Genomic DNA, 72,089 nt, shown 5'->3' with positions numbered 1-72,089 from the left:
CAGGTGAGTGCGTGTGTGTGTGTCTACACAGTACATGTGTTTCTATCTCAGTGTGCATAAAACACCCCCTTGGCTGTCTCTACATATCACTCCCTGCGGCCTTCAAAAGGTCTTTTCCTGGAGTTGCTGAATCAACATTTTACCTGCTGTATTGAACTCTGACAGCTGACTGTATTTTGTAGAACTGTGACAGCAAGTACAGTAGGTACAACGCTGCATGCCAGTTCACATGTATGTTATGTACATATAACATGTACAGTATTTGGCAGACACACACACACACACACACACAAGTTACGTCACTGTATAGTTAGTGCCCTTTGCCCCACATTGCCAATCTACATCTACACACATCATGATTTTACCTGCTGGGCTGAAAACTATAAAGATTATTAATAAAATCATGTGAAACACTGTTGTACTAGTCAAGTCAAGATTGTGGCTGAAATTATAATCAGAACACAACTATGGACTAAGTTGGTCTTTTATTCAATTGTTCTTATTTTTCCACTGTTTAAAATGAAGACTAAAAAAATCCATGTTCAAAAGGTGACTACTCTTCACTCGCTCTCGTCTGATGATAAATTAATATTACAGTACAATGTAAATTAATCAACAACAAAAATGAAAATATACCAACAAACAAGCAAGTGTGCACTGTAGCAAACAAACAAAATAAATGCATAAATAGGATGAAACAAACAACAAACATCATGAACAGCCTAACACAAAGTGGCAATTTCCCTGCTGATCGTCAGCATGGTATCATCTCTCCTACCCGGGCATCAGTCCCTTAAGTCTTTCTGACATTATTCAATCACGACAAAATGCTGTTTCTTTTGTATTCTTTTGTATGTAGGGGTAGTGGGTTGTGATATGGCAACATCAATACACTTTTGCCTCTGGCTATACTGTAATTCATAGCAAGGGAAATGTTTCCTGCTCGTACACCTGTATTAATGTTCCACATCAATCTGCTGTTTTATACAATGTCAGAGCAGAACAGAATGGGGGGGGGGCTTTGGATGCTGGATGACTGCGTTTGATTAGCTTGTAGTTGCCAAAAGCTACAGAAATGAGATTCATAGAATGGACATGCTGGCTGGAGTCAGTGAGGACTGGATGGTTGAGTGGAGCTGTAACTGGAATGTTCCACCCAACTGGTTTATTCCATATTATTATTTACTGTTAAATCGCATGTACTTGTAATAAAATAGCTTGAGAAATGAAAGCTCAAAATATCATTCGGCTGGTATTCCTATGAGTATTTATTGTGGATGTTTGGGCAGATGCACAGGAGACCGCAGTTTGAACGCTCGTCTATTACATGCTGAAACAATGGCTGAAAATTCTTGTCACCCATCTTTGCTATACCAGCCCAAATTGCCATGAGAGTATGTGTCTTTTCTGTGGGTTTCAACTCTATGCCGAAAACCCTTTGTTTGCGAGGGTTGCTACTCCCAGTCACAGTAATGGAGGCAGACAGAATGTGATCCACAAGTCAGGACTAATATTTAGACTTAATGGCTTTCTGAGAATCTGCATCCACCGCCACCTGCACCCTCAACACATGGCTGCCTGCTCTTGCCACCACAGAGGAGAGGGAAAGACAGCCAGAGAATGAATAGAGCAAAGAAAGATTCACATGAGGTTGTGATTTCTCTTACACCATTTACCACTTTTCTCTCCGATGGCGTTTTGTAGATTTTTGTTGCTTTCAATTTGAGATAATTGACCTCAGAGATATTCGCTGAATATGGTATACATCAACACACCATTAAAGTAAATTGGGTCATTTAGAAGGAAGCCTTGAAAGGTTCTTGGCTCATTGCCCCACAAAACAAATATGAAAATAAAACATTTTGAAAAACAAACAGAGAAGGGAACTAAATCAGTTTAATTCACATTGCCGTTTATATGTAAATCTTTGCTATAATAGTATAGAGTAATATTTGCTGATGTGTTGCTAGGCAACAGAGCAGCTGGCTGTTTGGTCGGTTGGTCTTAGCCCTTCGACTATATCCATTTGGACCGCTGTGCTGGATCGCCATGCTCGGGTAGAGGGTAAGGGTCTCGGACAGGGGCCACTTTGAAGCAAGGTGGGCCTGAAACTGTGTGGCCTGAGGGACCATAAACCCCTGGGCAGGCAGGCAGAGGGACAGTGCAGGGGCTGAGGCTGTGGCTGATCTGAGTGCAGGTGTGGATAGGGAGAGGGCTGTCAGTGCGGGGCAGAGGCTGAGACTACAGTAGGTCTCAGAGCTGGTTTGCTGCTCCAGCTCCCGTGGGCTGCTGCTACGGCAGCTGCTGAAATAGGCCTCATTAAGTTTTATAGAATCCCGATTATGGGGCCTCAGATGAGGGTTCTGGGGGTTAATTTGAATTTGGCTTGCTCCATCAAATGCTTTATGTTGTTTTGCATCTCAAAGCCTGGAGGCTCTCATGGTCCCATGATTGCATGAAGTAGCAGCACTGTATACAATTCGAATAGTCACTCAGACTTAAGCTTTTCTTGTTTGCTAATTAGTCTATCAGAATATTTTAAACTGAAGGGTTTCATTTTCAATATAGACCTATCTTGGAGAACTAATGCCCATGCATAAAAAAAAAAATGCACTTCCTAACCAGTGTTTCTGGTTTGTAAGCACTGGGGTTATGGCACATTCAAAACAAGAGGACAACAAAAAACACAAAAAAGTGCAGACAAGCACAGATAATACAAGACAAAACAGTGCAACAAAACAAAACTATTGCAAATTGCAATACAATAATGAACAATGGCAGTATGAAGTGGTTGATGCATAGAATTAAAGTATAGGCCTAACAATATTAACAGTCCAGGATATAGGTATAAAGTGACTGATGCATAGAATGCAAGTGTTGCAGTTTGAACATATCAAAGTTAATAAGTGACAGTGGCAACAAACAGAAATGAGGTTGCTGGGGGTAAGGTTCAATAAAGTTGGGGTGTTCAGTGGGGTGGGGTGCAGTGGAGGGAAATATTAAGCAAAGTTGGGGGTGGGGGGGTTAACCCTCATGCGATATGATAGCCAGGTATACGATGGCAGGTTTTACATACCTTTTGGGGCAGAAATTATAATTATACTGACTAAAGAGTGTTTTTTTTTTTAAACAAGAAGTCTTCAGCTGATCTGATCTATGAGGACATTGAATTTCAATAATTGTTTTACTTTACAGGTTTGAGGTAAGATACTGTAATTTTTAGGAACATTTGTGATTAGTTATGGTCTTAGGCCAGGTATTGATTGCTCACCAGTAGATTTCATTATTGGCTATTGATTGGCTCTGAATGATTGATGACCATCAAAACTCGTGTTGTGTGTGAACTACAAAAGAAGGGCTATTAAGATTTTTTCTCATGGTTAACAGCTTTGACATCAGTGACTCCTGTGAAGTCCATCATTATTCATCTAATGTGCACCTTCATTAATAGTGCAGTGACTGCAGCAGTCTAATTTACATTTGTCTTGTGAAATAGAACTAAATCATAATGTAACATAAAGCTTGTGTCACATAATCAGCTAGTTGCAGGATCATTCAGTTCAATTTAATCAACTGAATAAGCATAATACAACTTAAAATTTAGAGGACGCAATTAAAGATACAAAAAAACCCCACATTCATTCAAGATACAAAAAACATTCATTAATAACAGGACATAGAGCACACATATCACATAACAAAAAGAGACAGAATAGACTACCAGAATAACAGTTTTCCATTTGGATATTTCTGCAGAGAGCAGGCAGAGGTCAGCAGTCAAATGCATGTAGCTGAAATTATTATAGTTTTGTTTGCATTTTACTTTCACCTTCTGAGATTTGAGCAGAGCACACATTTTGAGTTCACCAAACAATTCCTGCCAGCATGCAGATATAGTGCAGCAGTAATGTATTTCTGTATGCAATGTATACAACAAAAATTGTGACTTTGATGATTTGTATCCTGTGACCATCTCCTCATCCCAGTCTTTTCCCTCTACCATTTATATTTGACATTTCAAGGAGAAGCCTTTTCCTTTCAGTTGGATAATTCAGTCCTCTCCTACACACCTGTCTTTGGAGCATTCAGGTGTGCAAAAGTTTTATTGTGTGTATAAGGACAAACTCTTAAAAGCATCCCTTAGAGGAGAAAGGGGTGACACTCAGAGAAGAAGAGATGCTGGACAGGCTTTCAAACACACTTGGAACATTTCTAATATGTGTTTATTTTAAACCTTTTTCCTCTTATAAACCAGTCCTGTATAGCTCTCGTCCTATATACTGGTCCTGCACAGCACAATGGTAAGAATAGGCATTTAATTCCCACTGGAGCCTGCTAAAAATGTATGCACTCATGATGCTATAAGGTACTTTGGTTTAAAGTGTCCACCAAAGAGCATCTGTTAAGTGTTATGTACTGTATATTACAGATAGAAATGTAGTCATATAAATATAACTGTGTCTCTTAACTCTTATCTATCATCTAGCCTTGTTAGCCTAACCTGACCAGGTGTTTTCTACTTGGCTGTCAACTAGGTTAGTTCAACCTAATTGGCTGTGTAATGATCCAATCACACACCTCCTAGGCACCACTAGCTCCCCTGGGAAGGATATACAGAGCTTCCTTTCCAGGAGGATCGCTCCATTGAACAATTTAAAAAGAGCAGTGTGTGCTAAGGTCACATTGAGTTTGGACAATTTTCTGTGATGTATGATTATGCAAATGTCGCTTCTTGCTGTGTGCAAATGTTAAGGGTGCACAGAGCTCCACAGAACCCCCAATCATACCACAACTTGATCCACCTGGTTTCCAAGTTTGAATCTGTTCTGTGCACAGTGAGGACACTGAAGGACTCTCCACTGCATCACAGTCTACATCAATTTCTGTGTGGACACATCAGTCCCAACAAAAACAGTTTGCTGTTTTCCTAACAAGAAACCGTGGATTACCAAGGACATCAAATCCCTCCTCAACATTAAGAAGAGGGCTTTCGGGGCAGGGGACAAGGAGGAGGTGAAATCTATCCAGAGGGAGCTGAAGAGGAGGATCGAGAATGGAAAGAACTCCTACAAGGAGAGGATTGAACAACAATCTGCAGCAAATACTGTGAAGGTATTGGTGTGGAGTGGGATGAGGAAGATCGCTGGCGTTAAGCAGCCTGGCCAATCGGTGGAGGGGAGCAAAGAAAGGGCTGATGAGCTAAACCTGTTTTTCAATAGGCTGACAAGTGGTCCTCAGGGCAGCTCTCCCCAAACCCCAGCCCAGGAGACCAACCTAATCACCACTCACTGCTCTCCACCAACCCACCCAACAATAACATGGCTGTCCCCATCATGCCTCCTCCCCCCTGCCTCAGCCTGCCAAGTCTGACTTCTCACATAATGAAGACCTTTGAGAGGCTGGTCCTGCAGCACCTCAGACCCCTGGTGAAGGACTCCTTGGACCAGGCCAACATAGGTGTGGATAATGCCATCATATACCTGCTACACAGGCTTATTCCCACCTGGAGAGGCCTGGGAAGCCTGGTGAGAATCTCTAGTGCTTTCAACACCACCCAGCCCCTCCTGCTTGGAGAGAATCTTACGGCTTAACTACACCGGTTGTGTTTCTGTTCCATCCGTTTGTGTTGGAAGGGTTGGATCAGAGGGTTGGATATGCAGCAATTTACTTCAATGCAGCCTGCTGCACTGGCCATGGCTGTGCAGACCGGATTGGAGCCGTAATCGGAGCCAGATCGAAGCTGGAACTTTGGGACTATGCAAGGCTTCCGTTTTTGACGGACTACGCATACGTCTGTTCCATATTTTAGTCATATGTGTATATACTGTATAATGCCATATAATGTATATACATGCCATGATTTTGCTTACTGCAGTCATTTATCACCATGTCAGTTAACCAAATAGGAGACACATGAACCAATGTCACTTGAATAAATGTTGGAGATGACGTTATCTATGGATAGGCACTGAGAAGCCTTCTATTTGGCAACAGTACGCCTATACTCTCAAAAAAAGTGACATAAGCGTCTTATATGGTACATTAATGTTCCTCACGGTTCAACTTGAGCTGTTTATGGAAGAATAAGCAAAACTAGATGACTGTGTTCACTTACCCATTGGTAAAATGTGGATATGCGCAACACAACGGACCTAGTGTAGCAGGTTAAACCGTGCTGCAACTGGGCCGCAATAAGTTTGGATACGCAAACGTTACACATGCTGTGTAGTTCAGGTGTTAGAGCGATGCAGGTTGACAACACTATGGTGCCCTGGATTATGGACTGTTTAACAAACAGGCCGCAGTTTGTCCGCCTCCGGAGCAGTGTGTCGGACATGCTGCAGAGTAGCATGGGTGTGTCCCAGGGGACTGTACTGTCACCATTCCTGTTCACCCTCTACACCTCAGACTTCAGATTAAAATCTGGGTCATGCCATCTCCAGAAGTTATCTGATGACTCGTCTATTATGGGATGCATCAGTGAGGATAATGAGGAGAGGAGTACAGGAGTCTGGTAAAGAAAGGACAACCATTTGTAGCTCAACAGCAACAAGATAAAGGAGCTGGTTGTGGATTCCGTGGAAGCAGGAAGTCGCTGACACCTGTCACCATCCAGGATGAGGAGGTGGAGATGGTGCAGTCCCACAAGTGCCTGGGGTTTGACATCAATAACAAACTGGACTGGACTGACAAAACGAAGGCACTGTGCAAGAGAGGGCACAGTAGACTATTCTTTGCAGTAGCATGCTGGGGAGACAATATCAAGGCTGGGGATGTAGGAACGATAAACGATCTGGTGAAAAAGTCTGACTCTGTTGTAGGGCTGAGCCTGGACATCCAGGAGGTAGCAAACTGAACTTCATCTTGGACAACACAACCCTCCCTCTCTATGGTGAGCTGATGCAGCTAAGGAGCGTCTTCAACCTTTGCCTCCTCTCCCCGAGGTGCAACACTGAGCACTTTAGGCGCTCTTTTGTAGCCATCAGACTGTACAATGCTTTGTGTCCAGACGGCCCAGTCTCAGCCAACTAGGGGGACGCAGGGACAGGAAGACTGTATTGCAGTGGACTGACCATATGGAGTATCCTGGACCGCTCTGCACTACTGAACTCTATGTTGACACTTTTCTGCACATGTGCACATTCTCTGCACATGATACTTTTCCTGTTCCATGCTGTGATTATATATTGATACTATGAACAAATGATAATGAACATGTGTTTTGCCTAGTGCCATTTTTTCTGTGCATATGGTACCTCCATCCTGGAGCTTTGTAACATGGGACAGCTGGTAATGCACACATCCGAAAGGCACATTCTGTAATATATTTGACATGGGCATGTTTTTTATAGCACTAGTCTGCAAGCCACGACACTTTATGTCCATATATACAGTATATATACAGTATATGGCCTTTGGCAGATAATGTGATTATAATGTGAATACAATGCACATTTGCACATTGTGTACTTTGCTGTAAATTCACAGTCACTTCTTAAGTTTTCACACATCTCCCTCTTTGTTATATTCTGCATACATTAATGGTATTTCCATAATGGTTCCACTGTTTCATATGGTACACATACTGATACGTTTACATTTTATTATTTATTATTATGTTTATACAGTTATATTTATATTGAGCACATGATTGACACTAGCATACATTTATAGAACCCCACAATGGTTTACATTATATGTTATTGCTTTATTGTTTCAGTCTCATGCTATTTTGATTGCTTATTTACTATATTGCTTTTTCATATTACTTCTATCTGTATTAAATTCTATTTTTACTTCTACTTGTATTTTCCCTGACTTGTTACTTTTGCTGCTGCAACAACCTAATTTCCCCATGGTGATCAATAAAGTTTCATCTTATCTTATAGAAAACTACATTCCAGATATTTGTATGTATGACGCACACATTCAACTCAGCACACCGTGGATTAGTCTATTCTTTGTTTCCCTATCCGAGAATTCAGATTTAATTCTTTTGTGTTCTTTGAATTGTCCGATTTTAAAGGCCCAATCCAAAATCAAATCTTAGTGATTCCCTGTTAGAATGTAGGAGCTTTCAAGAGTTGTGGGTTAGTACAGTGCGAAGAAGAAAAGTGAATTATGACCTTCCTAAAGAATTGTAGAATAGAACAAAATCTTTTGACATTTGTAAGTCTTATTAACAAGGCTTTGAATAAATGTGTGTGTGTGTGTGTGTGCACGCTCACATGTACGTGTGTGAGGCTTTGTATGTGTGTGTAGATAGGGAATGAAGGAGAGCAGGTGTCAGCAATCTCTCCATGCTCCCCTACTTATCCCCTATTCACCCAGGCCGTTTCTATGGTAACGAATGAATAGATTGCCACAGTGGATGATTGGTGCCAATCCACCAGTCATTGGCCTCATAATGGACACCCACTCAGGGAAATAATAGCAAATTAACAACGCGCAAAGGCTTGTATCTAAAAAAGACATAATTTGAGGGGTTTGAAACTTTTTGGTCTCCAGTTTTTTCTTTCTAAGATGAAATGTAATTGCCAAGAAATATTTGGAAAAACTGTTCAGTGGCTGGAACTATAAATTGTTGCCTGGAGACATTAGCTTATTGAAAATTCTATCCGTAAACAGTCATAACTGTTGGGACTTTGTTGATTTCAGTGGGACGACTTCCTCTAGATAAATGTTTTTGACAAAAAGCTAATATTCTCAGAAAACAGGAGCAGTTTGCACACAAACAAGAAATATTTTATATTTTATACACACACAAAAAATACATTTTCTTTCTTCCATGATTTTCAAATACTTATAACTTCTTTAGAGCACCTAAATTGCATGTTAATAATGTATCAGTAAAATTAATGCAAATACATTAAAATAAATGATGTATGTGTATATAAATATATACTGTAGATAATATAATATATGTAGAATATATTTATATTATAAAGTATATATTTTCTCATAATATATGTATACATATTTAATATATTGTACTATTTAAGTATTGTTATATATTTTATTATATATTATATATTAAAATTTCCAATATCCAACATTATAGAGATGTGGCATGGTATAAGGGGATGTAAGGACACAGACACACGGACACACACACATACAGACAGACAGACACACACAGCACAGATTACCATAGTTGTAGTTAGGACAGTAAATTGTAGTGGTCTACAAAGCTTTGCTGGAGAAAATCACAGTCCTTAGTGTGACAGCTTATCTCAGTCAGTAAGTGTGACAATTACAGTATGTAGACTCTGGAAGAGATAAAGCTAGGATAGACAGATGCACTGATGAGTATGTTAGGATGTCTATTGAGACTGAAAAATACTGTACAATCATCACCGTCCTTCAACAGATCAATTGACCCTAGACTCTGAACAACTGGACAAGGAGAAAAGCAAGGTGCTGAATACTGATTAAAGGGGAAAAGGAAGAGGAAGACCTTTATAGTGTTGCAACAAGATGTTTTTGTATTTTGTGTCTCACAGCATCTTGAGGCATAAGATGGCTGGATATGCACATTTTACTGATTCTGATACAGAATACAGCCTGGCCCCTTTCCAGTGACTTAGTTTTAAACTTTGCGCTATGTACACTACAACACAAGACCATGCTGATCTGGATGAAGCATCCATGAAAACAGGGCTGTATCCATAAAACAGATCCCACACTGGATGGCAATCAATCTTGCCCATTAAAGAGGTATATGAGGGTGTTAAATAGTGTATTGATCTTTTCCAAATCGCCAAGTGTCTGTTCGAGGTGTTTTATGTATGCAGCGGTTGATGGCTGTGTAGAACTACAGATATTTTAACGTACGGTTATCTAGTGGTTGTCTGTACTCACAGAGGTGTCAAAAGGTCTCTTACTCCAATTTGACAGGTGTGTGTTTATGTGTGAATGGAGATTTAAGTGTTGGTTCCCCCTGAGAAAACACAAAGGTACGATACAGAGGGTATAATGTAGCAAAAATGTTGATTCTTTCTGAGAGTATTGAAGGATACTGGACTATCATTCATTATTTTTTGGGGGGAATGGTATTGATTGGCTGAGCAAACATATCTGTATATTCTGTGTACAGTATTGTTATAGTCACAGCTTGTATTAGGTCAATAATAGGCTACCTGGTGTATAATGGAGTTAGCTGTAGATTTGGTAAGGCCAGCTTTATCATTGTCTTAAATGTTAGAAATCAAATTATCTCTGCAGTGTTCTGCAATGGCCATCACTTTCCCATTTTCATTTCGTAGAAGAATAGTAAATTAACTCTTTCTTACGTTATGTCTTCCATATAAGGAGAGAGAGGAAAAATAGGTAAATGGTGAAACAGAGACTAGTCAAACTGAGGCTAGAACTTGGAAGTTAGCTAGGTTTTAATCTTATCAGTGATTCATCAACTCACAGTCTTTGATCAAAGATGCCCGTGTATAATAGCCTGGTGGCAAAGAGAGATCACATAGAGATAACGGATAATTGGTGTGACACTTGTTTCTTTGAACATTTTCTTTCTCCTCACCCTATTTCAGGTCTCTGGGATATGGATATATTAAAATACATTTACACCTTCAGAGCCTAGGCCAGTCAAGACACAATCTTGCAGAATATACTCTTAGATTTATTCATTTCAGAGAGGAACTTGAAATTGAATAATGAATGACAGAAATGTCTGTACTTTTATCATCTGCCTAGTTAATGGCATATTGGCCAGTTTTTTGATTCATGGTATGGTGAGATTATTGACTTTTCATTATATTCAGCAGTCTTGTGCAGTGTTCATCAGGTCTAGTATGAATTTTCATTTCCGAGTGTTCATCCGGTTTTCCATGTGACTTTCATGTTTTTCAATGTGACTTTATCTATCTATAGATATATATATATATATATAACGTTTATTTGTATAGCACCTTTCATACACAACATGCAGCTCAAAGTGCTTTAGAAGGCAGATAAAAGACAGATAAAAAGATAAAATTCATATAAAAGAACAAGCAAAATGCATTGCATTAAAAGAATCAAATCAAGTAAATTAGAAAGATAAAAGAACACACCAAATACTCCCACTTTTAGATGCACATTGTGAGTGAACCCATATGTTTTTCTTTAATTTTCTTTTCCCCTGTCCTTCCTGATTCTACTCTTGATATTTACGTCAGATCTCACTGCCTAAGGCAGACGAGAATCGTTGATTCTCCTCTTGGTCAAAAACCTCACCATCCACAGATGGATGAGAATCATACACAGTAAAGCTCTGTCCCCCCCACAAATAGTGTTCACTCGTGCAAGTAAGCATTACCCGGACAAGACCAATGAAAATTCGTGCTTGCCCGTGTCAGCTCTGTTGGGATCCTGAAAAGAAACAGTTAAAATGAAGGCTAATTAAAAGCTAAGCTGAAAAGATACGTTTTTAGCAGTCGTTTGAAAATGCTTACAGAGCCCGCCTCTCTAATATTCTTTGGCAGGGTGTTCCACAGTTTAGGAGCATAGTTAAAAAAGGCTGCATCCACAATCTTCTTTTGAGTGGGGTTTTGTACTTCTAACAAACCAGCAGTAGAAGACCTGAGGGCTCTTGATGGAATGTAGAACAGCAGGGATTCTGTGTATACAGATATATATATATATATATATATAAACACATACATACACACATCAAAATTTCACAGTGACATCAATACATTCTGGCATACATGGTGCAGAGACACCAGGACCTATCATTTAGAGAAGTAGAGGTGGAGACCCTGTTGATCAAAGACACGGTTTTGAGAAAAACAAACAAAAACAAAAAACGAACAAACAACAGAATCCACTGGTGCAACGTTAAGTGGGTTTTGTCTTAATAGACTTGTAATAATTCCGACTGGCAACATCTGACCAACAGGTGAGAGAGCAACGATCTCCATAGCGCGTCTCCTGACCCCTGGAGGAGTGCAGATCCCTGATGGATGGCAGGTTGCAGCTGATGACCTTCTCAGAGGAACAGACAATTTGCTGCATCTCACCACTGTAGCAAGCAGATGTTGCATTGTGCCGATACTCATTTCTTTCCATCTTCTCCAAAAGATGCTGTGAAAAAGACAATCCCAAGATCTATGTCAATGCTAGTGAGATCTGTTCGCGCCCTCTGCAGTATCTTTTGGCTGTCTTGATCAAAAGCCAGACGTTGTTCCTTGGTAGCGATGCTCCCAAATAAACATTGATTATGAGGAGCAGATGTGAAGTGACATGGCTCTCAGGATGGTTGTCTGTTGGGCTGACTTATGATGTAGATTGACATTGACAAGTGAAAAGATTCCGGCGGGTGTTTTGTGGCTGAGCCACCCACTGCAGATGCCACAGAAGCAGAACACACATGGGGACCTAGCTAACCTTGCCAGGAGAACCTACAGGCTTATGTGTGAAGGGGTACTGCCAGTGAAAGCATAATATAGTTTGACATATTACAACACTAAGCCCCTTAAATTAATCCCCTGAAACTAAGCATAAAGTTAACTTTTTTTTTGTTAAAGGGCCACTTAAATAAATGGCGAATAAACAAATTGTCTTGTAAATCCATGGTTGCATAGTTATCTGCAATTATATAAAATTCAATTGCATGATTGGAATTAGGAACGTTTTTATTGATGTATTTAAGTTTCATAATGTGTTTCTGTGTTGGGAACAAGGTAGGCTTAACAGGGATCTAATGCTAATTCAAGGTCTATACAGTACAGTTAATTGGGCAAACATAATGACTAAAAAGTTAAATATCCTTGACAACAATCCATAAGAATGGTGGGTGTGGGATCAGCTGAATTGTTTTGATTCAAACATCAGTGCAGGACAGAAAGAAGTGAAATGCACAAATTTAACAAGGAGTACTGATGTCCTGTCACCTGAATGAGCTGTCTGCAAAACCTGAACGGACCTTGTATCCTCATCCTTTATCTATTCATGCCTGTGATACAAGCTGCCTCTGTGAGACATGGTGGTCTGCGTACCTCCTCACAAGGACATCTCATTCTCTGCTGAGATTGAAAAATGAATGTGGAGGGGTCATTATGTCGCCATTATGAAAGGTCAGATGGAGTGGAATGAATTGTAGGGAATGTAATGGAAATCTTGAAGTGTAGAGGAAAAAAATTGACATCCCCCAGCCCCATTATTTTCTAAAATTGAATATTTTTTGCTAATTCAGGTTGTGCCATGTGAAGGAAAAATGCATGATTGCATACGGACTGGTAGCACAGCCCTGGTGGTTCACAGTTGAGGTAATTTCTGTCCTGGGATCCATCCTTATCATCTCTTACCCTCTCTGCTTCCTGACTCACAAGCACACAACCATACCTTTTTTTCTATTTGGTGTAGGAACTACCATTTTATAAATGTCAAGAATTACATGGAGAGAGAAGACTGATTTTTGGAATACTATTGGAATAGTACATAGGTCAAAAAGTTTGGAAATCTGTGCTGGAGGATGACAAAAAGTAAAAAAAAAAAAATCTGAATATTTTCCACAACTCATTCTGCTGTTGAAGGAAGTGCTTGCATTGGGTCTTCCGTGTATCCTAATAATTCATTCTGAACCTGATTAACGTAATACTCTGACTATAGAAAATGTTATGTAGAGGTCATAATTGGTATAAGTATAAACCATTTACATACCTACATTTCTGCTAAATATTTCTATTTATTTGGCCATGTAAAGACCTTGGCTAAATTTCACTTAGTTTTAAAAGTGCACCTGTGTCAAAAAGTTCACAGAGGAAGTTGACCTGGATGCAGTGTGTGTGTTTGTTTCCATAAATGACAAGAGGGCGATGCTGCCTTGTCACATTCCATGTGCTGAGTGTGAGTACATTACAGCATCTTCTGCTTTCAGCTGTCACTGAAAATAATACCGCTTGTGGCTTGTTGACATTGTCTTAGACCCCCTCCAAATGCTTTTGCCCTTCTAGTGTTAAGTTGTTCTGTAAGCACAATCTGCCAAAATATTCCAACATTTTGCATCTGATATCAAAATGGCTACAGGCTGAATCTCATCGCATCACTTCCCTGTCTGAGTAAACTAACACCAGTATCAAATAAATCTGTGTAAACCAAGGTTTTTTGGGGAAATCGTGTCACTTTGAATGGTGTAAATCCTTTAATCAAACTACCTTAATCTGATTATCCATGGTAACTGCATTTACTGTAAACATATGCATTATAAGATTTTGGCATCGCCTGTCACAGAAAAAATAATTATATCTGCATGGCCATCTGAATTCTACCACATCAATCTAACTGCAGCATAAGGTAAACAGGTTTGCCTTTGGGTGTCTAGGATTACCTTTCCAACCCTTACCTTGCAAAGCACTACACAAAAAGACAAGTGTTTTTGCAAAGCCTCATTGGTTGTGATCAGGCCAATGGCTTAGGAAATTTTACACATTTCTAGTTGGAGTACAGCTTCATGCCATGTCGTTTTCCAGTCCACTTGTAAGGGGTTTGGGTGATTGAGGAGAATGATTAGCATGGCCCATGTTCCTATCTACTGCTTCATTACCAACCCCACATGCATGACGCTTCGCATGGTTTCTGCTCTGACCATTCTCTGTAATGGGGCTTTAATGACTCTACTGTTCAGCAGCACATTTTCAAAAGGAGGGCAGATTTTTTTCTCCTTTTGCCTCCACTCTTTCTCCATATTCTTCCTGGTCCGTTTATAGAAGTGTATAATCTTTAGAGGGATCACTAGCTGCCGAATGAGGTGTCTCTTCCTCTCTGGAGCCGTCTACCCCCACTCACTGTCCTTGGTCCTCAGTAAAGAGATAGTTAGGGGTAAAGATAAATGAGAAAAGGAGAATAACAGGGAGAGATGGAGAGAGGAGGTTTTTGGAAAAGATGATTTGAACAGAAGAGTAACAGAAGAGAGAGATGATAACAGCAACTTAATGGTTTGGAAAGAAGTAGAGGTGGAGGAGAACTGGAGAGGAACGAATGGGGAGGGAAAGGATGGGAGAGTAAAAGTGAAAGTGAAGACAGAAGGAGTGGAAGAACTGAGGCGGAGAAGGAAACAGGACAGGAGACGCGAAGCGAGAGAGAAACAAAAGAGTAAAAAAAACGAATCATCAAGAGAGACAGGGACAGACACAGATAACCAGAAAGAAACAGAGAGAATAGGAGGAGAGGATAGAGGGGGGACAGCCCGTTGAGAATTAACGACAGCTAGGCGCTGCTGCTGGCTTAACCATTGCATGTCTACATCACTGAAAGGTTACCATGAACAGTACTGACAGTTCTGCCTACTAGGCTCTGACTGGCATGCTTTACTCACATAGCATAAGGGAGGAGGAGAGAGGGAGAGAAGATAAAGAACAAGTAGGAGAAAAGAATACAACGGAGAGAAGGCGAAAACACGAGTGAGCAGGTGGAAAGAGAGAGGAGAGGGGGAAGAGAGGGGAGAGAGAAGAGGTAGGCAAAAAAGAAGAGGAGTGGAGGGGAATGAGGGGACAGAGGAGGGGAGGGTAATGTGGTGACCTTAAATGAACAGAGATGATTGCGTGATGCTGAATCATTAGTCCTGGAGTAACAACTCTCATCACTGTGCCATTTAGAGAGGGGTAAGGAAAGGACAGTGGGCCTAGCTGATAGCTGCACTATATTATATACTTGCACATGTTAAGTTTGGCTTTCACACGGAGAGTTCGTGACATACATTTTTTTTTTTCAAAAAAGAGGAAAAATGGTTCCTGACACTCATGTTAATCACAAAATGGTTTGTTAGTACTGTGAGCAATGGATAGTGAATGGAAGCAGCTAGCCACAGACTAACCAGTGGGCATTAAATTATGTTTAGTATGGTTTCTACAACCAATCTGTTTTTCTGCCAGGATACCAAATCAAATGTTACTCTAAGGAGGACATTTTGTTACCTCTGGGATGCTTTTTCATGCACTATTTTGTGCCCCTGAATCCAAGGGTGGAAGTAACAAATTGCCAACTATATACATTACATAAACATACATACATTACATACATTTTTTGTGTAGGTGTACTTTTTGTAGTATTATTTGTCCTTCATTTTACTTAAGTATATTTAACATTCATATTGTATATTAACATTATATACAGTATATGTTTTGACTGAAGCATTGACTACATCTTACAGAGTATAAAATTTGAAGGCTCTCCATAAGCATTGCAGCAGAAACCAATTGTAATTTGCACCTGCGCAAGCATGCGGAAGTAACATTAAGTTAACTAACTGTAATGTTAAATGGTCAAATGTATCCATGGTATTAGGTTAGCATTAGGTAAAAATCCAGCTACAGTACTACTGGTTTTCGTTTACCTGGTTGTAGTCTTGCTAGTTTGCCAGTCTTGCTAGCTCGTTGGATAGCTAGAAGCAAAAGAAACATTAGAGAGGTATTCATTGTGTTAACAAATAATAGAAATGGGCATTTTCTTGTTTTAATCACATACCAAAGAATGACATACATTTCAGAATCTTATTTTTAGAATGCATAGTCTATACACACATACATACAGGCTGTCCTTTTTACATCACAAAGGTAAAATCATATGTAAACAATATCTGTGTTACGATATTTTGGTGTTCTTTCCACCCTTGCCTGAATCATAATCTGGTTCTCACAAAAAGATTCATATGGGAAAGTAAAAGCAAAGGATATAGTTGATTAATATTACATCTCATTCCTTCATGTTTGTATAGCATCTAGCATCTCTATATGATGCTATACAAGGCTGTAATCAATTCATATATATTCCCCAGCCTGACAGTGGATCAATTTCTCACTGCTAATTCCTGCTTAGTGACTGACAGTTCATTGCTGCTGGAACCTGCTATTGAGAATCGTTATTTTTCTCTTTCATTGTGAATGAATTTTAAGGTAATTATAGAATGATCAGAAATCAATTTTTATGCCTGAATATGTCATGTGATGTATACTGTGATTGAAAATGAATAGGATAGTGAATATAATTTAGGTTACAATGTTAATAGGTTCACCTTGCCTGAAGGGAATACAACAGTTTTACTCATATTGTGAGAACTGCCATCAACAATCTAAAATGGATATTTCTTCAGAAACAAAGGTCACTTTACTGCATGTTGGTGTCAAACCCAGGTACTTTTACAAACTGCCAAATGAATAATGTATAACCACTGTACTTCACTGACATCGGGGTGCATTGCGTAATTGTAAAGTATTTACAAAATGTGACAGGTAGAGAGCACAGGTAGATCCCTGCCTTGTTTGTGTGACACGCCCCCTCACATAGGATAATAATAATTAGATTGGGACTGAATGGGAACCAAGGTAACCTGTGTTCTTATTTTTCTTCTTTGTTTTAATGGTTTAATGCTGGCTGACTAATACTTATCCTCAACCAATCCTGACCAATATCATGCATGTAAGCTGAAGCTAAAGTAGAATCTATACAATTATATCATATCACCGTTTATTTCGATGCATATGCGCAAGCTCAGTCCACCTGACAGCCCTCTGTTCTGTCGGCGGAGAGAGAGACACAGACAAGCATGGTTTTGAAGCGCTGAGGGCTTATTTACGACCTTCCCGAAGTTTCCCGGGGGCACGGTGCCGGCCAGTGCCGATAGATGGGTGCCGATTTGTTCCCGGTGATCTGGCCGGGATTTCGGCGCTGATGCATCACCGGGTGTCCGGTGAACAGCATTTTCGGCACCGATGGGTAGCAGAGCGACTGCCGCTTGGATCGGGAGGATCAATGCAGGCCGTGGGCGCGGTGGAGACGACAGCGGCAGAGAGAGGAGACGGGACGCGCTGAAACGGAGATCAGTATGGATGTATGGACTATTTTTCTGTATATTAACAGTCTACAGCGGAGTTAGTTACACCAATGGTTGGCCGTGGCACATGGCACACCCATACACGGTCCTGCCATATACTAGGTTTTGACCTAGTCTTGTTAGGTTAGTATGCCTATGCAAAATCATGAATGTAAGTACCTCAATGCTGAAATCTATTAATATAACATAACTTTACATTTTTGGTTAACATTATACAGGGTTGCTGTTTCTTGACTTAATCCAAGAGGTTAGGTGGTATAGAAATGCAGGAAATTTGTTTTAAATTACTATTTTTTTGTTGGGGGAGGCCCCCCAGACCCCCCGCCAATTATGAATCCTACCATTCTGTGTTCCATCAAAATTCGGAAGCTGGAAATTGGTATTGGTATGTGTATTGCTTCATTGATGAGGCAAAAATACATCAATGATGACTCACCTTTTCACACAACCTATCCTCAGGTTCATCCATGTTTAAAGCGTGCACCTACCAGTACGCACCACCATGATAACCAAGCTCCATGCAAGTGCAGACACAGTCAAGGGTGCACTTTTCCACGCAGACTGGAAATTTGGAGCTACATGGGCAGACTGACGAAACGACGCTCACTCACCATTGTATTCAGTAAATATTAACAACTACATTGAGCTAGAAAAGCAGTTTTACTTGACACGTGGAGTTTGGGCAGCCAATGAAACATGTTGGCTAACAGGCTACTATGATACTGAAAGACAGCTAACCTACCAGAGCGTAGCGTTAAAGTAGATTGGATCTGTTCTTGACAATACCTTGGTGTATGATGTGGTTATCTTGATTATTCCAGGACTGTAGTAACTTCAACTACAGCAACAGTTGATGCTGCACACCTTGCTAAGCGCTGTTGGACTGTACAGCATTTGTCTGTGTATTTTTTCGCCTATAGTATTAGTATCCAAATACTTCCATGCTACAAACAAGTAGAGTGAGGCAGTCCTCTTCCTATTTTGGTTGAGGGTTGATCCTCCTTTGTGCTGTAAGTCAGTCCTGCACATTTTGTGCCAAATCATAACCTGGGACACATAGAATAAAAGCAACACAGAGAAAATAACAATTTTCAGTCAGCCTAGGTGAGCCAAAAAGCTAATTTCAGAGACTGACATCACTGTATATTGTGTAGACAAAATTCAAAAACTCATATAGGAGCTAAAGTGAGGTAAACCCAATCCTGTGGCATTCAACATATTGATGTATATTTCCTGTGTGTAATATTTTTGGTGAAAATAATCCCATGGCCATGTTGAACATAGCCTACTGTACATTCCACAGCAGTTAACATCAGAAGTTGATTGTTCATGGAGGCACAAGAAGGTTAGTTTACTCAAGAATGAACATATAACCCAGTGAAATATCACTTACAGTCAAGATGGATTGAATAATTCTCAATTGCAATGATTTATTTTGATGTCACAGGAACATTATGGATGCGCACACACAGAGGCGCACACACACACGAATGAATGAATGCGCAAGATACAAAAGAATATAAGAAGTGACTTGCTCATTGTGTGCTAAGATGCGCAGCAAAATTAAACAGAAGGAATATCCTGTCCGCTATCTGATTTGTGCTGCGGAAATTTGAAAGGATGTGATGTTCCCATCGCATCCACAGGGTCTAAAATAGCTTTTTACCATATTGCACTCACAGGAGAAGAGAGGCACTTCATACATACAAGAACAAAACGGATAAGATCGCCTCAGGCATTGAATTAGGACCGAATTAGCCTCCACTCCTCTCCCCCGTGTTATTTCCGTGCAGCCGCTCATGCCATAGTAAACCAAATAATCCACTCGTTATCACAAAGCACATCATTATACGTTAATAGCCTATCCATGTTGACACACCATTAGGCATAGGGAATTTGGGTAATGTGCTATACCACAGTTTGTAGATTCATAGACTTTTCTTCTGTCTTATGGGGAAGCCAGTGAGAAAATGGGGAATGAGGAAGTACACTATACATACAATGCCATTCATTTTTAATGAAAGCATGATGTTGAGGCATCGTTACAAAGGCCTAATAACCTTCATTATTCTGATTTGATGGTGGTAGGTGAGTCCTGATATGACAGGACTCTACTGATGGAGCAAAAATACACCCAGCCAGAACAGCCAGCCAGTGCTACGCTGTGATTCACCATTTGACTAGAGGAAAAGAGGGGGAATTGGAGAGGAAGAGGCAGACAGCGAGATAAACAGAGGGGGAGAGGGAGAGAGAGAGAGAGAGAGAGAGAGAGAGATGGGGTTAGAGGAAGAGAAAGAGAAAAGGGGAAGAGGCAGGATAGGGGGAGAAGGAGACCAGGAGAGGAGAAAGAGAGGTAAAGGTAAGGACAGAGAGAGACAGAAAGAAACAGAGTGCAAGTAGGAGAGAGGGAGAGCAAGAAAGAGAAATGGATTAAGTATAAAATGAACCACTAGAGGAGGAGATGTTCCTCTGGCTTTGATGCTGCCATTCAGGTCTGCCTCCTCTGACCTGGTAGACAGACAGCATGACATTTCTACCAAACTCAGGTTCGCAGCACTGAAACCTGAGGCACCTTGGGCCCACTTCTACTTGAATTTCATAAGTTAAACTGATTTTAGGGTGGGAGGAAAATAATTCAGAATTAAAATTTGAATCCAATAATGTTTAGTGCCTTTGACGAGGACAGTAAGGTGGTTTCAAATTATATTTCACTAGGGCATGGCATGTCACACATTTTTGGCACACATGTCTTTGTGAAGTGTCTTCAACAGTCAGTCACCAAAATTAGCTCTTGCAGTTTGCCTGCAGTGTTGTCAGTAAATTTTTTGTGTCCGCCTCATCAAACTCCATCTACGAGCTGAAGCATTGCGACTGAGCTACAGCGCTGTGATTTTTTTGTTCATGTTTTTTTTGTAACATTATAATAAGTGTTACCTTGCTTGCATTTATTGATGAACGGAGTCATAAAAAAGGCCTCAGAAGTGAAAAGTATCTTTTAATATGCTGCTTAAGACAGAAAGGTGAACAGAAGAGCTTTAGTGACCATAATGTGAACTGGGCAGGTGTTGGGGAAAATAAATAAATAAATAAAAAATGAAATCATATTCAGGCTGTCTAGCCCTGCACCATATACCACACTTCCAAGTTCAAATGTTCAGACATATGTGGGCCTTGGCTGTAGAAATCTCATTTAACAGGAGGGAAAATGAAATCACGCTACACTGACAACACTCAAAAGAGGTTCAATCACACACTAACAAACTGCAGAGTGTGCCTAAACTTTTCACTTCACTTTCACTTAGAAAAGTGAAGAGTTTTGCCTCCAAAAAGCTATATATCCATTTTGGAAAAAGAAACAGTGTTGCCAAATATTTGTTATTTGTTTAGTTGTTCTAAATTGTAACTGTTGCTGCTGTAGCTGAAAATAGTAATAGTAGTTATATCTGGCTGTGAGTTTTGCTTTCATACCAGTAATCATTTTATAAGAGTAGGTGACCTAATTTTCACATGATGGATATCTGATTTTACAATACTCTATATACAATATACTTATTTTTATTGTTCTTCTGGCCATTGGAGGATGAACAGAAGGGTGCAATATCAGACTTCAGCAGATTAGAAAAAAATGTTCACCGTAAAACATTACTACAGCTCTCATGTGGTAACTAAACTGAAAATGTCATATGCTGATGCAGACACTCTACTGTAGTTGTACTGTATGGATAATGATTTTATGGACATTGGATACAACAGTGGGAGGCACTCCATCTTCATCTAATGCTCTCTCTCTCTCTCTCTCTCTCTCTCTCTCTCTCTCTCACATGCATTATTTTTCAGATAATAGTAGGATTATGTACAGACACTGTGGGTGGACAGAAAGCTGCTATCTCACTCTGGCTGGATTCCGTTTGGTGTCTCATCCCCCAAATGACAGGATTAATATCCCTTAAAAATCCACTTAAAAGTTTCTCTCACAAGGAGGAGTTTTTAATTTGTTTGACATAATTAACATGTAAGTTCATTTAGCAGACATGTGTTGGCCGCAGCCCACATGGAAATCCAAATATGGCAGGCATTGAAGCTCATCCTTTTAACAAGTGTTTAAAGTGTTTTAGATCATGGGTATGGGAATTTTGCAAATAGCTGTTTCGTTTCTCTCCATTAGGGCTGCAGAAGAACACTTCTCAACGTATCAGAAGATATCAGACATAAATACGAATCCTAAAATCCTAAAATTAGAGCAGTTTCTTATCGGATTGCCAAACGCTTCAGGGACCGAATCTCCTTGATATTAATTTGATTTCACACTTCAGCCAGAGAGAGAGAGAGAGAGAGAAATAAAACAAGGGAGAAAAAGAGAGAGAGAAAAAAGAGACAAAAATAGAATGACAGAGAGCAAGAGAGAGGGACAGCAAGATAAATAGAGAGAAAGAGAGGCAAAGGGAGGTTTCGGGGTGTAAAAGGTGCAAGTGCAGGCCCAAATGAAAAAGAGTTAATCAAACCAAGATTATGCATCTCATAAATCTATGAGTCCTCAGTATTGCAGGTCTTAATAAAATATCCCATTGGGGACTGCTGTGTTTCATGAGGATTTGGACATAATATCAAACACAACAAGAAGTTTTCCATGTAAACAAGTAGATTTCTTTACATTGATGATTTCACTCATACAGACATACAGTATGTTATCAGACCCCAATGGCTATGTTGAATATTACCTTCAAAGACATTCAGAAAGTCTTCATTTTTTAATGTTTACGATGCAGATCTAGACTAGCTAGCAAGCTAACTTACCAGTTGAGTAAGAAGAATGCTACATCCCCATGGGTACAAAATGCTTTCTCTAACTTCACTTCACTGATCAAAAGCTTCTCCAGTATTAATACGGTGTCTCCTTTTATCCATGACTTTTCTCCACTCAACACCATGATCAGATTTTTGTTTCTTTGCCCTCCCAAACTTGTGTCTCTTTCTCTCTCTTTCTGTCTTCTGCCGACATGGTTATTGAGTGAGCAGAGAGGAAAAACAACTAAGCCCTCCCTCTCCACACAGTATTGTGCACTATGCTACGTCACCTCCATGCTCGTGGCGTGTTCGTATGTCCTCGTGCCCCTGCTTGAAAACCACGTGACACATGTTTTTGTTGTTGTATACGGGGACCCAGTTTTCTCACTAATGCTTCTAGTTGTCTAGTAGTCATCTTTAACGTCAAAGGAAAAACTTAAACTATTGAAAATCACATCTAAATTTTACATTTTTCCTAATTTGTCCACTTTACAGTTACTTTGACTTTGTTTTTGCTTGGTACGTATTTCTCACCTGTAAATGAAAGTTCTGAAGAGCAAAAATTAGGGTTAGGGTTGGGAGTTAGGGTTAGGGTTAAGGACATTCATACAATTCATTGGTGCAGTGTTAGCTGAGGTGGCTATACTATGGAGGAGGCGAATACTGCAATATATTTGGCATATTGTGATGCCACCATACAATATAAGCAAATCACTGGTAATTAGAGCTGAATGGTGGGTTTGCTCTATTTCGTCTAGAAGTGAGTGTGGTAAAGCTAAGTGGATTTATTGTTGCTACCAGTGTCTTTTACCAGTGTAAAAATTTACGACAGGCTAAAAAATACAAAATAGGTTCAGCAACAATATAACAATGTATGTTTTGGGTATGGGACCAGTGTGTACCCAGACAGCGTAGCATGTGTTTCTCCTCTTGGCCCCACCTCTCCATGTGTATCTATACCATACTGTCATCTATTAGATTGCTCCAATTATACTGGAATTCCTACCTCCTGATGCATACCTATCTCTAGAGATCCAGATGTACTTACAGTATAATAAGTGTAAAGCATCTTCCGTATTACAACATAATTCATCAACGCAGCTGTTGGTTATCACAACCAAATTCCCACTAACCACTGCACACATGCGCACACACACACTCAAACATACACTACACAAACCACAGCACACACTCCCCCGACCCCCAGACGGATGTCACCCCAAGGAACAATTTCGTTCATTTTTTCGCTGCTGGCTTTAAATGGTGACCTTTCCAAGCAGAAGGTGGAGAGCACTGAGACGGAGTGGCAGGAGCAGTGACTCACAGCGAGGTGTCCCTGCCTCCAGCAACCCTCATCAACATGCATGTTGTCAAGTCCCTGGACTCTGGCTCCAAAGGTGCCTGTGTGTGTTTGTGTGAATGTATGTGTGCGCAAACCTGTCGGTGTGCATGTGTGCGCCTTGTGCCACACATCCACAGCGGGGTGTTTCTGTGCCGTTCGGTCATGTATGTGTGTGTGTCTCTCTCTATGTTGTGTTAGCTCCAGTCTCTGTGCTGTTAGCTCTGTAGCGCTCCAGGCTCCTGTGTTAACACTGTTCTCCAGAGAATCTCAAAGGTGGACGCATAGTTTATTAGATCCTCTGGGGTGAGAGAGAGAGAGAGAGCGAGGGGGGGGGGGGGAGAGTAGAGGAGAAAGTCAATGGGGACGGGCATTGAACTCATGACTATAGAGCTGCTGGAATGGATCATATGGACATTTATAGTGAGACAGTAATATAACACTAAACACTGAGCATCATTTCATGTGATATAAAACGTGACACCAAGAAAGAGAGAGGGTGTAAGGGTAAAGACCATAAGGGCAAAGACTTTCAGTAAATACCTCTTAGTTCCGAGTCCATTTTATTTTTCTAAAACATTTTATCTCCCCTCCGTGTGATGTTCACACTCTCTGGCATGGATTTAATGCGCTGCTTCACATTACAATCCTTCTGCAGCTGTAGATAAGAATATTCAAAAGGTGGACATTTTTTTGTAATTTCCACAGTTGAAGGGCAAGCATTCCAACAGAAGCCACACAGAATCTTCAAAGGTCAAATTACACTGTTAACCTCAATTACCCTGTGCTTTACAAGAGGGGGCTAGAGGTCACAACCATGATGAGAGTTTCATTTTAGAGTAGCCAGAGGTGTTTTTGGCCAGATAGCATCTCTCTCTCTCTCTCTTTCTCTCTCTCTCTCTCTCGCTCTCTCTCTCTCTCTGCCCTGTCTTTTTCTCCGTCCCCATCACCATCACCTGACTCAACAGGACTGATTGTTGGAACAACAGTACAATCAATCCTTCAGTTGCTTTGTGTGCTGTGTTTACAAATGGCCCAGGGTACAGATGTTCTCAGAAACAATGAATGACACATGTCTTCTTGTTGCCAATCACGGCAGAGTGCAATTTGCTAAATTTGCAATTTGTTCTCTCTGAAAGCCTCTTTTTAGTGAATTAAGAGGGATGGTGTTTTGCGTTAGAGAGGCAGCTGACCTTTGAATACATTGAAGATGAGGAACATGAAAGTTGACTCTGATGATATCCTGTCACAAATGACTTTCTTGTTGAGAGCCATCCCTGCCCAATATGCAACATTAACAGCTATTGTGGACCCCCATAGCCAATATATAATAATAATCATTAACACTAACACTACTAACATCTGCAAGCACCTGACACACATTGCTATCACCAGACACTTTTAAAGCCAAGAAGTGGTCTGCTTCATCGAATTACAACATGGACTTGGTTCAGAACTGCCAGTTAAGGCATACTGGTGTGACCGTGTGAAATGACAAGGCTAACCATAACCTAAAGATATGGCTAGTGTTGCTGGAAAACATCATAAACACGGGGGCTGGTGTAAAGACTTGAAATCCAATGAGCACTTACAGCCTCAACATGCTCCTATGGGGGTTGGATGCAACTGAGCAGCACCATAAAGAACATGAGAGCAGTAAAAGGTGGGATAGGATGGAGGTTGTCACTTGTAAGAAGTTATTGACTGATGACTGGGTAGTAAAAAGCGTGTGAAGAGAAGTGCGCACGTACGCGCACACAACACATCAAATTATTTATTTATGTGCACATTAATACGAATATAAAAAACAGTCTGACATTAGCAGTAAAGATAAAATTACAATATTCCAGGACCTGCTTGAAATGCGATCACAGCTCTAACAAGACTTCACAACATCTATTATTCACATCTAGCCACCTTAACGATGAGCGCACTGTGTTTAGATTGTGCTCCTGCCTCCACCTGCTGCCATTGATTGACCCACCATGACACACACCCAGACACCATTTCAGCAATGAGAGGTGGCATGATGGTGTTATCACATGTAAGAAGTTATTGACTGATGTGAGGGTGGTCAATGAGTGTGACAAGATGAATGGAAACGAGGATAGAAAGATGTATAAGAGAGTGAGAGAAAAGCCAGGGAGGAAGGAATACAATAAGACAAAGACAGGTTGAAAGATATACAAGTCATTTGCTGGATGTGTTTATCCAAAGCATCATATATTACTATGAGTGCATACATTTTTAGCACAGTGGCACCATTGGGAATGAAAATCTCCTAACCCTAGCAATGGTAGTGCATACTGTATTCATTAAGCTCATCAGGCTACTGAGGGGTCACTGAGCTAGAGAACCTTGTTGTGGATGGCATCACCAATCAGCTTTGTCTCATAGTGAGGGATTTATTTCATGTTATCATTTCAGAGACATACAGAAAGAGGGAGAGGGAAGAGAGAGAAAGAGAGTACAGGAAGAGAGAGAGAGAGAGGAGTATGCCTGTAGAACCCACCTGAGCATTACATTGATTACATTGCCCCTCTCAGTTGCACATCTAACACCATGAAAGTATTAATCAGTTCACTGTCATTGGCTACTGCTTGTGACAGTGACAGCCGCTGTTGGTTTCTATTATTAGAAATGTCTTAGCAGAACTAATTTCACAGTTAGCCTATACAGTCATGATTAAATCTTACACATCTGACTTTTTATTAAACTTCTACCACATAAAGAAGCTCATACAACTAAACACTGGGAATGAGTACTGCTGTAGTGAACTAGCAGGTCTTACAGTACCAGTACAAGCTTAGACATGACTGCAAAAATGACATACATGCACTTTGATGAAGATTTTGGTGAATTATTAGAGCCTGATATGACCCCCATCTTACAGTGTATAGTGCATATACTTTACTACTGGCGCCTCTAGTGATAACCTAACCGTGGCATCATTATTGCCATGCTTTGCCCATTGAGCTCCAGGACCACTATGAAATGAAATGAGTCAACTGAAATGTTAATGATCCCTGTCTTTGACTATACACTAAATTAGATAAATGTGGAGGCAAATGGATAATGTGCTCCAACAATTTAAACCCAGAACGTCATACTCATCAGGAAAATTGATATAAGACAGTTCATAGATAACATTATCATGAAATGTTTTCAGCATAGGACCCAAATAAAAACAATTAGTATCTCGTAGTGGAATCTTATTAAAACACATTGTACTGCAGTACAATTTTTGTCCCCTTTAGGAAAAAATATCTGTTTATGTCTATGTTAGGGTCCCTAACCGTAGTTTAAGAAACCAGGCCTATAGTAATAAACAATGCTTTCCCAGCTCTTACCCCAACACCACAGAGCTTGTGCCCTATCTAACCAGTGACCCATTCGACCAGCCAGCGTTAACGTTACAGTGAAAGTGGAAATCTTATCATTGGCTGGTCACTGGCTGGTTACTTGACCTACTAACGCCAAGTGTCTGTGTGTGTGTGTGTGTGTGTGTAGGGTGGGAGGAGGGGACATGTGTGTATGTGGGTTGGTAGGCGCATGAAAATATATGCATGAATGTGTGTGTGGGGAGTGTGTGTGAGCACTGATGAGTAGACAAAAGTGTTTAAATTGCTGTTTCTGTTTGCTTATTTGTGTGTGTGCGTGTGTGCGTGCGTGTGTGTGTGTGTGCGTGTGTGCTACTACAAGTGACACCTGCACTGCAGAAGAAGAGTTTTCCAAGGTCAGGGATAAATCAACAGAAATTACACAGCTGCCAAAACCTATTACTGCACCACCGTGGAACACTGGCCTACCCAATGGGCATACCCCACACATTCACTCTACACACACACACACACACACACACACACACACACACACATTTGCAAACACACACATGGACAAAAGCACACACCCTCTTTCTCTCTATCTCTCTCTCACACATGTGCACACACAAGAGCGTAAAGCGAACAAATTCATAACCACACATACACAAACACACACAACGCTAAAAACCATACACATGCTAACACTAACACACTTACACTTGTCATTTGAGAATCTATTTTCTTCATGCCACACTGTAGGGTATTTCGATTTGTTTCAGTCAGATTGTTCCCTCTTCACTCCTGTACTTGGTCCTACATTAAATAGAAAACAATTTACTAGTATAACAAAGAGACCTCAAACACTGTGAAATGACTGCATATTAAGGTATAGAGATACCGATGACCCCAACATTTTAAATGTGAAAATTTTGTGTCTGAAGGTCGCCAAATACACTCTACTGGCCTACAGAATTTGAGCCTTTATTGTTGAGAGTCTTTATCTTCAGATGGGGGACCAAATTATGCTTTTCTCTTGCAGTGCCATTCTTCTTGATCCCTCCTCCTTCACACAAAAGACTGATCAAGACTTTGCTCCATTGCACCACTGGCCTGTGGCTAATCTGAACCAGTGCTGATGGACTATGAAAACCTTTTAGTAGCAAATAATAATAATGTCACTGTAGGCTGGTCTCAACCAGGTTTGAGAAATTAAAAACGGAAAGCTCTCTGAAAGATACACATCCCTCCTGCCCTGCATGGCTCCCTCTGACCCTACTGCCCCTCCCTTCTACATGCATGTGCGGCTGAGTTTGAACTTTCCCAGCCACACCTTGGAAGCTGGTGCCAACCCACTACACACACTACACCCACCATACATATTCATCCACACAGCACACGCAGGTAAGGAAACATGGTCCAGCTCGAGTGACAACTAATAATTCAAGTCAAAATATGTAAATATGAGTTACCAAATCAGCTAACATTGAGGTGAGGAGGTACTGGTGTGCACATGGATGACTGACATCCTCCACTTCAGAGTTTGCCTCATTTCTCTGATGCTTGAAATTTATTTTAAAAAGCAAATAGCCGAGCAATGGTGCTATTACTGTAATATTGTTGAGATTTTGACATATTAGCATACTCAAAAATGTCCTCCCAAAACGGGGATTACTTGCTCAATTCAAACAAAATGCCAATTTAGAAATCTTTGACACAATTGCAGAAATGTTGTTGTCTGTGTGTCTGTGTGTGTTTGTATTTGTGTGTGTGTGTGTGCGTGCGTGCGTGCGTGTGTGCATGCGTGTGCATCGTGCACACATATTCACGTGGTGTTATCCATTAGGGTCAGAGCCTATAATTCAACAGACAGTAAAGGAGGTATTGCCAAAACGTGTCACGGGATATCAATTTAGCTTCATTGATTAACAAGCAAATTGCAAGCACTAAACTAAATGAATCTATTAACTGTAATAAGTACATTTTAATGCATAGATGGTGGCAATGCTGAATATTTGAGGTCACACTTCATTTGCTGCCTAATACTGTAGAGGAGAGAGAGAGAAGATGAGGAAGTGGAGAGGGAGACAAAGGGGGAGGGTGTGTCCTGGGGCATCTTCTCCTTTGACCCATAAACTGAGAACTCGAAGAAGGTGCCGAGTTGGTTCCCCTTAGACATCCTTACCCCCTATAACACACTCACTCACACACACACATGCACACACACACATGCACACACACACACACACTGCAGAAAGCTAATGTGCCACCATGTCATTATGCCACAGAAATGTTGACAAGAGGGTCAAGGTTCATCATGCAGTATAATAGCTTTTTCATTGACTGTTTATAATGTCAATGGAAATTAACCTGTCATCTAAAGGACGAATACACACAACACAGATTGGAGACCAGATTGGAGAAAAGGCATGGTATCATTATTTAAATGCATCTAGCACATAATGTTAGAGTTATTTAAATGGTTAAAATCTTTGTATGCCGACACTTTCCGGTGCAGTCAATGTTGCAAAACATTTTCTTCGAGCATATGCTGTCTCCCAACCAGTGCCTCTGCTACCACTGAATAAGCAAAGCTAGCTGGCCTGCCACGCCATGTAAAATAATATTTCAATTGAACTGGTTTTGATGTAGAGTTGTGTGAAATAATCAAAGTGTTGTAGAGGGCCTCGCACCCCACCAAGGAGGATAGATGCTCCCACATGTGCATCATGTATACCTTCCCTTTATGCGGTGACTCTTAAAAAAATGACACCAATTGTATTCATTTTCAGATCAGCATTTACAATACACCCAGTACCATATGGTTACCAGTAACGATGTTGCAGAAATTGATTTGTTCAAACCAAAGGGGTGGAGAGCAGTTGAAATATTGTTTTCTTTTTTATGTCATAATTTTTGCTAGTGAAATGGATGTCATCTTCTTCAATTTGTCCCTATTAAATGTCCCCCAGTACATATGCTAAAACCAAATTTAGAGATGGAAGGAAGATGGAAGAAAGTGAACTAATGTTAAAAGAGGAGATACATTAGGCAATGAATGCAATAAATTGAATTGTTGTTATAATCATATGAAATTAAGTTCCTTTTAGAGCCTTTCTCCCTCAAAAAACAATCCAATTTCCAATCCTAAAATAGTTCCTCAGTTAAAAAAAACTAGTGAATAACAACATACCACCCAACAAAGAATCCCTTTGGAACAATTTTGACAGTGCAATGGCAGCCATTGCAGAGGTTCTCCTGCATCTAGCCTTCATTAATAGCACCAGACAACTCCATAGTGCAGCATCTACAAACAATATAGGAATGTAAAATCATGCAAACATGAGGCATCTGTGATGGAAACATCTGTATCATGATTCACTATGTGTTTATTTTTACATGCCATTTTCTGTCACAAAATGGCATAAATAATTATTTCCTACCTGTTGGTGCTGGACAACCTTCTGGTGTGCCCTGCTTTTAGCTTATGGATCTACTGGCCTGTGTTTCAGACTTATTTATGTTTGAGACATACAGGAAGGCTTTGGCAACATAATATAACCACTAACTTTTAGGGAGTTAAGTTTTCTAGAATATGATTTTAATCCTCTCATGGCCCACTTTTGGGCTCTGAATTCAAAACAACTGCCATGTTCCACTTGGTACCTTTTTATTTTCTGAATGTTGTCTGTATATGAAGAGTCTTATTCCAAAATTAGATATCCACCATTTGAAAAAAGTCACACCTACTCTCATAAAATGATTAGAAACACAAAAATAAAGCAAACAATGCTACTCTTTGAAAGCTTGTAGGTGACAAATGATAACATTTTTACAGACCGAATTCTACTAGAGATATTGAATGATGAACTTTAGTTAATGTATTGTTTTTTTCCAAAATGGATATCATATAGATCCATTTGGATTTCTGTATGTTAAATAAAGATACAGAAAAACAGCTATTTCCTATCAGCTGGATTTGGAGCATTGGGTGTTGATCTCATACAAAGGACAAAGAACATTGTTACCCTTTTTGACCTCTGAGTTTCCTGTCCAGCCTCTCTGCTCTGTTTCTGACCAGGTACAGAAACCATTTTCTCTCTGTTGCCTCCTTTCATTACACACCAGATTACTCTCTCCCCCGCTCCCCTCTCCATTTCCCTTTTCCTCTCCCTCTCCCTCTCTCTCCTCTCTTTTTTTGTCTCTCCAGTTCGCCCATCCGTCTCCCACCCATGGTCCTCCACTTCCCATCTATCCTACTCTACCTCTTTTTCTCCACCTCTACCTCTCTCTACAGCCTTTTCGTTTGACAAGGTTCTGTGCCTATAGAAACCTGGAAGGTCATGATAAGCCCGAGTCCAATTGAATTTTCAGTGAAGGGGACACACATAGGAAAATGCCTCATGTGCATACACACACACACACACACACACACACACACACACATACAGTACATACACACACAAGCACATGCACATGGTGCTACAGAGCTGTGTGTACTGAGTTTTCTTTGGAAAGAAGGTTATTGTCAGTACCAATGGAGTGCAAGGGTGGAACTGTATGATGCCATGTCAGGCACTGTGAGCATGTAAACCATTAATATTATAATAATGAAGAGACATACATACTGTACAAAATACTGCAGAAAATGTAGTGTACACACACACACATGCACGCATGCACACCCACTCATAAAAGCGTATGCAGGCGCACACAGATACACACACATACACACACACATACACACACATGTACACAATATACACACACATACTGGAATGCGCTGTAGTATTTTCACTCAGTGTTTAATCTGGTACAGTTATGGTAGTTTGGAATTTGCTGCCCCCTGCTGAAATGAATAGTATAACTCCAGCCTCATGTCACACCACAGCAGGAGATCAAAAGGGAACAAAAACTGATTAAATTTTGTCTGGCAGCAGAGGCTCATTAAAGCACAGCACCAGAAACAAGACCTGTGACCCTTTTTAGGTCCCGAGCCATAGTTTAATGAAAATATACAGCAGTATATGGGATGTCCTGGAAACTCCTGTGTATTTGGTTTTGGGCAGGTAATTTTTAACGACAGCATCTCAGTTTCTTGATTCAGTTTTGATCCACAAATGGTCAGTCTCAATGGAACCCCTTATTGTCTCCATGACATTTGGTGGGCAAGTCAGCTGCAGTGGCAGGCACTGTACCATCAACAGGATTCTCCAAACACTTCCTCTCGGGTGGTAAAACAGTGAAGCAGCAGTGCAACATCCATCTTAAAAGTTTCGATTTTTTTTTATGGCTACATCTTCACCAAACGAACTGCAATCATTGCAAGATACTAGATGTTACAAGATATAAACACAAACTCTGAATCACTTAGTTTTAGTGATTACGTAATACCAAATCTAGTGAAGAACTGATAAGTACTTCATCACCCACTATTTTTCTTTTCTGCTGTGATTAAAAGTATAATGCAAATAGCTGATGTAAAACTGCAGAACAAGATATCCTACTTTGTCAGACTTTCTTATCTTAGAATGTAAGCTTCCTCACCTCACCTCCCCTTTCCTGTATTCTGCCAGTGTGGCATTGTACACAGACAGACTACATGTCAACCTAGCTTAAAATTGTTACCTGGAACCTCACAATCACTATAAATATAAATCTAATAAATATTCTAACTTTGGAAATTGTATCCTCACAATATTGTCCCTTTGTTTCTGTCTGCTTGCCAGACTGTCTGCCCCCTCTATAACCTGTTTCTCTTCTCCTTTCTGTCTCCTTATCTGCCCTCATGACCCCTTCATCTCTTCATTTTGCTCTCCGCCTTTCAATCTGCATTCTAACCATTTTCCCTCTCTCTTTGTTTCTGTCCCTTTATGTCTCTGTCTCTCCCCATCTCTTCATTCCTTCCTTCCTTCCTTCATTCCTTCCTTTCCATCCCTCCTCTCCTCCTAACCATTCTCTTGGCCCTGTGTCCTGCCTCCAGGTGCTTATCAGTGGTGCAAGATATAATTTGCATTCCATTAGAGCTAAGAGCAAAACACACACATGCACGCGCGCACACACACACACACACACACACACACACACACACACACACACACACACACACACACACACACACACACACACACACACACACACACACAGAGTACCTGTACCAATGCCTGTGCTAGCAGCAGGGAGTTTGGGATTTAGGTGAGAGTTGGTACACATGCCAGTCTCAAACCTAGAGGAAAATACAGGAAACGATACATTCATGTCTGTCTGCAAGTTTGTCTCTGTCTGCCTCTGTCCTTCCCCTTCTCTTACACACACACACACACACACACACACACACACACACACACACACATATGCACACACATGCACACAAGACAAATGACAAGGTGCAGCATAAGCAACATGGCTGTCACAACGTTACTAGACATCTCTTAAGGATCTCTAAAAAGCAAAATAAATTGGTATTGTGAGGTGCATTCGGATAATTCAGACACACAATTCCTAAGTGGATCACTTCCCCCATCAGATAAACATTAAATCAAGTGAAAATAAGGGAAATCAGTACCACTGATTGATGTTTTGTTACGGTTTCATAAAGGGTTATTGGTTTTGATTTACTGTTTGTTGTGTCATCTGCTATGCACCTTAAACTACGGAGCCCAGGAGTGGCCATCGGGAGAAAAATAATTTATGTCGTGGCCACGATTTACTGTAACGTGCGCACGATATGCAATTCGAGCTCGCATTTTCTTTTTTCTTGCGCACGAGATACAATTCATTCCCTCGATCTGGTTAAAATGAGCCCTCGTTTTGGTTTATTTGAAATTATTTATATTTATTTTAAATTGCCAAAACGTGCCCTCGAAATAGTGATATTGTGCTCTCGATATATAATACATGCGCTCTTCATGAGCTTTTAAAGAGTCAATGCACATATTGGTGATTATGTTTAAATGTGGCGCTGTCCTGGGTTGGTTGCAGCCACCTGATTGTGTTTACATGGCCTGAAGGTTAAGTGGCTAAATATGTTGCAATATTTGGGGGATATACCTATTCAGTGTAAACAGAGAATGGATATTACAGTAACATACCAAATCCTTACTAGGCCTATCTGCAATACCTAAAAGGTACCTTTTAAGTTGCATTTTTTCCTAAACTGCACAGTTTAACGAAAACGAGGGAACGAATTGTATCTTGTGCGCACGAATGGACTAAAACGTGCACGTTACAGTAAATCGTGGACTCGATATAACTTTTTTCTCTCCCAATGGCCACTCCCGGGCTCCGTATTAAACAGTGATTTTACTGCACATTTATTTCCATGCTCTTTTCTCCCTCCCTATCAAAAGATCAGGATTCAAATCTAGGTTGCTGTGATCTTTAGGCGAGGCTGAGGTTTGGGCATGGTGCATTGTGTTTCTATCTCGGCTCTGTCCCGAAGCACTGCCCCAGAACACTGTGCGTGACTCAACTAATCTGTTATGCCTTCTCCATAACCATGGGGAAGAACGCTGCTTCTCTCTCTCCCTTTCTCTCTCTGTCTCTCTCTCTCTCTCTCTCCCTCTCTCTCTTGTTTGCCCTTCTATCTGCTGTCTTCTGTCTCTTTGTCTGTCTTACTGCCTCTGTGTCTGTCTGTCTCTCTATCGCCTCTTTAAATCTATATCCCTGCTAGTCTGCCTGTTTTGTTTTTTTGTCTGTCTGTCATCCTGTTTGCCTGCCTGCTGCTTGTCATCTGACTTCAGTGTTTACCTGTCTAACTCTCCCTGCCCACTTACTGTGCATAATTGTGCCCCTTCCTGCATTCATGTTGTGGACACTGGCAGCGATAGTGGCCTGCCGGCCTGTCTGTTTATCTATCTGTCTCTGTCTGAGCCCTCTGTTTGTCTATTTGTAATAGGGGTCATGAGTGTAAAAAGGTTGAAAACAAGGGTACTAAGCCTGAATCCTGCCTGCCTGCAGCAGTATTAGTTTATTAGTTCATTAGTTGTTTAGATGCTTGAGTGTCTCCCTTTTTTTTCTGCCTGTCTTCCAGCCTATCTATCTGTCTCCCTTCCTATCTGTTGCTCCCAGGGAAACTTCAATTCAGCATTGACCAGGGATCTGCTATCTGTCTCCTTTCCTAATCTTAACCATTATTGGAAGAACCGGAAAAAACAACTCAGCCTAGGGAACTTGAATCCATCCTGTACCATATCTACCTGTCTATTTATCTATCTGTTTGGTGGACCAAGGCCAACATCAGCCAGCAGCACCGATTGTAGTCTTGCTGTTTTAGATGAAAACTTCATATCTCTCTAAAAAACAAAAAAAAACAAAAAAAAACAAGCCCTCAGATCTCAGAAAATTTCGCAGCCCATAAAGTGCGCTCAGATTTACAAAGTTTTCTTGCAACAGCAGTGTGACACAACAACAAAGATTTACTTTGCATCATCTACTGGATCAAGTCAAGATGTCGCCTCTGAGTCAAAGAAACTAAAGCTGCTTTTTAAAGTGTGACAGACGGAAGGATGTACACACACACACACACACACACACACACATGCAAGCACAAACACACACACACACACTTAGGCCCACATGTACACACATGCACAGGCAAGTATGCACACACATGTAGGCTTACATGCACACACATTCACAAACAGCCCATATACTGTACATGTGCACTCACACATTGGCAAAGGGATTCCATCAAATCTGCACTGCAGTGATATGCTGGAAGTCTCTTATGATCTAATAAGGTCATGGAACGATTGAAGAAATACATTATCACTGGACATTTTTTATGTATGTATGTATGCTGCATTCACCCATAAATATGATCTGATTCTGCCCTAGACTTCTGGGGGCCCTATAAGCAGGATTTGGCTGGACATTGTTATGTAGTTTTAACAAAAACACAATAGTAAATGCAAACATCTTAACCCTCATCCTACCAACATATTTAACATACAAGGACTACCGACTGGGGTCCATGGGGTCCCCAAGAATAAACTACTGTAAGAAACAACCATCATAGCAAAATGTTAACTTATTTCTTCTCAAAACATTATTAGTTATGTAATTAATGTCATCTGAAAAAAACCAAACAGATTATTATTATTTTAGGAAAATTACAGTTAATTAAATTATGTATTGCATTTCTGACTTTGAACATCATCTTACCTTAGGAAGAGCAGTATTTAGGGTCGTCACAGAGCACATGAGGAAATCTGTGTCTGCTGCATCTGTGTCTGTCTCCTTCAAAATGACTGACAGAGTGCCCCTACCCCCCCTGATAGTGTGTGATACTTTAAATTAAGACCCATGGCAAACATGAACTTAATAAATTGTTCCATCTAATAAAACTGCATAGGCGGAATTGGGTGCTTTTGACTGGGGACCCCAATACATTGGTATTTTAAAAAGCACTAATTAAAACAGAAACAGAAAACAATGATATGAAGTCATTAGGAACAAAATTGATTGACAAAGTCATGAAAAATTGGAATGATAGAATAAAGCACCTGTGAGATATGACAAAAAGTATACCTCTGGGGTCTGCGGGTACCCCAGTCGGTAGGATGAGGGTTAAATGAACATATTACATAAAATCTAGTCTTTTTTTTTTGCAGCACAAAATTGTCCCTTTAGCCATTTCTGGCTACTTTCAGTTTCACTGAAGGAGCCAAACTGACTACCTTGTTGTTAGAGGCCCCCCTAGTGGTCGGGGGGCACAGAGAAGGTGCTTCTCTTGTTTATAATCTAGGGGCAGCTATGATGATAATGATGATAATGGGAATGAACAACAACGCACATTCGCCTCGCACATTGTCTCTTTTCTCTACATATGGTAGGCTACTGTACATCCATCTGGAGTTTTTGATAAGGTGGACAGCTAGTAATCCACATGTTCTGCATGTTTTCCACATCTGTAAATAAAAAAAAAATTATAAGGTGAACTTTTTACAATGCATGTCTACACCTCTAGACACTCTCACTAGACCTGTTAATGTGAACACTTTTTGCATATCCTGTTTATACACTTAAATTTCATATATTGTTTTTCTTCATATTCTCATTTTCTTCTCATTTGTTATATTTTGCAAATATTTAGTTTTAATAAACATTTAACTTACATTTAATAATAAATGTAATTTTTTTTCGTATCATTTTTCACTCATTTCACTCATTTTTCTGTCTCACTCAGTTCAACTGCTACTGCTGTTTTGCACACCCTCATAATGCTGTAATCTATACTTTTTTTCGTTCATACATCTCTACTTATATATCTACTTGACTACTAGTGTTGAAATCACAGGTTGCATATGTTTATATAACCGTCATTGGTTCTATTCTATATATTCTATATCACTGCTGTATCCCATTACTATTTGCTGCTGCACTACTGACCCAGTTTCCACATTTGGAACAGTAAAATTCCATCTGTAACCAACTGTAACCCCCCCCCCCCACACACACACACACACACACACACACACACACACACACACACCTCACAAATAGAAGCCTTGAAACCTTTTCAAAAGGACTTTGGTGAGCTTTAGAGAGGAAATGTCAATATCTCAGAGCTACTTGGATGTTTTTTTTTTCAAAGTGATTGGATGTGTGAGTTGTGAGATAGGGTGAATAAAAATTCTAGACTCTTCACTCATTTTTCCTTTATAATATTTATTCTTAAAAATGAGTAAGCAGACAGTTCATGTGTCCTGTGAATACCAAAATGTGTGTAGAACAGTACAGAACAGTATAACACTTTTCATTATATTTCTATAACAAGATCTTTTGAGCATATCAAAAGTCAAAACAAAGGACATATTCTTTTTATTACAACAATCCTTTTTAAACATTTTTTTCATCTCAAGAAATAGACCACATATTTCTAGAAAGGGATGTAAAAATATACATCAATCTGATCAGTGTTAAACAACAGGCTATAATTTCCAATGCACACAACTTTTACTTGCACAAACTTCAGTGAGGACGTGATGATGTCATAATGCAACCACACCAGAGGGACCAATCACGTGTTTCAGAGGACTTCACAGCTTAGACAGGAGGGGCTTCAATCTCAAAAGACACTTCCTCAATTTCCCTCATTACTTACTCAATCACACACTTCCTCATCTCATCAATTCCTTATTTCTTCCCCAATTTCTTTGCCTCCTCCTGAAAAACTGTACACAGAGTTTCCTCCCCTCAGACGCTCTCCTCTGATTGCATTTTCGTGAGGAAACAAGGAAGGAGGAAAGAAAGGAAGGGAAGTGAGAAAGATGGACAAAGCAAGGAAGGAAGGGAGGGAGGAAGGACTACTCAGAATCATCTGAATGCTGATTGGATGAGGCTGAATGGGCTGAAATTGATTTGAATAATGAGACCAGCTCACTGACCCTTACCACAACCAATTGGCTAACGGAGGCAGGCCCTGGTGCTTTCCCCCCTGCAATGGCTCAGATAGCAAAAATAAAATTGTTTTTTCAAAGCAAGTTCCCTGACAATGTCAGAGAACAAGTCTATCACCACACACCACACAATCAATCACCCTAATCAATAGCAAGAGCATCACTGATGCATAGATGTGAGACCAAAGGCAAAGCATTCAGAACTGGCATCACAATTTCGTAAGAGGCCTGTGTTACTGTTCCAGCCTTCCAAATGCCGAAGAGAAGCAAAAGAGAAAAGTGGAAAAATTGAAAGCGGCGGGCAAATAGGAGTAAGAAGAAATTGAAGATTAGAAGAAAGGACAGGGGGAGAGAAGAGAGAGAAGGACAAGGGGAAAGAATAAAGAGTGAGGATAAGAAGGCAGATGGGTTTTGAAATGCTCATCTGATGGACGTCCATCTTCTTCTCTACAGGCGGAGCAGGAAATAAAAATGCAGGGGTGGAAGCACGTCTGTCTGTCACTCTGCGTTAGGCTCAGCATAATTACTGTGAAATGACAGAGATCCACGACTTATAGGAGGGCAGCTAGGGGAGAGAGAGAGGCGTGTTTTAGACTCAGCCTGCAAGTCAGTCAGAGCTATTTGTAGTAGTATGGAGCCTTGCAGTTTAAACCTAGAGATGTATAATTAAAGGACTCTAAAACTCAGGGGATCAGTTTTGCAGATGTGTTTACCTCCTGGAACTCTTCTTTTTTTTGTTGCCAGGCAACATTACCTTCTCAGAGGTTCTAATTTGGAATTTTTTAAAACCTCCAGAGCAGAGCCATCTCTTTAGAAAGAGTTGTGCCATGGAAATCAGCAAAGCCCTGGTAGGACCCGATCTTAAGTGGATATTCAATAATCTAATGTTGCCATTCAATTACATCCAGTAAGCAGAATTGTTTCTGATGTTGCTAGCAACAGAATCTAATTCTAAGTAAAAATCACTGGAAGCCTTAAAAAAGTTCCACACCGTCACAGCTTTTTTAGACAGCATCAGAGATTTCAATGGCAGAACTCTTTCAATACACAACTCGAGGTTTTACTTGGAGGGGTATGCAGTGCCCTCCTATAGCCTTATTACTAGGACACAGTATCCTCTCTTAACACACAGAACTATCTAGAAAGGTCCTCAAGCTGCTACATATTAGAGAGTCACATTTGTGTACCTAGTACCTAATAGGGAGACAGCACTTTTGCCAATACAAGTGTAAACCTTTTACAGCACAACACATTGGTTTTGTTCTAAAGGCACAGACACTAGTGCGACCAACACTGACAGGGTACCAGGACAACTTCTATGTCATCAAACAGATTTTAAAATATCAATGGTTAAAAAAGAAAGAAACGACTGCTTTAGTCACAATGTTAACTTAAAACAACAAATGTGTTATCAAAGTTTGTGCAAAACAGAAGCAGACTACATAATCATGTGATAACCTTTCCTTTTTTTCTTTTTTTACAAAAAAAAATAACACTCCGAGTCATTTGTTTCACTTCCTGTTTTGTGTGGTGGTGGATAATGCCGTTGTTGTTGTTGTTTGTTGTAGTTTCGTTGTTGCGATGGTTGTGTAGATGACAGGCAGCTTGGTCGGTCGGTCAGGCGGTCAGTTAGAAATGTGTCTCCTTCTCTGAGATGGTGGATATTTTCCCATCACCCTTTAGTTTTGCATCATTGGCAGCATAAGGACTGAGGGCGGCATGTTTCCCCCTCATTTTCAGGTCTGGGCTGGGAGTGGTCAGCTTCTTCATTCTCTGCAGAGCGAGAGAGAATGAGAGAGAGGTCATCTCTCATTCCGTATACTTCAACAAAATCAACATAAAATTAAAATCTAAAATTTTAATTTAATTTTTGTGTGCCAGTAAATAATTTGTTCACTTTTAAAGGTGCTGCGTGTAGGATTTGAACATCAATAAATCAATACCACAGTAATTTTGAGACATTAGTATATTTAGTGTAAACAAACGAGACCATCGCCAAAACGATTGGCAGCCTCTATTGGCCTCTACACTGCATTACATTGTGTGCTACTGGGTTCGATTTTGCGGGATATCTACTGAATTACTTTACAGCACAAATGGATATTGCTTTACGGCACAAAAACAGGAGGAGGGAGCTGTTGTTCCAGCGCAAACAGAGCTAAAGTTTGATGGTATACGGAGAGAAAGGCCTATGGAAAGATCACTTCCAACTTGTTTATCGTCTTCTGTAAAGCAAGAGAGAAAATATTTGACCTTTGAAGAAGCAAAGAAGGCAGAGCCAGGGAGGGGAAGTGGGGACAAATAGCAGCATCCTCTTCATGACAGGACGCATTGGGACTTATGGGAAATGTGGTCTACACCATGGCTTCATTTGTTTACAGTAATTATACCAAGGTATTACAACTATTTTGACAACGATATATTAATGTTTAATGCTATATATAGCACCTTTGATAAGGTTAATGATGGGTATTCCTGTTTTCCCCTTACATTCTGCCTAAATTCCATAGTTAACATGGGGGATGTGTTCTTCTTCGTGTATGGTGAGTGTAGATCTGATCAGTGTTGAGTGTCTTAGTTCAACCATTGATGGAAGAATCCCGATGACTTGCCCACAGCAAACTCCTCACTCAAACACACACTGAGATGCTGTGTATTAGCAATAGTGTGCTAACAAGGGAGAAGGCATTACCCTTGTTCCTCCCTCAAGTCCCCCCCTATGAAATCCTGCTGTAGTAACGTAGGATTGGTGGGGAGACTGCACATGTGTGTGTTTGTACCTCAGCGAAGGTGCCAGGAGTCTTCCAGATCATCCAGATAATCCCCAGAGGGATGCAGACCATGGAGGACATGGCCATGAACCAGCCGATACCATAGCCCCAGTCAGGGTAGGTGTACACGTTGTTGTACTTCAGGGGTTTGTACTTAATCAGGAAGAACAGAAAGATGCCCTGCAGCAGACAAAAATGAAATTCTATTTGTATAACTGTTATCATTCACACAGTAGGAGAGAGATGCAAGATGTTCTCTCTGAATAATTGTGATGTTAGCTTTAATTCAGAGGTGATATGTGCTATAGTGTCATAAATATAGAGTGAGGGGCAGACAGAACAGAGGCTGAAAGTATTCTTTATGGGAGAAAAAACTATCCAAATAGTCAAAACTGAATCTTTTGTGTGTTAAGATCCATCACATCCAATCCTGCATGTTTAAATACTTGTGAATATGTGTGAAATTCTCAAATATTTGACAAAGTAGCAATGTACAACAGATTGTTCGCTCCAATATTTTTTGCTTTCATTATGAAAATCTGAAAAAATAAATAACAAGCTGGTCTCAGCACACCTACAGGTTATAACCAAATATTGGACTTAATTTGAAACACAGAATCCACATGGTAGGTTAAAAATAAAAGAATGAGTGTCTCCTGCATGTGTCTGTCTGTCCTTCAGCACCATTTTGCTCATCTAGATGATATGTTGTTTGCTGTTGTTGATGATACCGCTGCTGTTGATTTTGTCGAAGTGTCTGCAGTGAACTCACAGCACAGATGCCTGGGGTGAGGATCATCCAGCACCATTTGATGAAGAAGACAGGCTTGTAGCCAATCATGTCCTCAATATTTAGGTAGAATCTGTCACTTCCTGAAACACAAACAAGTGTCATTGTCACGCACAGGGCGCTCAGGGTTTCTTTATTTATCATCAAAACAATGAAGTGATTGATTTAATTTGACAGTATTTCACCATTTAAATAGAACTGCTGACTATGTATATTACTCAATATCTAGTCTGACATTTTGTCTCAAGAGACACACTTTCATTCTTCATCATGTATACAAATATACTGTATGTAGTGAATACAACTTGACATAAAGGTAATTATGAATGTGTTTATTATGAACCTCCCTGCTTGAGTTAGGCTGAGAATAGTGTTAAAGGGTTGATCTTTAAAGCCTAATCTTTTTCTCTTAAGGTTAATGTATCAAGTACAGAACATTGTACATAGTACAGAAGTGCAAGAACATTGCAGGACATTTTAGTACATTTAACAGAAAAAACATCACTACATTTGTTGTGAAATGTGAAATATAGAATGGAGAGCTTTTATACTTTATAGAGTACTATTCTACCATAGCAATAGTAATCTTACTTATATTTAAATAAAGGATTTGTGCACCTTGTACATCACTGACTAAATGCTGCATGTGTTATAGCCCATTCTCCAGCAGAGGGCATAGAAGAAATATTAATGCAGCTAGCATGGTGCTGTACTGTACACTGCTTTGTGCAATGGCATGTCATGCTGTACTGCAATTTGGCTGTCATTGGGCTGTGTGTGTGTGTGTGTGTGTGTGTGTGTGTGTGTGTGTGTTCCTATGAGGAAAGACAAATAACTTTTATCTGATGTAACATGGCTGAAAAAAAACAATTCTGAGGTTTACTCGCAAGGTACGCACATGTATCTATTAGAAATCAGAGTAACTTGGTGAATTAATTTTTCTCTCTCTCTCTCTTTCCCTCTTTTGCTGTCTCTCTCTCTCTCTCCCGCACACACACATACACACACACACACACACACACACACACCGACATACACAATAGGAAGCCTTTTATCTTGTCAATGTGCTGGCTGCTGAATAAAGACATTTCTTACAGACTTCTAGTTATGTTTCCAGTTTAGCATTATGTCTTACCATACACCCAGCCGATACATATGGATTCAAAGATGGCCACAAACAGCAAACACATCCCACTGGCAGCATACGAATCAAACAACTGGAACACGTACATCCCTCCCTGGTAGGACAGGACAGGAGTCAATTTACTGTCACAGCCAATAAATGCGTATAGGACTGGGTTGGAGCCACACATCACATCAGATATGAAATGACTCAGGTGCACCTAATTTAGCTTGTCAGCAACTGATGGCATAATCCCATACAGGAAGCCAATGTACACAGCAAACTAAATCAAGCACAGAAAAACTGATTTTCCAATTTTCACCCATGTTGGTATTTTACATGCATTTTCAGTAGTTTGGCTTTGCTCATAAAACATTGCATACACGGGAGACAATGTCAGATTTCAGAGACAGACAAAAAAAAAAGAAAAAGAAAAAAATTAGATACAAGGTTTCTGTAAGATAATAATGATAATTGATTTAGTTCTGAGGCAGATAAAGCATAAGGGCCATGACACATTGGTAGCATTTATCCAGCAAACAGTTTTTTTTTTCCATGACAGTCTTGTTCCTAATAGCCCAGCAAAACATGTATTTGTCAATCCCCATACCAGGCAAAGGTAGCATTACCATTGCCTCAAAGGGTTGCCAATACATTGCCTTTAAAGGGGAATACCACCAAATGTCAACTTTCAAATATTCTTTATAGCCTGAGTGGTATTAAGCCAACATTTATGTTGTCTGTTGTGCTTTTAAGACCTTCCATCTTTACGTTGCAGTAATGGAAGAGAACTGGGAGGCCCACACCATTAGAAAGGCTTTCATTCACTGAACACCCTTCATGTTTCCATACACTCTATATACACTGTGTTCTTTAGTGCTCCATTAGTGGTGATGATACATGGAGAACATTTTGAGGCAATATAAAAAGGCATTTTGTGAATAATTAGGACCCACAGTGTTTTCTTATTGCTTTGTTCCTTGTAGGCCATTGTATTATGCAGTAATTTTACCTCTAATTTGCTTATGACCATCCCCATCCCTGCTGACCCATCCCCATTGCATTAAAAGTTGCCCTTGTGTCTGTTGTTGGTTTGGGGTGGGATTTTTCTGTTTTGTACGTTTTTCTGTTGTTGTTTATGTTGAGAGGTGTGTATGTGTTTGTTAAATTTAAAAATCAATAAAAAAATAATAAAAAAAAAAGAAAAAGTTGCCCTTGTTACCAGTGATGTTACGTCTGATCATCCACTCTGCCCTACCTGCACTCAAGACATAACTCATCCCTCATTCCTCTCTACTTCCACTAAAAGGGCCATCATGAATAAAATCTCACATGAATCCTGGAGTAGGATTACATCACAGTTTTAAACTACTATTAAACAACTGAGAATGCATTGTACATATCATCACAATGTTTAAGTGTCTCCAGGCCCGTGCTTCAGCCAAACACTGGACCTCAGACTCTCGTCTGTCAGAACTTTCCAGTGGAGACCGTTTGAACCGTGATGTAATCCTACTCCATGCTTCATATGAGATTTTATTCATGATGGCTCTTTTAATGGAAGCAGAAAGGAATAAAGGATGAGTTGTGTCTTGAGTGCAGGTGGGCAGAGTGGAAGATGAGATGTGAGTAAAACCAATGGTAACATGGCATTTTTTATGCAATGGCAACGGGTCAGCAGGGATGAGGATAGGCACTGAGGTAAACGGAGGTTAAGTCACTGGAGAAAACAGTGGCACATACATTGGACAAAAGAAAATATTGTTGGTCATAATTATTCACAAAAAGTCCTGTCTATATTGCATCAAAATATTCTGTGTATCACAACCATTATGGACCACTAGAGCACAGTATAGTAAATGTATATAGGGATTTGATAGAGTGCAGTGGACCTGGTTCTTTTCCATTATTACAACAAAAACATGAAAGATGTCAAAAGCACAGCAGACAACATAAATACTGGTGCCTAGATGGATGACTTTAAAGCCCCTGGCAAGGCAATTCCGTGATTTTCTTTTGTGGTTAATTTGTGGTCTTGAATGGATATTAAAACTGTATACAAAATATGAAAATTTAATTATACTCCGATGGTTAAAAAAATCGATTAAACGGTTTGGCATTTTTCTGATACCTGATGTAAAGTGGGTGGAGTTATCTCAGGAGGTAGCCAACGTCGGCATAATTAGGAGAAAGCTGGCGTCATATACCGCGTTCCCGCTCTAATAAATTGTGTGTACCATGTGTAGTACCTGACTCAGTGATGACCTCTATTGTTCAACGATGTGATTAACAACAACAAATCAAACATGCCTGCTGTTCTGCAAATGCTGTTTGGTGGATATGCATATGCCGAATTTACCACAACAGCCTACCAGTTAGTAAATAAGTATCAAGGTATATTATCCAAGGTGTGTTTTTTGCCGATAAACAAACAGAAACAAATTACCAGATTTTTGAATGGACCTTGGCCTGAAGTGCACAAGCAGCATAGGGGTGCTAGCCGTAACAAAGACTAATGTTGAGCACAATAACAAAATACTGAATTAGAAAACATGTAGGAAATGTTTCTACAGAGGTTAGCTAACATATTCAACTGGTGTATATTAGAGCCACTTGTTATTGCTATTGGTTTGTTAGAAGGCTAACTAGCCAAGATAGAATAACAAGCAAAAGCTAAAGCACCCAGATATGTTGACACTAGCTATTTCCAAGGCTAAGAAATCCTTGCATAGTTTGTGGAGGACTGTGAGCGCGAGCCAATTCTTTTGGGGGCCGGGCGTCTCAGGTGCGAGTTAGGGTTATGTACTAGTCATATTATGCTTCAAAAAAAAAAAAAGAAATAGTACACATTGCACGTTTAAGACTACAGACTAGTAAGATGGCCTTTAAAACAAAGTGGCAAATGTTTTCCATCACGTGGAATGATAACATTCATCTGTGACATACCTGGATGGGATTCATCTCAGATTTGTGATTTGATGATAATGAAGATGATGATGATGATGATGATGATGATGATGATGATGATGATGATGATGACAATGATAATGATAATGATGATGATGATGATGATGATATGTCTACACAGAAGTAAAAAGACAAACATGATTTGAAGGTCTTGGCTGGTAGAAGTTTTGGACTATCAATCCTCCCATCCATATTTTACTATATTTGCTACTTATTGTTATTATTGTTTGTTTTTGTTTCCTCAAGATACTTCATGTAGGATTTCTACATTAATATATTTCTGCCAAATCAGCAATTTGATAGTAATAAAATGCAAATATCATTGCTATAACAGTATCCCCAAAAAGCTGTTTCATGCTGTCATTTGGTGTTCTTTGGGAGGTTTTCGCTTGGATTGTCATCCAAATATTATATTCCCTCACTGGCAGACTGGTTAACTAATGTTTCTAAATAAGCAGAGAAAAAGACCAAAACAGGTCATATGGGGCCACAGTAGCAGCAGTGTTTGCAACTTTTAGTAGGCTAGTAGTGTTATAATGCAATAATGCACCATTTGAAAACTCAACACATAGTAACTTTAACTCTAATCCTAACCCCAGATGGGTCTTACCTCCGTACACATGATGAGTCCTATGAAGAAGGAGACTATAGACATGCCAAGGATCAGCAGCTCTCTGCGGTAGCCTCTCCTGAAGGTCTCTGGATACATGTCCACCACAGCCGTCACTAAGCTCTCCACACACACAAACTGCAAAAACAACAGTTTATCCCAATTTAGATTTTGATTCAGAAACATCTTAACTTATCTTATCTTTAACCAGATGGTTACGTTAAAAGTCAAGCCATTTGAGCCATTCCCCTGATGTTTTTTTACTTGCACAACTTGATCCAACTTTCCAACCCTTAAACCTAGGTTTGGGTTTTAATAGAGGTCAACAGGCTCAAATGTGATTCCGAATGCGGGGGTCACCTTTTTAGAGTCGTAACAAAAACATTTTTCCTTTTGATTTTCTCAATATCCTGACACCAGTGGTCCTCACCTGACTGTCCAGGCCAAGGAAGATGAGCATCATGAAGAAGAGACAAGCCCAAAGTGGAGACAGAGGCATCATAGTAACAGCCTTGGGGTACGCAATGAATGCAAGACCAGGACCTGCATCACACAAGATACACAAACAGGAGTATTATTACTACAGTATTGTCATGGACAGGCTGGAGTTTTTCAGACAGAATGAAAGAGAAGGCAGAGGTATAATGGCAACAGCCTTAGCATAGGGTATAAATGTATTAGTGTCCCTGCTGTCACTCTCAAAAACAACAACAAAAAACAAAACAACATGGCCACAGTATTATGGTAGGCTGTGAAGGTTCTCTACTACATACAGTATATAGAAGTATAGAGAAGTAAAGGTATCAGTGTCTGGTTTGAATGGACTTGTAGATGAGATGAAATGAGATGAGATATTGTTTCAGCCAACAGCTTTCAGAGTGGTATGAGACGATGTGGCTCAAAACAAGAGGTGGCACGCCATTGTGTTATTTAGCACCTAAGTTTGCTGGCAGCCCCCATCTAAAACATTAAGCTGTGCCCTCATCCTGCTCTCAGACAAACATTTCAAATCCCTCGCTCTGTCACATTCACTAAATCATTCATGCTGGCTTGAATAAATCATAATGCGGTCGTCTAAGAGCCTGGGTGAAGAGTGTGTGAGTTATATAACAGGTTATGTTTATTTGTGCAGTAGCACAATATGATCGATGGTTGGACTTAGATTAACATTCAAACAAGCATTATTTAAGCTGTATTATATCTGGTGAAGTGTGTGTGTGTGTGCATTCGTTACTGGCATTTTCGGTACATAATTCTGCTGTGTTGTTTTCTTACTCACTGCTACTGCTTACTTTTACCACAAATACACCAGGAAAGCGAAGGTCACGTTACAATTGCGAAAGTTGATTCTGATTTAGATTTTCATTCAGAAACATCATGACGACAAAGTCGTCTGTTACTCTCTCACCAGATTCGGCCACAGCCTCGATGGGAACATTCTGTTCGTAGGCCATGAAGCCCAGAACAGAGAAGATGGCGAAACCTGCCACGAAGCTGGTGCCACTGTTCAGACAACACAGCATGATACAGTCCCTGAGGAGCAAGATGGAGAGACAGAGAGAACGAGCAAGAGATCACAGTTACTGCAAGAGCTGTCACTGTGCTTGATACTACAAATCACACAGAGACAGAGACACAGGCATTCTGTCTCCTGTAGACTTTCCCATGCACAGGCATACTGTCTGATGAAAGAAAATTCACATTTTGCATCCATCCATATCAATCAGAGGATACAACATTGTACCTTTTATCAATGGGGCTTTAGACATAAAGGTACCTATGAGAAAAGAGATATAGTGACAAAAAGATACAGTGATAGAAGGCACAACTTTTCACCTCTTTTACTGAGAGTGCCTTTCTAATTTACTCATTGATTTTATCTATCAAGTGTACAGATCCTTACCTGTAACAGTTATTGTTGTAGGCATTGTAACTCCCAAGAGCAGTGAGACAGCCCAAGCAGATGGCATAGGAGAAGAAGATTTGAGTTCCTGCGTCTACCCATACCTGATGCAAAAATGTGCATAAAGACACACACACACACACACACACACACACACACACACACATGCACACACACACACAAATTACAGTCACACAGACTTTTAAGGGATCTGAAAATTTGCCATGCACTTGATTCAGCTTTTTAATTACCGCCTTATTAATACTTCTCAGCCTTTTCTCACTGACAATATAAATTCTTTGTGTGCTGTTTTATTAATTGAGCCACAGAATTTGCATGAATAGAATAGGCTCTCCCAATTACAGGAGATTACCGTGATACACCAAGAGGTTACTTTTTATCTGCTCTAATTAAAAACCACATTTCTTTTGTTACTCTTCATCTACCTGATTTCCATCCTCTCAATGAATTTGTAATGAAATTATAGCTGAGCTGAACCTTTTTCTTTCCCTCTGAGAGGCGTAAAGTTGAGCAGCATGAATCATGGATTAACATCCTAAAAGTAGATACAAAGTCGTCAACTGCCTAAATATTCATATTCCACTCCACTTATTCCATTCCTTTCAGATGTTAGGTGGGGATTAAAGGAGAGCAGCTATAAGGTTTTTATTTCCTCTTATATCCTGGTATTGTGAGCTAACAATTACAGTATATTTTGATTAAACATTCATATTCCATTCTACTTATTCAGAGTATTCCTTTTAGATCCTTAGGGGCAGCAGAGTAGCATAGTGGGTAGGGAGACTGTCCTTCAACTAGCCCTCATGTCAGCAATCACCCATCCCACTTAAGTGTCCGTGAGTAAAATACTGAATCCCTATCATTTCCAAGGGTGCTGTTCTATAGCTGGCTTTACGTTCTGAGAAAAAAGCGAATTTCCCTATGGGGATCAATAAGGATTCATTCATTCTCTCATTTTCTCTATCCACTTAATCCATTTTAGCACACTCTGGATAGTTCCCCATTCTATCGCAGGGCAAAAAAGTATCACATTAACATTATATATTTGGCGGGGAGTAGAGGTGAAGCACTATAACACAAGGTTTTTATTTCCTCTTGGGAGCTAAGACGAGGACAATTATTGACATACATATATTAAAGTTTAATCTGGAAAAAAGATACAGAAATTAGATCCATAGACTACATGGGGATTTACACATGCAAGATTCTTAGGGGTAAAACACGCTTCATGAAACTAGTTTGTGGTGCGGTACAGGACCCCAGGACCCAGCGGATAGCGTAGGGCGCAAGCGAATTCAAACTTAATGCAGCATGGCTCTTTGAAAACTCTCTCACATCACCATTCAGCCACTAATCTCATTTCCCCACCGAGAAACAATTAACAAACGCCCGGTCTTCTCTCCCTTCTGGGAGTAACCACGGTAACTTCTCTGACCTCACAAACACAGGACTGTTCCTGTGGAAGAACAGGCCTTTCTCTCCTAATGTTCATTAATGTTCCCTTTAGTTCACCCTCGGCTGATGGCAGCACAGCACAGGGAAACCTTAAAGGCCCAGGCTCGGAGAGAATCACTTGTTGATGTTGTGCCTAATTTGGACGGCCTGTGTTTGGTTATGTTGAGACTGTGGCTCGAGGAAACTTTTTTACTGTGTGAAAGCTGGACGACATTGGCTCTTGTTTTATGGAAGAGTGTGTTCTTGTAATGTTAATGTACCACTGTTGGTGCTTCTCACGTCCCTCCTTTTTGTAAATGAGATCCATAGGCTTTAGATATTTACGTAAGATGCAAGGGAAAGCTAGGAAAGCAGGAAAGGCTAGGCTGTAAGCAAATCCAGTGGACATCCATCATCCATCAATTGAAGTGAATCAATGAGAAACTTACTAGCCACATAAGCCACATTACTTCCAAACCGTACAGCAAATCTGTGACATTTACAAACAGGGTATCTATATCATTATTTGTGTTATTGCATTATCCAATGCCGCAGGTCTGCAAGAGTTTATAAGGTTCATTATCAGTACTGAATGTTCTCAAATATTCAAATGTTAAGTTGCAATGAAGGTGGATTTCTACCCAGTATAGGGCTTGACACAGCATATGGTATGATATCTTGGCATAGATGGGAGAGACGTGGGTTGTTGTAATGGCTCAGTTTCCTAACATGCATACTTCTGTTGTCATGTGAAAGCCTTGTAACTCCAGTTTTGGTGATTTCCATGTTTTAACTGCAATTGAAGATTACATAGTTGTCTATGGGTTGAGAAGATTCTACAACACTTGGGTTTATGAAACCCTTTAAAACTAAAAAAAAAAACCCTCTAAAACTGCTCAAAAATTCATTTTGTTCAATCTAAAATCAGGAGTGCTTTTCTTAGTTCCACATTTTGTCAACATTTTGGAGATACAAGATTAACAGCAACAATATGATTGTTGCTGCATCAGTTTAAATCCATGAGCATGCTGTACTATCACTCCCTTTATCTTCTTACTTGCCTCTCTTTTAGTGCAGTTCTTTGAAAATGTCACAAAATGACCAAGAGAGTTGGATTTCGCATTGGAAAAAAAGACAGGTGGGTATTCTGGGATTTGGTTGCCAAGCACAGGGTGGTAATGAGAGCAGGACTACAGAGAAGGGAGTTGGTAATAGTAAGGGTGTGAGGGAAGAATGAAAGGGAGGAGGGTTGGACCAAAGGAAAGAGCAGGGAAGACCAAGGGAAGACTTTGCAAGGAGTGAACATGGAGAGAAGAAAAGAGACGAGGAGATGAGGGATGGGAGATGGCACAGGGGAAGGCAATGTATCGCAGTTTATATTAGAGATTGGGGGTAGGACAATTCCACCCACTTAGTTTTCTCCAGGTATTTTGAACATTGCTGCAAGCCAATCTATGACAATTGAATCAAATCAGTAATTGAATGATAATAAAGGAATAAAGAGCACAGTGGAGTCCTTATGTGAAGAAGGTAGGAGAGTGCCTGGGGTAGATACTGGGCAGCCAGATATAACCATTAGGAGTCCAGTAGGATTGCTGGAGTCCTATTTTTTATTATTACTGATTTAACCTTTATTTATTTATTTTTATTATTATTCTCATTGGGATCTTTTACGAGGGAAAACTGGCCAAACACCGATAGCATGTTTAAATAGAGACTGAAACACAATTAATGCATAATACATAAGATAATTTCCGAAAAAAAGGAAGAGGAAGAGATAAAGGAGATAGAAGAGTGCAAGAGAGAGAAGAAACTGTGGCACAGACTTAAAACAATCAACAATCAATAAAAAGATTTACAATTTCAATATATTGATGTTCCATTGTCCTAACTCACCAAGAGTTCCTGATTGGTGTTCCAATCAGGAACTTGCCTGTCTAAACAGACAGATAGCAGAGATGACTTTTGGAACTCCAGGCTACACTGACTGAGGTTAGACTGATATATCCATATACAGGGCAGATACTGGCCTTTTAGTAAAAATAGGATATCAGCCAGTCTACCTCTGATATGGATATGGATGTGATGCAGTTTGTTTGATTACCTATACTGCAATTGATCAATACTACTCTGGTTGGTTATGGGAAGCCCTGAATTGATTATTATGTGACATTTCGATCAGATTCCACAGTATCATAGATATTATTCTTCTCGTTATTCTCTTGTATTTAGCATCATCCTGGGTTTGAATGTAGAGTTGTAGTGTCCAATGGTCTAGGTGTTTTCCACCATGCTAAAAATACAATTCTGGGACATCACTTGTGGTTCTTTTTATTTATTTATTTTCTTTTACTTTTGGCAAATAGAATCGTCAAATTTAATTTAATATCAGCATAAAATATTGGTTATCGCCACGTTCAATCCAAAAATATCAGTATTGACCTTCAAAAACCCATATTGATCGAACCCAAATGATCTGCACATGTCTATCTAATATTGATATTGATAGGGTAAACACAGATGCAAATGGAACTGTTATCGGATTTTGAATTTAACAAAAACCCTGGAGGAACCACCTCAACTTATAGGCCTCTAACGATCCTATTAAATTGGACTTTTCTGACTAAGGAGGGTAAAATACAACCACACTCCAGTTCCTGCTGCTTTGGATGATAAGGAGAGAAAGTATTATGAGGCAGGGCATAAGGAGGTTAGGAGAGTGTTTGGAAGGGAAGTTAGAGCAGAGAGAGAGTGGGATAGGCATGAGGGACGCTGGGGAAAAAGAAGCAAATAGCCATACATCAGTTTGAGTGCCAGGATGATAACAGGGAAGGGTAGGGAGTATGAGAGTGTGGGGAGCATAGTTGAGAGGAAGGAGGGAGGGAGGGGTGGTGTGTGAAGCATAGTGGAGGGATGGAGGGCGAGAAGGAGGGAGACAGGGAGAGAGGTATAGGAAAACAGAGAATGGGGGAGGCATGATGAAGTCCTGGGGTGTAAAAAGGAGAAGGGGAACACACAGGCACGCACCGCTCCACACAGCCTGGTGAACAGAACAGAGCCCTGATTGTCCCTGAGGAAGCTAATTTAACATTGGTGTCAGAAGTAATGTCTTCCTCTGCCAAACAGCAGCGCTTCTTTATCACCCTCCTTCACTCTGTGCCCCTGTCTGTTTGTCTCTCCCTCTCTTTTTCTCTCTCTTTCTTCCTCTCCCTGTGTCTCTCTCTGTCTCTCTGTCTGTCTGACTAAATTCACACATGCAACAACCATCTCACCTCACAACAGTTGTAACAACAATCTATCAAATTAAAGAAGATACAGGCTAACATTTGTGCTTCTTCTGGCAGGTATATCATATAGTTCGGTATCATTTCAGATCACACTGTTGTGCAAAGGGTTAGGGTTAGTTAAAATGTTTTCATTGGTTTTCATTTTATTACTTGAATTGAAACCTGTCATGGTCCCTTAGTAAGTTTCATGACCCCTGGAAACATGAAACCATTTTGCCAACCTGAGTGAAACAAAAAGATCACAACACTAAAAATCATTAACTGCAGTATATGGTCCAAACTATGATTATGTCATGCTACTGTATGATCTTAACACTTATCTCACCACATAGAGCTATCTTGCCAACAAGCAGTGTGAAACAGACTGGCTGGTCTGTCTGTACAGTTGTAATGATTGACTGAATATCTAGTAGCTAGTTCTGAGGCTGCAACATGTCTTATTATCACATTCACTGCATTTCATCCCATGGTGCCAAGTAGAGTGTGAAACAGGTGTTCAGACAGGACAGGAGTTCATGATAAGATCCTGAGCATGATGCATTAAAATGCAAACACGTGCTCTGTGCACGAAAAGTGAGAGAAATATGTTTACCCACCACTAAAGGATTATGCAAGGGAGACACGACTAGAAACAGGCAGTAGTTTGACATTGAAATAGCACCTTGGAAAATAAGTGTGTTGTGGTCAGGGTGGTGGATGGGCGCATTAGATGTGACGTACTGTCACATAGTCCAATTCATTATGGAGCTAATGCCCACCTACCTATACTAATGTTCGTACCTAATGTACCTCTATAATGATCTATCTATCTATCTATCTATCTATCTATCTATCTATCTCTTTCTGTTCCCCTCTCGCTGTCTCTCTCTCTCTCACTCAAACTCTCTATCTCTGTTCAGGTTGTCATGACACCACATCCACTGACATTTTCTGGTGCACAGTTGCCTAGCAACCCGGACCGTCTGCCTTTTCCAGACGAGGTCAAGGAGTCTGCTCTGTGTGTGAGTGTGTGTGTGTGTGTGTGTGTGTGTGTGTGTGTGCACGTCTCTGCATGAGTTTATATGGTAATGCGCCACCTCTATTAGCCTCAAATCCTGATCTTTCAGCCCTGTGGGTTTTGAAAGCTGGCTATTTGCCCGACCTTAGATCATCTCATCACCAGCAGGAAGTGTGAGCACTGCTATGATAATCTTGGCTCCTTTGTAAGCCACAGTACTATCACTATACTATGAGATGTATAAATGTAGCCGTTATCGTTTGTCCCCAATGTCCCATTTTAACTGCAACCACTACATGCAGTAGTTGCCTAGTGCCACACTTTTTCTCCATTTCAGAGAGCAATCATTTAGGTGGGAAACAGATGTCAGAATGACCCAACAAGCAGTTGTTTGGTAGATAAATGTTCTGCAATGCAATATGCTGTGCTACTATAGATGTGTAAAAAGACTGGTCCCCCATAGCACTAACGACAACACCACCTGTCCCCCTGGCAGCTACTCGGCTTGTTTTGCTTCACCACCTGATAAAATGACACAACCTGGTGAGAATGCATAATTAAAGTGGTAGTCACTGCCTCCCCACCCTGAGTCTGTCCTGCATTAAGGAGTCTCAAAATAATTCCTCTTGGGTGTGGTGCAACAGTGCAGCAACAGGGTTTTAGGAATGTACCAAGTGGGACTTCTACAATGGCTACAACTGTGTGTAATAACCATTCACATTCATTATGTCAGATAGGGTGGAATGTAGAGTGGAGTGACTGATTACCTACATGATTAAGGTTTCTGAAGTATTAGCGTAAATAGATTGGTAAGTGGTGACATGATAAGTAGGAAGGAAGTAAGGAAGTTTAGGTAGGAAAGAAGTGTAGGCTAGAAGGAAGTTTAGGTTGAAAGAATGATTGAAGTTAATCAATTAGGTAGGAAGGGAAGGGGGAGTCTAATTTGTCCGTTTGAGAAACATGAGATAGGTGGGATTAGGTACATATGGCAGTAGCACACACAGGAGGTAGCAAGGTAAAATATTAATGTTTTCAACTTGCACAGTATGTTTCTAGGTAAAGTTGTACCCATCAGATAAGTTCCATACATCCATTTTACATATCTATCATCCAGGATACGATACGTCATCATTGCATGCAGTACATGCAGACAACTGGGTAACAAGGAAGGTAAATAAGTAGACATGCAGGAAGGTAGAAAGGCAGGCAAATTGGTGGATAGTTAGGCAGGCAGACAAGAGGGTAGGCTGATTGACTGGTTGGTTAGTTGTTTGGTTGGTAGGTAGATAGATCACAGTTATGCATGTGGGTAGGTGAATATTATACAAGGTGTCTGAAAAGTCTTAATTCATACTCCCCACCACCCCATTACTTGAATTACACAGTTTCTTTTTGTTGTTGTTGTTGTTTTTTTTGGGGGGGGGGGGGATACATGAAGGAAAAGGTGTTTTTCTGTGAAAATCCAAAATCGACTGCAGCAGTGAATTACTGTCACATTCACAGCTGTAGTTCCGGATTATGCTTTGATGGATACAAAGAGCCTTGAAATTGCTTTTACAAATGAGTATGGAAGTTGGTGGTGGTCGTGTTGAGTACATTTTGTGAAGGACTGACTGACCTCCCTATAATACCAGACATTTCCCATACTGTGTAGGTAGGTGGGCAGCTTGGTACCATTGTGCTAGTACTTCCTTTGTGGTGTGTACAAACATACAATATGATGCCAGCCAGATGCCAGTTACGGTATTGGACCAGTAGTAAACCGGCAGGTACGAGCCTACCTGAGGGTCTGAGAGACGGGAGATGTCTGGGTAGAGGTAGAACTTGATGCCATCGTACGCTCCTGGCAGCGTCACTCCTCTGACTAGTAGGACCAACAGCATGACGTAGGGAAATGTCGCTGTCACATACACAACCTGGAGACACACACATGAATTTAGAAGATTAATTCATGTCCACATTGCAAAAAACACAGTTTTCACCAAGTTGTTTTCAGAACTTGCGATTGGTATTTACTTACATAACCAGGCATCATGAATTACAAAATTAAGTCATAGTAAAATGATTTGTGCAAAAGCCTGACAACAATAGCCAATGCTGAATAATACTGAGCTGTAACCAACAGAGGCTCCTTCTAAACATACTGCACTCATCATCTCTAACCTCCTCTAACTCTACAGATGTAGGCATGTTTCTGTGCCGCTGCAGCACTGTTGTTCCCCCAAAAGAGGAAATACTTGAAAAATTCTGCAGCATTAATGCAGGATAGATTACAGTGAAGGGACATCTACTGTGCCTACTGCTGTGCTTCACTAAAGTACTGAAAAACCTGGGCTGAAAGACTCCTGAGGAGAAAGAGGAGGACGAAGAAGCTGGGAAGAGGTTGATGGTACCATCCTTACAGTAATTTGAATTTCCAGCCACTATGGTCCTATTCACACACAGATATATCCAGACTGAGAGACTGGATTACATGGAGATAGAAGAGAAGGAGGAGGAAGACTAGCAGGAGAAGTACTACTGGCACTCCTGCTGACACACACACACACTCACACATACACACACACAGGCACGCACATACAGAGAAAGAAAGAAAATGCCAGGAACAGAAGAGGTGGGCTGTGAGTGTCAAAGTGATGTATATGTATACTATGGAACGGCCTAGGTCTGTTCGTCCATCTGTCCGTCCGTCACACACAATACCTTGGACACTACTGATAGCATTTTAACAAAACTTTGGGGAATGATGCATGTCAAGGGGGGGTTACTACATCATTTGTTTTCTTGTTACTGATTGGCCCATCGTGGGACTGCATCATTCGTGGAGGACGACATGTTTACTGTTGCCTTATTTCAGGTTAGTAATCAACCCAAGCCATGGTACTTAACTATGCAGTGATAGCCATTGTCTCCTGAAAGAACATGTGACCTGGATATGTGCATTATAGATTTTTCCAAACAATTCCTCAGCATGGTACCAGCAGTACAGTTAACATGAAAATAAAAAGGGGGACTTCTATGCTACACTCAACTCTATAGCATGTTCTATTACCATATTCATTATAATGTCTGACAAATAATTTTCAGGATGTAAGAAGGAATAGAGCATGTGAACCCGTCTTTCAGTTGCATTAAACATAGTGGGGGTTCTTAATGTTTTCAGTCCACTGTCTCCGTCTACCATATCATCCAAGTTCATAACCCAAATTTCCAGTAGAAGATTTAGTATATTATATTTGGTAGCAATAAAATGGTAATACATTACAGTAACTTTAGTGTCACCCTGGAACACAGGTTAATGAATCTTAGTACTCTTGTCATGCAGGGACACAGAGGCGGGGTATCGTACACAGTACTGGAGTCAGCTGCACAGCAGTAAATGTAACACAGCCATACCTGCTTTACAGTGGCTAGCACTTGCTAACCCCCAAACCAACACTCCTTTATCGAACTATTCAAGCTTTGCAGAATTGTGCTCGACATCTCAAGGCTCTTAGAAACCCCTTGAACAAAGACCCTGGCCTCTTGGAAGGCAGCGGTGGGCAACGTACATCCCCTGGCTTGTTGGCATCCAGTCAAAGTCCAATTGAGGACAGAACAGAACAGGACAGCACAGAGCCAGGCCAGGAGACTGAAAAGAAAAGAAGGCTCTTCTGGCCCCGTCTCTTAAACAGGAGGAGCCCAGAGGAGTGATGCTGGCAGTGTGGGAAAATGTGCTTCTCTTCGAAACAAGTACACACACACACACACACACACACACACACACACATACACACACCTACACACACACAACTTCATTCACAACATACACACACACAGATAAAATGGACCACTCACACATACTCGCTTGAACACACACAGACACACACATACACGCATGCACACTCCAATTACCCATGTGACCCAGGTCACACTACTGTACTTTAAGCAGCAGTTTCATGAATGGGCTTTGAGGAAGCTGCTGTTTTGTTGGGGGAACAAACATTTTGTGTCTACCTTGCTGCACTTGATGCAGTGAGCTCGTTAATCTAACTCCAGAGCTGTTCAGTTCACTCTTACAATGCTGGGACTGAAGCGTGACTGTGACTGTTAAAACGCTTGTTACACCCAAGGCAAGTCAAGCCAAGGCCATGTAAAGCATACGGCACAATACAGGTTTGTGCCTTTTCAAATATAGATATATATAATCTGTGCATATACACACATATATGCACGTACGCACACACATATGCACATGCACATTATGCCCTCAATGATTACGAATTTGAAGACATTCTGCCTATGTGTTCGAACAGTGAAACCAGAGATCCATGATACTTAATCTGTCCACTCTAATCTGTGGTAATCCTTGTGTGGCCTACAGGGAGAGTGTGGGAAAACTTGTCTTCTGCCCAATTCATCCCTCCTTCAATTAGTCAAATAAAACGATTACACATCCTAAACCATGCTAGCTCTCCCTGTCTCTCTTTCTCTGGAGATGAAAAGGAAAATTTTCCATCACTCCATGAACTTTTGATGCTCCACATACTCCCTCCTGCTCACCACGGGAGCACGTTTAAGCCACCCCAAATTTACTGGTCAAACTCGCCCCTGCCTCGCCGTAAATCTTACGGGAGGGCTTAAATGTGAGAATGGCTGGCAAACATGGCCCACAAAGCAAACAGCTTAGCGGAGGGGAACTGAATGGTCTGTGGGCTCTCTGAAGAAGAAAGCATCTCTCTCTTACAGCTAGCAAGCTGTGGTAATGTCTCATAGCAGACGAGCAAGAGAGAGAGAGAGAGAGAGAGAGAGAGAGAGACAGAGAGAGAGAGAGGCCATGGAGGAGGGGGCTGAGGGTATACTCTGCATGCTCCTCATGAACGCTCTCCTTTCCTCCAGTGAATGCAGGAATCAATCTTGGACCGGCTGCTAAAGCCTAGCCATGAAGAAGCATTCTTCCCTCTTACTTCACAGCCGGACAAAAGACACTTCAGGGAGATATAGGCATTGCTGCCTAGTCGTTTTTTTCCCCGTCATGTAGAATGTGAACCCATTAATTTTTTCCTCACACAGCTCTCTTCCTTTCTCTTCACTCTCTTTCTTCTCTCTCTCTCTTTCTCTCTGTCTCTTTGTCTCTCTCTCTCTATCTCGATCTCTCTATCTCTCTGCTCATTCTGGCTCATTGAATCTGTGAGGAGTTTCTTAAGGGCTGCTGAGCGTGGAAGGCGAGGTGCGGACTGCTGGTAGAGTCTCAGGGAGGACATTAGAATGGACAGGGCGATAGGAGGAAAGGCAGAATTGGGGGGTGCAGAGACCCACTTTTGTCCTCTGGTTGCAGGAGAGAATTCATATGGCTTCCTGCAAAAGAGTTGCTTTGAGGACAACGGAGGAAAGTGTTTAAGGCTATGGCAGTTTCGATGTGCTGTACTGTTTCGTTTTGTTTGCATGTTTCTTGAGAATATAGATTGCTACAGTAAAAAACCTTGGTAATAATAGTGAAATAACACACACACACATGCATGCACCCATGCACAAATGCATACATGCAGATACAAATGATTTATCAATTTCAAGGGAATAAAAAGTAGAAACAAATCTTTTAAATGTTGAGGTTCACCATACACTGAAAACTGCAACTGAAAACTGCAAGACAGTCTCATAAAATTTTGTGAAATAAGCACAAACTTTGACACAAATTATGTGAACATTACGTTCCTCCACCACAAAATGAGTGACAATTGCACAAATAGCACACAGCATCTTCACCTGTTCTTCTACCTGTTAGCTAAGGTTAGCTAACGGTTAACTTTGGTTAAGGTAACGGTAAAGTTTTGGTCGTGGTTAAATGAGAAAAAACTTTTGTTAAAAACAAGGTTCTTTCTTTCCACGGTGCTATTTCAATGGCAAAATACTGTTTCTAGTTGTGTGCGCTTCACATAATCCTTTCATGATGGGAAAACATTTCTCTCAGTTTTTGTGGATGGAGCACATATCTGCAATTTCAAGACGTGCTCATTTCATGAAATTCAGGAGGCCAGGCTTGGAAACTCCGGTGTAGACATTCCTGAATTGAAATACTGGAAGGATTTTTGAAGAAAGTCGAAGGATAACTCACTTCTGCTTACTTGGTGGGTACATCATAATAAAAACAGTTCAAGCACACACGCACACACGTTAACACACACACACACACGCACACACACACACACACACACAGGAAAGTAAACATGCATTGCTCCATCTTACCTTGCCAGTAGACTTGGGTCCCTTCCAGATGCAGAAGTAGCAGATGAACCAGGCCAGGGCCAGACACATGGCCAGCTCCCAGCGCATCCCCCCCATGTGCTCGATGCCATCTGATATCTTCAGTACTCTGCGTCTGTTTTGGCCCAGAGACAAGCAACAAAACTGAGGGGTATTCCAGAAACCGGGATTAGCAAGTTATCCAGATCTATTAACTCAGAATTCATGGAAATTCAGGATTTTCTGTTCCAAAAACTGAGATCAGAGTAAGTCTAGATCAGTTACTATGGCAACTTGTGTTCTCAAGCTAACCTGCTCTGTGGCAGGTTTACTTGAGGCTTACTTCTGGTAAACCCGACTGAGCCTGCAGCATTTAAGAATCACACAATTCAGTTTGTTCAACTTATCTCGAAAATGGCTTTAAACCTGTCATGGAAGATCCCGTTGACATGGAAGCTCAAATTATTTGCAGGGCTTTACTTCAAGGGAGGGTGACTGCGATATATTTCATCACACCCACCTGTAGCCTGTATTTTCACATCTGTCCTGGGGGTAGTTGGCTCTGATGAGCTACGTTCAGACGGACGCCATCAATTACCTGTCTACCACTGTTCAGAGAGGGCCAGCTCCTCTTCTTGGTGTGAAAGGTGGTGGTGGGACCCCCCACCCATTTTACAGGCCTCAGCCTTCTTCCAATTAGATACAGAGTGGAAATCAAATAACCCTGGGCCTACATTTAGGCTACTATTAAGAAAATGAATAGTTATAACCAAAATAAAATCCCACAAATTTGAATTATGCTCTTGTTTTTTTTTTTAATTTGTTGCCAAGTGCATTTCATGCCACCTGGATTACACCTGAATTAAATATAAAAAAGTCATTAAGAGTGTACAATTCAGGCAATATGTCCTTCCTGTTAGTTTAAACATTAGTTTACACAGGTCTGTTAAATGTTGAATGACTAAAACAGGCATTAAACATGATAGTTAACTCACGCATTAACTCTAACTTTTTGCCATGCTTTGTCTCGCAAGTGTTTTTTTTTTAATATGCTGAAATACACGATAAACTGTCATTAATATTTCTTGTTCGGCTGGAGTGAAATATGATGCTCTGGTCTGCTTTTCGCCCTCTGAATCCATGATTAATCCTATTTTCAGTCCTCGATTGAGGATGGCTTTATAAATTCGCCATGAATGCACATAGTTCAGTCTCAACCAATCCGGAGTTGATCAAGCCTGATCACTGAAATTGGAATCAGTTGTTCCCGCTATGCCGTACGTAGCTCACTCAAGTCAGAATTCAGAATTTAGTTTAGGACTTCTTAAACCGTCTTTCTCTAATACCCCTCTGATTACTAATATACATTTACATTTTAGGCATTGAACTAATGCTCTTGAGTGACATACAGTAGTAGCCACTGTAGAAGACACCTCAATGTGCATATATCCTACATTAGCATTGTACGATTCTCAAAACAATTCCTCCTGGAGGTTGAACTCCAGTGCAGCACACACATAAAAAATGGGATCTCTATGGAGGCTATTAGATTAATCTTTAGACATTTAGCTGATGCTCTTATTCAGAGTGATTAAGTGAAAACAGAGCTACTGCACAGAGAGAGAATGATGAAAAATAAATATCTGCTCTAATTTGCTGGATATAAATAGATTCGTGAATAATGTCATTTCTGCTGGTTAAACACACACCTAGAATATCAGTTAATTCTTCCACACCATGTGGCACCTCTATCCCTCAACCTCAAAACATTGTCCTGCCCAGCTTCATGCGTATTTGGTGTATATTTTGGTGTGGTTCTGGTCTAATGGTGTATTCTGAAATACTTTTAATATAATGTGTCATTTTTCATTGACCTTACAACTCATCTAGATCTTGTAGAGTGACTTTATGTTTGAAAGTGAAAAGCCCTCAAGCTCCAGGTGGCTTTACGAGGTCAATATTTACCTTCGCCAAGGAGGTTATGTTTTCGGTGCCGTTTGTTTGTCTGTTTGTTTGTCTGTTAGCAAGATTATGGAAAAACTACTGGCCCGATTTTTATGAAACTTTGTGGAAGGGTGTAGCATGGGCCAAGGAAGAACCCATTAAATTTTGGCGCGGATCCGGATCCGACTCACGAACAAGCAATAATAGCACGAACCTTGGCGGAGGTCTGCGCTCTCCGAGTGCCCTTCTAGTTTGTTGTGTTGTAGTGTTGTTGTATTGGTGTAGGCCTACTACTTTAATGTGCGTACAGGTACAATGGTGCAGCAGCGAGACACAAGGCATTTTATCAGAGATAATGAAATCATAGGTTGTCAGCGGTGGTGAATCAACAGCGTATTTCCTGTTTGTTGAATCACAGCCAGGCAACGGCATAGAGGGAGGAAGAGAAGAGAGACTTGGGGCCACAGAGCAACACGCCGCTGCCAAAGCTTTGCCACCGAGTTCACCCCCAAAGCTCCTGACCAGCCATTGATCATAGAGACATGTTCTTGGTGGCCGGCCACAAGCTAGGTCCAACACAACCCCTCCTTTCTCCCTCCCTGGTCAGTTGGAAGGGCAGGATGTGAATCTTCATGCGTGGAAAAATACTTGTGCATGTTCTTATGTCTATACAGTATGTGGATGTTTGTGTATACATGCATAGTGCATTGTATCTGTGTGTGTTTGAATTTATTTGTGCACTGTTCATGTGAGTGTGTTAGTGCATGTGTACCTGCGTGTGCCCATGTGTCTAAGATCGAGGCTAACAGCCACCCCAGTCCTCTGGGGTTCAGCTTGGTTGGAGCTGGAGCCGAGCCAACACCACCCAGAAGTAAGCTGTTCACTACCTGACCACACCAGTATAACCAAGTATAAGAGTAGGCAGGTTAGTTTGTTTTTACTAAAGCAATATTTCTGATTTTCCTTTATTATTTTGTGAGTTTTAGAAACTAGAAAACAACACGCACATCACTGTCACTCTCTTTTTAGGTGCAGGAAATTTGGACTTGGAGTTTCCCTTAAACTCCAGGTCCAAAGTCCATCCAAGTAAATGCCCACATACAGCATCACGGCTGCATTAATTAATATTTTGTTGCCATTTCAAAAGTAATGGCAACTAACAGAATAAATTTATAAGTAGCTACAATTTCTTTTTCTTCCACTGGTTACAGTGCTTGCAGCATTGACATTAACTGAGTTCAATAATGGAAATTTCAGAAATCTTAACGTGATGGCAGTTCAAAGCCTAGTTTGTGTGTGTGTGTGTGTGTGTGTGTGTGTGTGTGTGTTTGTCTTGTATGTATCTTTGCGTCTGCGTGTCTGTGCATAATGTATTATACGGAACAGATTGGGAATATAAACATAAGCTTTGTATTCTTCAGTTTATATAGGATATGATAAAATCATGCACTTAACAACATCATATCTGGACCACCAATAGAAAAGCTCCATAAATAGGACAAAATGCAGCTTGCTTGAACTTTGTTTACAGTATATATACAGTAAAAAACATGACAGTCTATCTTGGCATAGTTTATACAAGGCCTGGTCAGTTGTTACCTTGCCAACAACATGGTGGTTGGCCCTTTGGCCATTTCCTTTGGGCATGCCTTCCTCTCTGGTTGGGTTTATGTTGCTGGCTCAAATCTGATGTTTTCATCACTGTTACACAGATCTTCTGTCTTTATTTTGGTTTAGAAATGCCAAAATACACAAAAAAATCTGAATATACCTGTTTTGACAGCAATGAAAAGATTGAATTGGTTTTCACGTAAGTTAAAAAATCCAATTTGAGCCAGCAGTGTAAATGTAGCATCTGGCAGCAAGGCAGGAAGTGTGGTCAGCATTACACACTGACAAGGCCTGATCCGTTGCCATACACATGGCTCTAGCTGGGAGACAGCTGGCCTACCAAGGCCCGTTGACACAGAAATTTGAAAAGGGCTGACTAATTATCGGGGGAAAGGCTAGGAGGGTCAGCGAAGCAGCCTACTGGAGCTGTCAGCAGCTCCGCTATTCAACTATAGGTTAGAGATTGGCACTAACTGTTAGGGGTAAGGGTTTGACAAGCTCAACACCACCTACTGACACGCATCTACTCATGTTATCACAGGACAAAAGGTGTTTCCTTCAATACATCATATATACTCATAGAGATGAAAAGCACCTGCATGGTATGTCCTGGAATGTGGCATTATGCCCACAAACAGAGGTGTGAACAGAGTGAAATGCTGCAAATAGGAACCTGAGCCTCTGATATAATGAATGCCAGTCATGAGAGGATGATGCAGTTGGCCCCTTATAGTTGATGCTTCAAACCTTGCTCAGACTCATTTCTTAATTTCTAGCTTCAACCACATTTTCCCTCTAACTGTTTTCTATGCATGAGCAAACTCATTAAAATGCAATGAAAATAAAATGAGAAATAAAAAACTGTACTCACTCCCAGAACTCAATGACTGGAGAGGTTGCGTTGGGATTTGTGATGTTGGTGGCGTTATCTCCATAGTAGTCAACGCAGTTCTCTGTGGATACAGAGAGTACAGAAAGTTATTACACTTTACAGAATGTTGGATATATAATTGTAGGTATAACAATGCATATTATAGATCAACACTTAAAATGTACTGTAGTTGTGGGTCAGTTAGTATAAAAAACAGGGGGTGGCAGGGAGGTAAAGCGTTTTGTGATTTCATTTTCCCAGGATGCACGTCATAATTTATGCTTGCAAGAAGAATGTATTCCCCGTCCCTTTGCTCTTACCTGTATTCCAGTAGTGTCCGCAGCCAGCCCAGGGCAGCTCAGTGGTGAAGCAGTTGAAGAGGTAGAAGATGGCCCAGGCTAGGATCACCACATAGTATACGTTTAGATGAGCTTCAATCACCTGGGTTGCATAGCCAATACCTGAAAAATCAAAGAGGTAAAGAGAAAACAATGAATATTGTTTCATTGAGAAGAAGCAAGGGATTGGCTTTTTAAAATATCGCAAATTACTAAAGTACTGGAAGCTGTGAACGATGTTACTGAGCCACTCCCCAACAATGTGCTTGTACGGGTGATCTAATCAATATAAATCAAAAACTGAATCAAGAGAAACACAGGAAAATAAATTGATAATAATATCTATTGAAAAGGTGTTAATCATTCCTTGTATCTTTAACTGGGCTTTGCTTTAACTGGAATCTTTAATTGGAGTTTGCTACAGTAGATCCACGTGTGTGTATGCATGTGTGTGTGGAGTGTGTGTGTGTGTGTGAGTGTGTGTGTGTGCATGTGTGTGCGTGTGTGGGCATGCACCCACTACTTTGTCTCTCTCTACTGTCCTATTATCTAAATAAAAATAAAAATACTAAAAGTGACTGGACTGCCCACTCTCCTTAAACACACACACACACACACACACACACACAAACACACATACATATATAAGAAATAACGTGAGTGTGTTCTCACCCTCAAACAGCGGGCAGACCTTCCTCCAGCAGGTGATCCCTCCCTCACTGGTGAACTGACCCAAGGCGGTCTCCAGGAAGAACACAGGGATACCGCAGCACACAAAGAAGATGACGTACGGAACGAAGAATGCACCTTGACGCACACAGAAACACAGGGGGAAGGAGAATAAGGAGAATACATCAAGCTTACAAAGAATACAAGTGCCACTCATCTACAGTGGAGTAACTCACTGAGCCACTTAACCATTCAAAATGTACTTGGACAAAACTCATTCCTGAGCGCCTATTCTAAGACAATTCACAGAATTACGATAAAAGTGCACATAACGACAGCACACTCATACTGTAATATGACCTTTTCACGTTATGAGCTGGATGTGGATCCATACTGTGCTGGCCAATGATGGTTAATGAGGGATCTGACCTGTCTTACCTGTCCATTCTCATCTCATAACAGAGGAGCCTGTCTTACTGTCTCCTCTTTTGTATAATCGAGATGATAGAGATGATTGTGCAAAATGGATGAAATAATAAAAGACATGAGAAATAATGGATATTATAGGAAACTTCTCTTGCCTCCTTCATTACTAATAGCTTTCTAAGGGGATATGTCTTATCTCTTGCTTTCTTGTAGAAGACATAAGATAACTCCTCTTACTTCCTTCACACAGGAATCTTGCTTCTCACATTTTAACAAGGTTATGGTATCGTATCATATCCTATCCCATATTACCTCATGGATCAGATAATCTGCTTTTCTTCCTTTTTAATGGAACCTGTCTTACCTCCTTCATTCCTGCAAGGGAACTTGTCTTACCTCCACCCATCTTGTAACACAAGAACCTGTCTTACCTCCTCCATTATATAGCAAGCAACTGGCTTAACATCCATTCTAACAGCACAGGTAAGAGAAACCGTTGCCATGTCCGTTTTTTGTAAGGCAGGTAAGGGAAACTGCCTTACCTCCTCCATTCTTGTAGCAGAGGTAAGGGAACCTCCAGACGTTGCCCAGTCCAATGATTTCTCCGGCCACAGACAGAACAAACTCAATCTTGTTGTTCCAGTGGCCCCTCTCGTTGTAGTCCCCCTTGTCCAGGCTGGAGCTGGACCCTTCCGGGTCTCTGCCATCCTCCGGTTTACCGTTTATAACGGGCCCGCTCTTCTCGGCTGTCATGACGCTCCAACAGCCCGCTGAGACACAAAAGGACACATGGACAGAAGATAAAAAGGATGTGACCTCATAACCAGACCTTTAAATGGATTCAATGACTTTTCTGTGATTTATATATCTTTCCTGGCACAATGGAATCAATGGGACTGTCCCAATAGTGCAAAACCCCGCCCATCTGACACTCCAGAGTTAAGCAAAGGTTCAAATCAATTGAAAGCATTCCAGTTACTTTAAAATACATTTTCAGTGATTATGCAGCAACATAGCCCTTTCATCACCCATACATCTAAATGGGAAGGAAGGAAAGAGGAGCAGAGAGCAGTCAACTGTAATATTCCATTAACTACTCATTTAACTGTGAGGCAACAGAATAGAATAGAATAAATGTGAATGCTAATGTCTATTTAGAATGGGGATAGGCTACTCAAGTGGGGTGAACGGACAGATAAAAACAAGCTTTCAGGACAGCTAATCCTAAAATTTTATGTAAACTAACCTACTCCTCTGCTTATCATTAATGTGTTATTTTCCATTAAATAACTTATTGATTAGGCCTATATTCAGTAAAGATGTACTTAAAATCAATCAATCAATTCATCAATCGAATCATACACTGGATACCAGTTAGTCATAATAAGTTAGAATCAAATGTCAATGTAAACAAATCACAAGGTAGATAAAAAGTTGAACGGTTAGAGAGAAAAGGTTAAATTCTACTGCAATTGCCATGCTAAGAAAAACCAAAGACATGCAACTTCAGTCGTACTACTCACCGATCTCCAATGGAACAGTGGCAAACCTCTTTTTTGGCTCCCGCGATGATGCGCACTAACAATTACCTATACAAAACAAGGGATGGTTAAGCCTGACCCGGGGGCGAGAGAAGAGAGAGGGGGGCAAAAGCAAAAGAGAAAAATCTGGATCCGCGATGAGTGAACTGGTTTTGTAAAGTCTCTTGTCTATATAAAGGAAGATCCCAGAGGTGGCAGAGTGACGGTATCTTGCACCAGGCGATGGATAACGTGCGACTGCGCTCCCACTCTCCAAGCGGTCTACTCTCAAGCGCCTCTACTTGGATAAAAGCCATGTGGTAACCAATCTAGCTCTCACAGCAGCGCGTTACCACGGTAGAGAGAGCAGGGTGAGATGGGGAGACGGGGAAAACACGAGAAAAAAAGTTGGGTTGATGTAAGTTTAAGCAATAAGCTTAAAACCCTTTTAGTTGTTCTAATCACTGTAAATAACGGCTTCAAGTGGCTTATTGCTTTTATAAACGGCGGTAATACACCGTGATAAAAAAATAACGAAAATGTTAAGAAAATGTTTACTCACTAATAATTTAATGTTATTTTGGAGCTGGCAATATAGTTCTTGAACAGTAACTAAACAATGTGATTGTTCAGCCACAATACTGAAATGAACTGTCATGTAGTCACAGGTGCGTTTACCTGGTATTTTACAGCGGCTTCAAACCTGACTCAGCCCCAGAAGTGTGGACCGAAGCTATCGGTTTTATAATCGATATTTGTGGAGGAATATGTATTTTTAAACCTGTTGTCTCAAATTGGGCTTACATGTAGGTTTTATATCTCCAATTCCTGGTTATTACACAGCTGGTTAATAGTTGGACCAACAGTCAACATGTCTAGATCTTGCTGTAATGTCAGCGTGTAATTAATGCTTAGTTGACAATGACAACTGACAACATTGCAGGCGTTTAGAGGTGAATGTCAGAATAAATCTCTAGGTAACATTCAAAACATGTAGGGCTGGTAACAATTTCATATTGAAAGAATCAATGACTTTCAGACAAATAGACTCACTAGTATGACTTAATTTCACATTGATATGTCACAAATAACATGATATCAAAACTACAAGCAAATGACAGTCCCAGAAATTGGATCACAATTTTCAAAAGACACATATCAAAAGGCTGAAACAGTTTGTTTCTTTTACCTTAGCTGTTAGTTGGTTAGTTGAGGGCTTGTGGGAAGTCAAGTCTTAATCTTCAAAGAGGCAGCGACCCCATTTGATATATGAATTGATGTCACCAGTCTTGTTCCCTTTGTCAATCCAGTTGCTCCTGGGGCTTTGCTTTCAGCATACCAACTCACACCCCTTTGTCCCCTCTAGAAGTCACTGTGCACTCACATATACAATACTAATGGATTTCCTCATTAAAAACATTGGATTGCAGTTGTCTTCAGCTGATGATGAATGATTGACTCATCATAAAGTCTTAATAACCCATGCTGCTTGAAAAACAAATGTTTCCTTATGGGCTTAAAAGGGGGTTTGCAGAGATTGTTCATGCACAAGTTGATTGCCTGGTTTCCAGGCGTGATAGACTTGGTGCACTAGGAACTCCCCTGGCTCTAAAAGACTGACCTAGTCTCTAAGAATCCCTTCACGTCAGGGTCACTCGTCATTAGAAGCTAAAAGGAAGTGCCTTGCATAAAAAGTATGGCCACCCAAAGCGGCTGGCAAACAGTCACTGAGCTTTTCAGGCAGAGTCAAGTTCTTTATGTTGCCTAGTACAACATTATCAGAATGGGAATGTTTGATGGGGATGAAACCTAAATACTTTCTTACAGGTATGAAGCAATTTCATAGGCCATGTGTTTTCCCACCCACTTGTTTGGATGCTCCATAAGAAGCATCTGTTCTTTTCCTCAGAAAAGTACTGCAAGGTGATAGTGTAGTACATGAAATGCAGTGTTATGTTTGACTGATCCATAAGATTTGAACGCTTTCTGGTCCAGTGACAGAACCCAGCTTCTCAGACTCTAGGAAAGTAAAGTGTTGGTTATGACTAAGCTCTGAGGAAGAGGAGACATCCTTTATAAATGGAAAACCTCTCATTCTAGCACTGGATGGTCTGTTGACAAGATAGCAATAGGTCGTCATTCTCTTCAACATTTCTCCTATTGGCCTACTGAGTCCAGACAGACCAGAATGCTTCACAGTGATTGGCTGCCCCGCTACCAAGGGACCAGAAAGTTGTTGTCCCATTGGTTATTAAAGTCCGGAGGGACAGAGTCACTTTGCTGTCCAGCTAGGATGCTGGAAAAAGCCAGTTGCTAGGATACCCATCATCACTCTTTTACAAGGTGCTGTAAGAGAGAGAGAAAAGAAGCAACAGAAAAAGGTGGACTGAGGGACAGAACTACAATATGTTAGATGCTGAGGTGGAAGGAAGTAAAAGGATGCGTTGGAAAAAAGAAGCGGAGAGATGGACAGAAGAGAGGCAGAATGAGAAAGGGAGGAACAGATAGAGAGGAAGAGGGCCGATAAAGCTGTCTGTCTACATCTCTTCTCGCCTCTTCTCACATGATGTTATATAACAGAGTGTTTTTTGTGAATTCTGCTATGTTGCCTGAGTCTGTATCAACTTGTTAGGTCTCTGAATCCTTCTATAGAATTACCTTTTTTACCCAGGATAGGTTGGTAATTTCAGAAAACCTCTGCTTCGCACTCATTTTGTTGTACATAGTCTCACCTGAGCGCTGCACATTACCACCAGAGTTTTAATCATTGGCCACAAAGCAGCTTCAATGCTCACTAGTCCTTGTTCAAGGAAACTGCAAGGGCAGTGTTGTTGAACGATAGGAGAACAGAACTCACTTCTCCTACACACATTTTTGCTGGCTGTTGTAAGGATTTGAACCACCTTCCACCCACAGCTCCACGTCTTTAACTTGTAGGCTTCTAACATCTACGTTCTGTCTGAAACCTTATGGAGTATGGTTTATTGTGTATTGTTTATTTGAATATCCATTATTTACTGGTAAGAGTAGCAGCTGTTCTTCCTGTGGTCCACACAGAAACAGAAAATGACATGCTTAAATCTTGACGATATCCCACATAGAAGTTGGGTCCAGGTCTTGTACTGTATGTATCATCAACCCAAATGTTCAGCTGTGACTTACCTCTGCCATTAGTCAGCTGGACGACATGCCAGCTAACTAATGGTTTAGAGTTATGATCACAGTGAATCATTGGGGTAGAAAAAGTTAGTCGTCCTTCCAGGGGTAGAAATCATGACCTAAAAGAAGGGAAACCTACTGGAGTCACACTTTGCAGACCCTTGCCCCTAGGAGACTTAATAATCAACGGTTTCTTAATGTGATGTTGTGTTGTTAATGTTAGCATTGATTTTGTATGGCTGGATTGTTATATTGTTGCATTTGGTACTGTTTTCTAATTGTGTCATCTTTCCTTTCTCCTCTCAGGTTTTATCCCTTGAGAAAATTTAGCTTGATCCCATTTTTTTTTAATACAAATGCTGATATTTCTGGATACATATTTTTTGATACAGATACTCTGATATTTTGGATGATTCTGGATGATGGAATGTTGATATTCATGTAGAGATATATGTATTGATATTTTTCAACAAATGTTAAAGCTGTGGAACTGCCTGTGGCCAGGTGTATTTCCCATTTCACCTAATCAGCTACTCACTGTGATTGATTATATTAGTTGTACCTGGGCCTCTTTATATGTAGATGGTTCCTCCCATTCACTCTTTGATGCCTGATGAAGGTCCTTCACCGTGGGCAGATGGTTTTTACTATTAGTTATTAGTTAGTTATAGAGTTATGAACACAAATGTAATTTTATGGGTGACTAGATATTCTTTAAAGATTTTGTAAGAGGACGTGCTATGTGCCCTCATACCTTTG

The 72,089-nt window shown here is 40.6% G+C and overlaps 1 protein-coding gene across 1 annotated transcript; it reads right to left on the bottom strand.

Annotated features, from left to right (window-relative positions):
• Window positions 1-40,296: 40,296 nt before the first annotated feature.
• On the bottom strand, window positions 40,297-67,404 carry slc6a11b (solute carrier family 6 member 11b). Its single transcript, XM_071528259.1, has 14 exons — window positions 67,194-67,404; window positions 66,229-66,363; window positions 65,539-65,679; window positions 65,219-65,300; window positions 60,796-60,928; window positions 56,352-56,486; window positions 48,832-48,935; window positions 48,337-48,461; window positions 47,359-47,471; window positions 46,929-47,066; window positions 43,364-43,466; window positions 42,211-42,311; window positions 41,448-41,618; window positions 40,297-40,440 (listed from the first exon to the last, which is right to left on the bottom strand). The coding sequence occupies exons 1-14, from the start codon at window positions 67,402-67,404 to the stop codon at window positions 40,297-40,299; spliced, it is 1,836 nt and encodes a 611-aa protein (XP_071384360.1).
• Between the last annotated feature and the right edge of the window lie 4,685 nt (window positions 67,405-72,089).

The sequence above is a fragment of the Centroberyx affinis genome, unplaced genomic scaffold, assembly GCF_046629955.1.
Source record: "Centroberyx affinis isolate AG114_WGS23_722 - 3 ecotype Tasmania unplaced genomic scaffold, CSIRO-AGI_Caff_v1 ptg001645l_1, whole genome shotgun sequence".
In the NCBI taxonomy this organism is placed as follows: domain Eukaryota; kingdom Metazoa; phylum Chordata; class Actinopteri; order Beryciformes; family Berycidae; genus Centroberyx; species Centroberyx affinis.
This window is presented reverse-complemented; position numbering and strand designations above follow the sequence as displayed.

Coding starts and splice junctions, on each gene's coding strand:
- slc6a11b (XM_071528259.1), bottom strand. CDS start 67,404: ATGACAGCCGAGAAGAGCGGGCCCGTTATAAACGGTAAACCGGAGGAT. Junction 48,936..56,351: donor CCCGTCTCTCAGACCCTCAG/GTAGGCTCGTAC, acceptor TTTTTGCATCAG/GTATGGGTAGACGCAGGAAC. Junction 42,312..43,363: donor ATGTATCGGCTGGGTGTATG/GTAAGACATAAT, acceptor TTTGTGTTTCAG/GAAGTGACAGATTCTACCTA.